Consider the following 61,560-nt stretch of genomic DNA (forward strand, 5'->3'; position numbering starts at 1 on the left):
AAACCTAAACTTAAAAACTAAAACTAAAAATTCTTAGAAGAAAACATTGGGAATAATCTCCATGACTTAGAGTTTGACCATGCTTTCATAGATAGAAAAATGCACAGACTGCAAACAAAAAAAAATTTGATAAATTGGACTCACCAAAATTAAATATGTCTGTACACAAAGAGGACTCATGCCCAGGTGCAGTGGCACACACCTGTAATCCCAGTGGCTCTTGAGACTGAGACAGGAGGATAGCAACTTCAAAGCCAGCCTTAGCAAAAGTGAGGCCTAAGCAACTCAGTGAGATCCTGTCTCTAAATAAAATACAAAATAGGGCTGGGGATGTGGCTCAGTGATTGACCAGTCCTGAGTTCAATCCCCGGTACCCCCCAAAAAAAACAAGACCCATGAAAAAATGTTCTATTGGGCATGGCTGTAATCCCAGCTACTTGGGAGGCTGAGGCAGGAGGATTGCAGGTTGGACATAAGCCTCAGCAATTTAGTGAGACCCTGTCTCAAAATAAAATTTAAAAAAGCATTGAGGATATAACTCACATGTAGTGTCCCTGGGTTCAACCTCCAGCACCATACACACACAAAAAGCACCCCCCATGGAAATGGTAACCCCTAAAATGGGAAAAACTGTTAGCAAATCACGTGTCTAATGAGAAAGTAATGTTCAGAATATACAAAGATCTGGGGGTGTAGCTTGGTGGTAGAGTGTGTGCTTATCAAGCACAAGACCCCAGGTTCAATTCCCAACACAAACAAACAAACAACAACAACAAAATCCCAGGAGGAAGCTGCTGCTGAGAGAGGCATTACTAGAAGAATACCAGGACTAACTAAGTGGTGAAAACAAGGATTGGGATACGTGGTGTCAAGAACAAGAGCCCTTGAGGTCAAGCAACGAAAAGAGGAGAAAAAAGGTCAAGGAGTGGTAGATCAGGAAACTTTTTCTGGGCTGGGTGGGGAGGGGAGATGGGAGGACAAGAGAGATAAGTGGACAGAGCAAGGATAGGCATGGGGTACAGGTGACTCTGAGAGAAGTTGGGTGGTGGTGACAACAAGGGGGTGCCCTGGATGAAGGCAGATGAGGGTGGCTGTTGTGATTGTAAGGGTCCCACAAGAGGGGGCTTGTGACAGATACAAGTTGGTGAGGGTCCAAAACAGATAGGCAGGGGTTGGGAACAGAGAAAGTTCCCACAGTGGAGAGATGCAGAGGGACAGACACCATCCAGCACCTGCAGGCTGCAGTGTGGAGGGCTCTCAAGGGTGAGGTTTAGGCCACTGAGAGCGAGGGCCAAGAGCAGGTGCCAGCACTGGAGCGGGAAGGAGGGTGTCATGCTGACAATGGCAGGGAGGTCGCGGTGCCCTGCACTGTGCCAGTGGCTGTCAGCATTAGGGCCCCTGCAATGGGGACGAAGAGAAGACTGACTGGAGCTCAAGCTCCATCAGAACCCTAGGGCCATCTGGCTGGGAGTGCAGCTCAATGGTAGAGCGCTTTCCTAGCATGTATGAGGCCCTGGGTTCCATCTAGCACCACAAAAGGAAAAGAAGGGGGGGAAGGGAAGGAAAGAATTATCACAATTTCAATGTTATTCCACACAGAAAAATTTTCAAAAGTCCTAAAATTCATATGAAACCACAAAAGACCCCAAATAACCAAAGTAATCTTCACCAAAAAGAACAAAGCTGGCTGGGTGCGGTGGCACATGCCTGTAATCCCAGTGGCTGAGGAAGCTGTGGCAGGAGGATCGTGAGTTCAAAGCCAGCCTCAGCAATTTAGCAAGGCCCTAAGCAACTTAGCGAGACCCTGTCTCAAAAAGGACAGAGAATGTGGCTCAGTGGTTGAGTGCTCCTGGGTTCAATCCCCAATACCAAAAAAGTAAAACAACAAAACTGGAGGTGTCACAATACCAGATTTCAAAATAGATTACAAATCAGCCAGGCATGGTGGCTCATGCCCATAATCACAGTGGCTCAGGAGCCTGAAGCAGGAGAATCACAAGTTCAAAGCCAGTCTCAGCAACTTCTCCAGGCCCTAAGTGGGCCCTTAGTGAGGCCCTATCTCAAAATAAAAATAAAATTAGAAGGGTTAGGGATGTTGCTCAGTAGCTAAGCACCTCTGGGTTCAATCCTCAGTACCAAAAAAAAAAAAAAAAAAAAAGACATACAAGTGACCAACAGATATATGAATAAATGCAAATGCAACTAAAACAAGATAACACTGCACACCTATTAGATTGGTTATTGTCAAAACATGAAAAATGATAAGTGTCAGCAAGAATGGGGAGAAAACAGATCACTATTGGTGGTGTAATTTAGTAAGTCATTTTGGAAAACAGTACAGGAGGTTCTTCAAAAAGCTAAAAACAGCTGGGCAGAGTGGCACACACCTGTAATCTCATAGATTTGAGAGGCTAAGGCAGGAGAATTGCAATTTCAAGGCCTGTCTGGGCAATTTAGGGAGACCTTGTCTCAAAATAAAAATAAATTTTAAAAAAAAAGGAGAGGAGGGTAGGAATGTCATTCAGTAGTAGAGTACTCCTGGCTTCAATCTTCAGTACCCACACTCCACACACACATACACACACAAATCTAAAAACAGAATTATTCTATGATCCAGCAATCCCACTACTCCTACTACTGCATGTATACCCAAAGGAATTAAGATCAGCATTCATTGCAGCATTATTCACAATAATCAAGACATGGAAACAATCAACAGGTGAATAGATCTTAAAACTTTGGCATTAACCAAGCATGGTGGCAGGCACCTGTAACCCCAGTTTTGTAGGAGGTTGAGATGGGAAGATCACAAGAGCCCAGAATTTCAAGACCAGTCCAGGCAAAATAGTAGAACCTAGTCTCAAAAGCAAACAAACAACAACAACAACAAAAAAAAAGCAAAATTGTGACATACACATACAATAGAATACTATTCAGCCTATAAAAACGGGTAATTTCCCCTTGGGATAACATGGACAAACCTAGAGGAATTAAGTAAAATAAACCAGGCAAGGAAAGAAAAATGCTTTAACCTAAATGTAAAATATTAAAAAGTTGAAACTCAGAAGAAGAAAGTACATAGTGGTTAACAGAGGCTGGATTTGGAGTGTGAGAGTAAATAGAAAAGGAGAGACATTGATCAATGGACACAAAGTTTGTTAGATAGGAGGAGTAAGTTCTGATGTTCTTTCTATAGCACAGCAAGGTGACTCCATTTAAAAATGTGTTCTACTGAGCTATATCCCTAGCTATTTTTATTATTGTATTTTATTTTTTAAGACAGGGCAATACTTAGTTGCCTAGGCTGACCTCGAACTTGCCAACCTCCTTCCTCTGCCTCCTAAGTAGCTGGGATTGGGGGCCTGAGGCACAGTGCCCTGCTGGGAGAAAGGTTTTAAACTGGGAGCTCACAGAGGCAAGAGGAAAATGTCCTTTACAATTCCGGTTTAAAGACTGACCATGTGCTTGCCTAGGGTGTACAAGGACCTAGGTCCAATTCCTAGCACCATCTATATGCACAAATGCTGTGGGGACTTCTCTCTCTCCTCATTGCTTCCTTACCATAGGCTAAGGAGGGAGAGCTGGAACCCAGGAATGTCTGGTAGCGAACAAGCTCATATTAGGGTAAAGGGGGTGCAAGAGGGGAGAAGACCCCCCTCCCCCCAGGCAGCAGGAGTCCAGGGGACAATGAGGTGGAACTGAGAGAAATCACAGGAAGAATCTCTTGGCCCAGAAAGTCTTCAGCCTCTAATCTCCCGAGCATTGGGTGAAGCCACAGTCCCCACAGCGGCTGTGGCCATGTCCCTACCAGCTCCTGGCAGGAGGAAAGGAAGACCCTCAACTCCAGGTACTGAGGACTCCAGTGACTTCGGATGCCTGTAAACTTTTCCCCAACACGGGTGGGAAGCGATCCCCATGAATATTGCTCAAAGGAGCAACCTGGGAGACAGCCCCGGGAGCTCGCAGCGTCAGAAGTAAAAAATAAAAAAAAAAAAGTGCGAAAACCAACCACAGGGCAAAGAAGCGGCAAGGTGCAGCACCGATCTAGGTCGCCGGACCAGGAGGCTGGGGGAAACCTTGAAAAGCGGAGTTGAGGTTCGGTGGCAAATGGCTGCGTCCAGTCCAGCACCACACCCCTCCTCCACCCAGGGATCGTGCACCTGAGCGCGTCAGCCCCGGGGACGCTCAGCTCTCGCTGGAACCAGCCCGCAACCCTGGAATCTCACAGCTCTGAAGGTCCGCAAGGAGCCTACTCACCAACTGCGGCACTCACGGGAGCACAGAGGACAACCAAGGCCGGGAGCAGCCGGACACCACTGAGCCCCATACTGCGCGAGTCTGCCACCCCTTCAGCAAACCGGACCGGTGGCGAAAAACTCAAAGTGCTCTGAAAAACCGCATGAGCAGAGGCTGTGGTTGAGTGAAGGAACACTGACCTCACTCTGTCACTCTGTTGCTTAAGTAGCAGCTGCGCAGAGAGGAGTGTCTAACGCGTTGGGCTTGCCCTCTGACATACTTTTTAAAGCATTTTTTTTTCTTAAAGAGAGAGAGAATTTTTTTAATATTTATTTTTTTTTTAATTTTTCGGTGGACACAACAACTTTGTTTTATTTTTATGTAGTGCTGAGGATTGAACCCAGCGCCCCGCGCATGCCAGACGAGCGCGCTACCCCTTGAGTCACATCCCCAGCCCCGTGTCTTTTCTTGACAGGATTCCTGTACATCCTTAGATGTACTTGAGGAACAATGGAGGTGTAGCTCAGTGAGTAGAATGATTACCTCATATGCACAAGGTCCTGAGTTCAATCCCCATGACACCACAAGAGAAAAAAACAAAGTGCTAAGGAAGAGTGATGAGGGTAGGCAATCTCACAGCTTCAAGCATAGTTGTTGTTTAAAAACCTACCTAATCTTTTTTTCCTTTTTTTCACAAATAAGTATCTTAAGTCTACTGATGGAGCCTTTAGGCAATATCTGGACCTTGATCCTGGAGGACCCTGATCCTGGAGGCAAATTATGAGATACAAAGTTCTGAAAGTAGACAGAATCAGAGCAAGTTATCTAAAATGGCCCGTATGCTTTGGAGAACATGAATGCAATTGGCCAAGGCTTGAAGTATCTCTTTCAGCACCACTGCACAAGGTCATCAGTGTCCACACATGAAGCTGAGAAAATATGGACAGATGGAGGACCTGAAACAGATCTGGAAAGTCAGACCACATGTGCTGAGATTGATGGTGTTCCTGCCCATCCTACAGCTCTGAATCTGTTGTGCAGCAGATCCAAGTGCCACCAAAGATGAAGAGGGCAAGAAGTTTGCATAGTAATGGGGGGCAAGCCAGAAGCCTCAAAAACTAATCTCCTTAAATTATCAAATTAACAGGAAATCTGGGCAGGAGATGGCAGCAGCTATACATTCAAGCCCACCAGGTCTTCATCCATAACTGATGCTTCTACCAACTCCACTGTGATGGAAATAGCTTGAGAGGCTGCTGCATGTCTACCAGGACAGGAGGCAACTGCCTAAAGAATCAAGAGATTCGAAGTAAGCAACCTCGCCAGACTTTTAGGCTGGTGGCCTCTACCACAGATGGCGGCCTCCACACAGACTCTGTGAATGAAACCAGACCAGCACAAGAAGGTTGCCATTGCTGATCTGTAGCAGAAAATTCTGAAGCTCACAGAACAAGTCAAGATTACACAAACAAGCTGAGTGCAGTATTGCACAACTGTACTCCCGGCCACTTGAGAGGCTGAAGTAGGAGGATCATGAGTTCAAAGCCAGCCTCTGCAGAAAGCAAGGTGCTAAGCAACTTAATTTTGAGGCACTGTCTCACCAAGTTGTCCAGACTGCCCTTGAATTTACCATGTCTCTGCCTCCCAAGTAGTTAGGACTACAGGGGTGGGCCACCATGCCTGGCTATTATTAATTATTTTGATCAAGATAATTTATTTTGCACAGGAGGCACTGGAGTCCAGGCCCATTTTTGGAGAGTCTATTTTCATTAATGGAGGTCAGAAGAATGACCTTTGCTGCAGAGTGGGAGAGAAAACCCAACTCCCCTGACACCTGGTCCCAAACCCTTTCCTCTATGATATCTACCCTCCTTACAGGGCTTCCCAGGTGAGCCAGCTGCAGCACACTCTCATTCTGCTTATCCCCCACACCCCTCCCCCCCCAAAAAAAAGACTTTTACTGCTTTAATAATACATATAAGGGCTGGGGTTGTGGCTCTGTGGTAGAGCACTTGCCTTGCATTCATGTTCAATTCTCAGCACCAATATAAATAAATGAATAAGATAAAGGCCCAATAACAACTAAAAAAAAAAAAAAAAGTTGGTTCCAGGGCATTGTGTGATTGCCAGAGAGAAAAAGCTTCAGAGGAGGCCCTGCAGGTTTGGGGCCCCTGATGTGGGCCACTGCCCAAGAACTGGGACTCTATAAAGCTTAAAACAAATGTAAGGAAGTGAAGCAAAGGTCTATATTTCCCATGATGACAACTCCAAATGGTTTTGTTTTTGTTGTTTCTCTTTTATTCTTCTTACTGGGGGTGGAACCTAGGCAGGCTCTACCACTGAGTTTTAATTTTGAGACAATTTTACTAAGTTGCCCAGGCTGGCCTTGAACTTGTGATCCTCCTGCGTACTCCAAAATTGCTGAAATTACAGGTATCTGCCACCAGGCCTAGTTTCCTAAGGTTTAAAATATATATATATATATATATATATATATATATATATATTTGTGGTATATGCCTGGCATATGCATGTAATCCTAGGAGGTGGAGGCAGGAGAATTGTGAGTTCAAAGTCAGCCTCAGTAACTTAGGGAGACCCTGTCTCAAAATAAATCATAAAAAGGGGCTGGGGGTGTGGCTTAATGGTTAAGCACCCCTAGGTTCAATCCCTGATACCAAAAATTTTAAAATAATTTTAAAAATATATTTAGCTGAAATGGTACATGCCAGTAATTTCAACTACTCCAGAGGCTGAGGCAGGAGGAAAGCAAGTTTGAGGCCAGCCTAGGCAGCTCAGCTAGACCTTGTGTCAAAATGAAAACCAAAAAGAACTGGGGCTGTAGCTCAGTGGTAGAACGCATTGGGTTTTGAGTCTCAGCCCAACTGTACCATTGAAGGGTCCCCAGGTCCCCCCTCCAGTTCCCTCATGATAGCACCTGCTTTATCAGTGCTCTGTGCTCCCCAGTTGCTGAACTCCTGGTCACCTTCTCCAGAAATTGAACATGACAATGGACCAGATGGTTGTTCCTGATTTTTCCTCCAAACCCAATTCAAGCTCATCAACAGTGCCAACATTAGGCTGACAATCATGACATGAAAAATCAATCAGGTGGCCATTGCAGAGATCCTAGAGCACAAGGAATCAGAGAGTTCAGCATCACTATTACCCACTGTAAAACATGCACTGGCTGGGAGCTGTTTCATTTGCCTCAGGGCTGTGACCTTCTCCAGAACCTGCAGAAGATTTCCCTGGGGACTTCAGTGCAGAGCCAAGAAGTGGTCCACAAACACTTCTCTTCCTCCAGTCTCAATATTAATAGCACCTACAAGCTTCTGAGTGATGATGGACAGTACACTACCTAGAAGATTCATACCTCAGAGTACCTGCACACCTTGGATTATTAGTATTCAAAAAAAAAAAGAGCTGACAGTAGAGTTGGCTCTCAATTTACTTAAGGAATAACAGATTGGACCCAATGGGCTTCCATCCTTCAATTACCCTTCAGATCACCTCTGTCTAGTGTGTGACTTCAGCTTTAATGATGAACCTGATGGACTTTTATAAAAGCTTGTCTGGACTTTTTAATCACAAGAGACTTAACCAGGGATGTTTCAGGAAACTGAAATAGGATGAGAAGTTGCCTGAGAAAATATTGCCAGATCTCTCATGTTATTTTTCAGTGTTTCCAGCATGCCCTTGGAAAAGAATCCCATTAGTTCACAAACCTTTTCAATTAAAACCTGTGTTGAAAAGATATTTGGGGCTGGGGATGTGGCTCAAGCGGTAGCGCGCTCGCCTGGCATGCGTGTGGCCTGGGTTCAATCCTCAGCACCACATACAAACAAAGATGTTGTGTCCCCTGAAAACTAAAAAAATAAATATTAAAAAATTCTCTCTCGCTCTCGCTCTCGCTCTCTCTCTCTCTCAAAAAAAACAAAAAATGTTTGTACTCATTTCAGCCTGTATTGTTTCCATTCCCTTAGCATAACTTTTTTTTTTTTTTTTTTTTTTTTTTTTGGTGGTGATGCTGAGGATTGAACCCAGGGCCTTGTCCCAGGGCCTTGTGCATACAAGGCAAGCACTCTACCAACTAAGCTACAACCCCAGCCCTAACATCACATTTTCAAACAGCATTTAAGGACATTCAATTAGGCTTGTTGGCCAGGCACAATGGTGCAGGCCTGTAATCCCAGCGATTTAAAAGACTGAGGAAAGAGGATGAAAAGTTCAAAGCCAGTCTCAGCAATTTAGTGAGGCCCTAAGCAACTCAGTGAGACCATGTCTCTAAATAAAATACAAAAAAGGGCTCAGGATTGTGGCTCAGTGGTTAAATGCCCCTGAGTTCAATCCCTGATACCAAAATAAATAAATAAGTCTTGTTTTGAAGTGGTTTTTTTGTTTGTTTGTTTGTTTGTTTTGTTTTGTTTTGCTTTGAAGACACTTTAAAAACTCAGACATCATGGCATGGGACTAGGGTTGTGGCTCAGTGGTAGAGTGCTTGCCTAGCATGTGTGAGGCACTGAGTTCCATCCTTAGTACCCACTGCATAAAAGTATATAAAATATAATAATAATAATAATAATAATAATAATAATAATAATAATAATAATAATCCTCAAGACATGCTTGAGTCCTCCATAGTTAAACATTAAGTATTTAGGAACAATTTCTCTAGACAAGATTTCAGATCATTTGTTTGTGGATTTTTAAAATGTCAACAAGATATGCACGACAATATTTTTTTTTATATCTTCATTACTTAAGTAACTGAGCAAGAGTATCTCAATAAAAAGTATAAAAAGGCTGGGGATGTAGCTTCATGGTTAAATGGCTAAATGCCCCTGGATTCAATCCCTGGTACCAAAAAAAAAAAAAAAAGAAATAAATTGTAGCATTGTGAACACTTTAGAACCATGTTGAAATATGTTATAAAGTAACATAGTAATTTTCTTAAAGCATTCAAATGTTTCATTTGGTGGCCTAATAAAGTGTATACAAAGAAACTACTTAGCATAGAGGAGATTTTGTTACTTAAATGTAAATATCAAGACTCTGATATATTCTTCATAAATATCCCTTGCTGTACTTCCATGTTCCCTATTATTCTGTTTCTTAAAGAAATTTCAATTGTTTTCTGTTATTTAATCATTGCTATATATTTGCACTTTTTCTATTGCAATAATATATGCCAATATTATTGAAGCTTAGTGTCATCATTATTTGTATTGGAATGTGGCAGTGGCTAAGAAAGCAGATGGGACCTTCCTTTTGTAGATGGGAAACTTTTTTCCGTTGATACTGGGGATTGAGCCCAGAGTCATTTTACCATTGAACTACATCCCCAGCTCTTTTTGGTTTGTTGTTGTTGTTTGAATGGAGTCTCACAGAGTTGCCCAGGCAGGCCTCAAACTTGTGATCATCCTGCCTCAGCCTCCTAAATTGCGGAGATTACAAATCCCACCCCAGTAAGACAGAGATGGAAAATTTTGTGGGAAGACTATAAATGGGCGGTCATTATAATTTCCTAGAACAGCAAGATGACCTGATCCAAAATATTTAGAAAGGGGAATGTAAAAAATTAGAAAAATAACCTGGACCTCTCAGCCATCAAAAATAAAAGTGGTAAAGATGGCAGGGGAAGGGGGTTGTGGCTCAGAAGTAGAGCGCTTGCCTAGCATGCAAGAGGCACTGGGTTCAATCCTTAGCACCACAAAAAAATAAAATAAAGGTATTGTTTCTACCTATAACTAATATATATATAACAGGGGAAGTCTCCTTCAAACAAAATAGTCCATTGGTAATAAACTGATAAGTATTTTCTTTCTTTCTTCCTTTTAAAAAAAAAATCTTTGTTTCAGTTATTTATTTTTTATATGGTGCTGAGGATCAAACCCAGTGCCTCACATTTGAAAGGCAAGAGCTTTACCACTGAGCCACAACCCCAGCCCCTAAACTGGTAAGTATTTTCATACATGAGTTGCAAATATTTAAGATTAATAAATGGCCTTTTAAACCTAAAAGAAAAACAGGATATCCCTGGGGCTCAATCCCCAGTACCCCCAACACACACACACATACACACACACATACACACACACACACACTGCAGTTTCTGTTTCAGCAGGTGTGAATAGGACCTGAAAATTACATTTCTAAGTTCTGATGGTTGTGTGTGTACGTGTGTTGCTAGCAGATGGAACCCAGCACTCCATGAAAGCTAGGTAAACATTTAGCCACTGAGCTCATCCCCAGCCCTAGGCGATGCATTTCTAATAACTCCTGGGACCACACATTGAGAGCCACTGCCCTAAACCCATCAGACTTGGTTTTGGATGTCAGAAGAGGACTGGAAGCCTGTGTGGTGGTGCATACCTGTAATCCTGACCACTAGTAGAATCTGAAGCAGGGAGACCTCCAGTTGAGGCCAACCTGGGCAACTTATCGAGACCCTATCTCAAATTTTAAAAAATGAAAGGGCTGAAGCTGTACCTCATAGTAGAGTGGTTGACCAGTGTAGGGAGACCAAACTATCAGTTTCCAGAGCCACAATAAGAGTTAGAAGAAGGCTATGAGGCAAAGAAATAGGAGAAGCTATATTGGACCTGGAACATCTTAAATAATGTTGCAAGGATAAAGTGTTGACTTCCTGGGAGTCCAGGAATGGCAGAATACCCAAAAGGGAACACCCTCGGAAGGTGACCCAGAAACAGAGCTTTTCACACAGCAATTTGAGCTCCTGCAGCTCCACAGACTGGATGCTTTATCCTCAGGTCCTCTCACCTTTTGTGACATTGACTTTCAGGCCTTGCTATACTGCCTTTCTACTGTTTGGGGGTGCTGTGGTATTTCCAGAGGAGCTTTGAGAGTTTCTGTTTATTTCTTTGTTTTGTGGTATGCTCTACCAATGAGCTACATCCCCAGCACTTTTTATTTTTTACTTTGAGACAAGGTCTTACTAAGTTGCTCAGGTTGTCCTTGATCTTGTCATTCTTCTGCTTCAGCCTCCTGAATCATTGGAATTACAAGTATGTGCCACTACACCCAGTTTGAGAGTCCTTTTGACACAAAGATGGAGTGCCAGTCTGATGAGTATGAGCAAACTTATAGGAATAACATCATGGGCTCATGGCAGCTGGCTTCAATCACTTGTTCTAGCTGCGCGTGGTAGTGCACACCTGTAAGCCCAGCTACTCAGGAGGCTGAGGCAGGACGATAGCAAGTTCAAGGCCAATCTCAGAAACCTAGCAAGGCCCTAAGCAACTTAGTGAGATCCTGTCTCAAAATAAAAAGTGCTGAGGATGTAGCTCGTGGTGAAGCACCTCTGAGTTCAATCCCCAGAACCAGGGAGGTAACAACCAGGGAGGTAACAACCAGGTATCCTAAAGGAGCACAGCCAGGGCTCTTTTCTGCATTTCACAGGCATTAGAGGGCGCCCTGAGCTTATTGAAGTCACAAGCTCTGTGAGTTTGCTCAAAATTTCCTTCTCTGAACAAACTGCATTCATTTAATAAATTTTTAAAAATTATTCTATCTTATAGTGAGTAAAAGATATGTAAAGAAAGCAAATTCAATTAAAAAGAAAAGTTGAGTAAAAATGTTAGTAAACATCCTTGTTTAATGAATGCTCATTCTTAAACAAATTTCTTTTATCATAATGAAGTTAAAAGAATTCTTTCTATCCAAGTTTTGTTTTGTTTTTGGTGCTAGGAATTGATCCCAGTATTCAACAACTGACTACACCCCCAGTTTTAAAGATTTTAATTTGGGATTTTTTTGGTTTTGTCTTCCTTGGAATTATCTTTTGTTTTATTTTTTCTTTATTCAAAATTCAACAGATTCAAAAAGAAAGTCTCTCTCACCCTTGTTCCATCCCTGACAAGCAGCCACTGATACCAATTTATTCTTGAGTCTTCCAAAGGCATTTTATGTATATGTAAACAAATATAAATGTTTTTGCCTTTTCACACAAACTATAGCAAACTGCATATGCTTTCTTGTACCTTGCTTTTTTCCCCTTACAGGGTAACATGGAAACCATCCCAGGAGGGAATATTAAAAACTGCCTGTGCCCATTTTTTTGTTTGTTGATGCTGGGGATTGAACCCAGGGACTTGTGCATGAGAGGCAAGCACTCTACAAACTGAGCTGTATCTCCAGCCCCTAACCAATGTTTTTTAACCCCTTTGAATTACTTCTTTTTCTTTCTCTATTTCTCCCACATCCTGCTTTTCAATGCTGGGGATGAATCCAAAGCCTCACACATGCTAGACAAACACTCTACCACAATGATACACCCCCAGCCCCAACTTTTTTTTTTCTTTTATAAATAATACTACAACATATAATTTTACATAGAGTCATTTTGAAGGTGTGCAAGTATATTTTTTAACACATTCCTGAAGTGGGATGGCTCTCTCACCTATAATATATGAAAGTACCAGCTGGGAGTGGTGGCAAATGCCTATAATCCCAATGGCTCAGGAGGCTGAGGCTGGAGGATCCTGAGTTCAAAATCAACCTCAGCAACCTAGCAAGGACCTAATCAACTCAGTGAGACCCTATTTCTAAATAAAATACAAAAAGGGCTGGGGATGTGGCTCAGTGGTTGATGCTCCTGGATTCAATCTCTGGTACAAAAAATAAAAAATAAAAAGATAAAAAGAAAGGGCCTATATGGGTACAATTTTTTAAAGTATAAAATTATGTAGAGATACACTTTTTGGATTCATTTGTATGTAGATATTTAAAATCCTGGAAGTGAAGCTAAGCATGAAGGTGCACACCTGTAATCCCAGCTACTCTAGAGGCTGAAGCAGGAGAATGTCAAGTTCAAGACAGCATGGGCAATTCAGGGAAACTTTGTCTCAAAATAGGCTGAAGATGTGTTTAGTCTTAGAGCACCCCTGGGTTCAATCCCTATTACTGAGGAAATTTTTAAAAAAGAAATTTAGGGGAACTGGTTGTGGGGTAGCTCAGTGGTAGAGGACATTTTTAGCATATTTGAGGCCCTAGGTTTAATCCCCAGAACGAAAAAAAAAGCCAACAAATAAATGACATACACACACACACACACACACAGCTGTAAAAATATATACAAAGGCATATGAAGTTCAATACATACCCTCGGGGCTGGGGATATAACTTAGTAGTAGACCACTTGCTTAGCATGCATGTGTGAGGCAATGGGTTCAACCCAATAAAAAACATCTTGGGGCTGGGTTTGTGGCTCAGTGGTAGAGCACTTGCCTCCAATGTGTGAGGCACTGGGTTCGATTCTTAGTACCACATATAAATAAAAAATAAAGGCCCATCAACAACTGAAATGAATACATAACCAGATTTTAGAAAAAAGACACATCTTCCACATACACTTTTTTGTAGTTTTTTTTGGGGGGAGGGGGCGGTACTGGGGTTTTAACCTAGGAGCACTTTACTACCAAGCCATACCCCCACCCCTTTCTATTTTTTTAAATCTTGAGACAGGGTCTTGCTAAGCTGCTGAGGCTAGCCTGCAACTTGCAATCCTCTGTCAGCGTCCCAAGTCTTCCAGGTGTGTGCCACTGCACGGAGCTCCACAGGCAATACTTTTCTGACTCAGTACAGTATCACTTGAAATGCTCATATATTAGAACTGTGCAAAATGAGGGCTGTCTGCATATGTTTCTATTATTTGCTACATATAATGCATATGGTCATTAATAATAAAAAATGCTATGAATTGATAAATGCAGGTGGTGGCTTCATAAACTTTCTTATAATTCTCTATTCTTTTCTTCCAGAGAGAACTACTTCCTAATAAAATTTGTTTAACAAATTCTAGAAATACAGCAAATTATATAGATTGTGGGGAAAGCTGCTGAGAGGTTTTTTTTTTAAAAAAAAAAAAAAATGAAGAGTTGACAATTCTGAGCATGTGGGTGACCTCCATCAGATTTCTGGGAGGAATGTGAGCTGGAGCCAGAACCAAAAAGTAGATACAGAACCATGAGAGAGGATATACAAGTGTGGGCTTCAGGGGGCAAAGAGGCCTAAGGTGACAAACTTCAAGGGTGGGGGTGGGGTAGGAGAGGTAGGACTGGATTCTGAGCATTCTTCTTTAGCTCTAGTACTTAGAGAATTCCTGAATTCCTGTTTATTTCATTCTTTCCACAATCCTCAGAGAAACCATCTGAATAGGTGTTACAAACCAAAAAATGAATTTCTCCCAAGAGTTCTTGGTGCTTCAGAGAAATCACTTTGGCCTACTTTCTCACAAAAAGACAATCCTATGAAATTCCTAGGGACTAGCCCTCACAAAAAATTTAGATCGCCATTTTGTTTTGTTTTGTTTTTTAATTTTTTTTTAGTTGTCGATGGCCCTTTATTTTATTTATTTTATGTAGTGCTGAAAATCAAACCCAGTGCCTCACACATGCTAGGCAAGTGTTCTGCCACTGAGCTACAAGACGACCCGAGCCCTAGACAACATTTTGGATAATGTGTGAAAGAAAATAAGTAGATTTGACCTTGTAAAGATTTTTTTTTTTTTCCTTTTCTTCTTTGGGTTATGGAGATCAAACACAGGACCTCATGCATGAAAGGGCTCTATCACTGAGCCACATCTCCAGCTCCAAAAGGGGATTTTTTTTTTTTAACAAAAAGTTCTTTTAAGGCTGGAGACAGCTCAGTTGGTAGAGTGCCTGCCTCCCATGCAAGGACCTGGGTTTAATCCCCAGCCCCACAAAAAAAAAAAAAAAAAAAAAAGTTCATGTAAAAAACATTGGTAATAAAGGGGCTGGGAATGTAGCTCAGTGGTAGACCCCTTAGCCAGCATGCAAAAAAAGCTCTGGGTTCAATCCCCAGTACCTCCCCCACCCCAAACACACACAAACACATACACCAGCCAGACACAAAGGAAGTCATATGTACTCTGAGGGTGCATTTATATGAACTACTACTTTATAGCAATAGTCATCAAATCAGTGGCTGCTGCAGGGAGGCTGAATGGCAGTGTGCAAAAGGAACTTTCTAGAAAACATTCTAGGCCCATCTTGAAGGAGCACACCTAAAATCCCTGAGGCTAGGGAGGCTGAGACAGGAGGATCTAGTTCAAAGCTAGCTAGTTCAAAGCTAGCTTCAGCAAAAAAAGCAAGTTGCTAAGCAACTCAGTGAGACCCTGTCTCTAAATACAATACAAAATAGGGCTGGGGGTGTGGCTCAGTGGTTGAGTGCCCCTGAGTTCAATCCCTGGCACCCCACCACTACCAAAAAAAAAAAAAAAAAAAATAGGTTCATTTTGGTCACTGCAGGGAAAGCAGGGGTAATTCAGGGAAGGGGACCAGATAGAGCTGGTACATAAGGGTATGTCAGTCCCAGAACTCCCTTTATTTGAATTCAAGTCTAAACACAAGTAAGCAAAGTCCTTTTGACAAAATTCTTTTCAGTCTTCCTGAGGGCTAGGAAAAAACACCTAGGGTGAATAAGAATAGTCCCCAGGAGTAGACTGGCCCAGGACACAAGTTCAATGAGTTACCATTGTGTACCCAGACTTCCCCCAGGCCAAAGCTTCTTGCAGCCTCTCACAGTCCTTGCCTGGTTTCCTGTGATCCTGGCTGTGGATGGCAGAACTGCAGGCAGCCTCAGAGCCTGACTGTTGACAAGTGAAGTGAAGAATTACCTCCCAGAGGTCCAAATAAACTTGGCACTTCAGCCTCAGAATTATAAATCCCAATGGACTACAAACCTTACGAGGTCATTCAATTAGTCTTAACACTTAGGATTGGTAAGAATACAGAGAAAGGGGCATTCTGCTGGTGAGGAGGTGAGAAAGGAAACTGTGGAGACTGGAAACTGCTTCCATTGTTTGTAAAGGTAAAGGTAATCTGATAACGTAAATGAGAATACTTCCCACCCCATGGCAATCCGCAGTAGGATGTGGCTCCAAAAATAAAAACAGCTGAGGCTAAAATCATGTAAGACTGATTATTATAGTTTTATTTGTACTTCTCTGGTACTGGAGATCAAACCCAGGGGGTTTGTGCATACTAGGTAAGTACTCTACCAATGAGTTACACCCCAACCCTATTGTTTTAATTGCAAAATAAAATCTACATCAAGAGTACAAAGACTGAATAAATTATGATACACCTGCTCTTTGGGATATCATATAGTTATTAAAATGTAGAGCCAGGAATAGTGGGAGATGCCTGTAATCACAGTGCTCAGGAGGCTGACACAGGAGGATTGCTAATCTGAAGCCAGCCTCAGCAATTTAGCAAGGCCCTAAGCAACTCAATGAGACCTTGTTTAAATAAAATATTAAAAAGGAATTGGGTGTGGTTCAGTGGTTAAGGCCCCTGGGTTCAATTCCCTCCTACAAAAAAAAAAAAAAAGTAGAGGGCTGGGGATGTAGCTCACGGTAGACTGGTAGACTACCTGCCTATGTGCAAGGCTTTGGGACTGATCCACAGAATTGAAAAATGAAACAGGGAGAGAGAAGAGAGAAGGGATACTCACCTGTAGCCCCAGCTACTTGAGAGGCCGAGGCAGTACCCCTTGAGCCCAAGAGCTTCTGGCCAGCCTGAGCAACATAGCAAGATCCTGTCTCACAAATGAACAAAAAAACAAATTCAGTTAAACTTTAAAAATCAAATAAACAGGCAGCTGATGCATCTTCAAACAATTATGTGACTGGAATGGAAGTTGGGGCTACTTAGAAAATAGGAAATCAGGGCTGGGGATGTGGCTCAAGCAGTAACGTGTTCGCCTGGCATGCGCGAGGCGCTGGGTTCGATGCTCAGCACCACATAAAAATAAAATAAAGATGTTGTGTCCACCGAAAACTGAAAAATAAATATTAAAAAATTATCTCTCTCAAAAAAAAAAAAACAACAGGAAATCAGGGGAGGGTGCACGGGGCAGGAAAGACGGTGGAATGAGATGGACATCATTACACTAGATACATGTAAGACTGTACATAGGGTGTGACACTATATCATGTACAGCCAGAGAAATAAAAAGTTGTGCTGCAATTGTGTACAATGACTCAAAATGCATTTTGCTGTCATATATACCTAATTAAAATAAATAAATAAATCAAAGAAAATAGAAATCAGGCATGAAAGCAGATTTTTATTTTTATTTTTGTGGTACTAGGGATCAAAGGAGGGGGGGAAGAGCTTTACCACTGAACTACACCACCAACTCTTTTTTCTATTTTATATTTTTGAGACAGGGTCTCCCCAAGTTGTCCAAGCTGGCCTTGAACTTGGGATCCTCATGCCTCAGCCTCCAGGGCCGCTGAGATTACATATGAGATTACAGATGTGTGTGCCACTGTGTCAAGCAAAAGCAGGTTTAAGAAAACAAAAGCAAGGCCTGGGGATGTGGCTTGAGGGGTAGCGCGCTCGCCTGGCATGCGTGCGGCCCAGGTTCGATCCTCGGCACCACATACAAACAAAGATGTTGTTTCCACCGAAAACTGAAAAATAAATATTGAAATATTCTCTCTCTCTCTCTCTCTCTCTCTCTCTCTCTCTCTTTAAAAAAAAAAAAAAAAAAAGCAAGACTAGGCTCAGTGGCACACACCTGTCATCCCAGCAGCTCTGGAGGCTGAGGCAGGAGAATCTCAACTTCAAAGCCAGCCTCAGCAATTTAGCAAGGCGCTAGGCAACTCAGACTCTGCCTCTAAATAAAATACAAAAAACAGTTGTGGATGAGGGGATGATTTAATTATTAATTGTTGGGAAAGTGTCCACTCTCAGCACAGAAGGGGAAAAACCCATAATATTTAATTATTTAATCGGTGCGGAGGAGTCTGCACATAAAACAAACACTCATCATTCCACAGTGATAGAGGAAAAAACTAAACCCGAAGCTGCGGAGTATACCAGGACCAAATAATTTATCTGTCTGCAGAAGAGAGAATATTGTCTCTGACCAAATTTAACCAGATGTCATTGGAGGAAAAGGGAAAGTCCCTCATCTCAAGCAGCTGTGGCCTGCCTGGTGGGAGCCTTCCCAGACGCGCTGTTCTAGGGCAGAGTCCAGTTTTATGGTGGAAAACTGCACATTTAGTGGCGGTGGGCAGCAAGGCAGGGGGCTAGGCCCTGGCCAGGTGTGGGCACAGGTGCCTGCCCTCCCTTGCGTTTGCCCTAGTGCTTGCTAGGGGTGGCTTTTTCAGGAAGTCAGGCCAGTGAGTGCAAGATGTCAAGTATGGGAGGGGGCGAAGGGGGGAGCTTAAACTTCCAAATCTGCTGAATGCCCCAGCCCTGCCAACCCCCGACCTCCATCTTCACAAGAGAGACCTTGCTTCTAGGGAAACTGAGGCCAGGTGACACCCTCAACCTAGGTTGTGGGGGTAGAGCTGGGGAGTTCTCAATTGTGTAGAATCCTTTCCTTCCCTGGAACAGTACCCTTCCCCAAACTCTAATCTTTATGGGGTGTTTTGTGAGCATTACCTGGAGCCCAGACAGGGAAGACAGGGGAAATGGAGGTTGAGTCTGAGAGATAGATGATAAGGTAGGGTTTCTCTGAGACTGGTTGCCTCTTATAAGTAGATTGCCCTGAATCCTCTTCCCCATCCATACTTGAAACTTAAATTCAACTCTACCATCAATTAGTTCAGTATGGCAGGAGATGAACAGAGAAAAAGTGAATTTTATATTCAATTGATTGTTTTGACATCTACTTAGTGATCAACTACTTTCTCCTTGGCACCAGGGATGCAAAGATGGTTAAGGGCTGATCTTAAAAGACATCCATTCTGGTAAAAGAGAAATGTTAATCATATCTATAAAATGGGTGCAGTGGTGCATGCCTATGAATCCTAACTGCTTCAGAAGCTGAGGCAGGAGGATCCCAAGTTTGAGGTCAGCCTGGAAATTTAGATCCTGTCTCAAAATAAAAATGTAAAGGGGCTGGGGAGATAGCTCAGTGTTAGAGCACTGGCCTAGGATGTGCAAGGCCCTGAATTCCATCCCTACTACCACACATACACACAAAGTTATAGCTGGCTATTGCATCCCAAAGGAAGGGATGAATTCCACCTTGGGAGGTGCAGGAAAATCTAAGACAGATGGCTGACATTCAGTGTTGAAAGATAAGCAAACCAGAGTTGAGAGGTCTATCCAGGCAACTGGAACAGCCAGTAAATTCTGGGAACCACAGAGAGATATATAAAACTGAGGGTTGAAGGGAGCACAAATTGATTGGTAGAGCACTTGTGTATATTGTTGTTTTCTAGTTATTTACTACCAAGCTATTGAATCAGCAGTATCCACCCAAGGAGTTTTAAGTTTCCTGGATTACAGATGAGAAAAAGAAGCTTAAATGTTTGTAATTGCCCTAAATTCCCACTACTGATATGTTACAGAGTGAGGGATGTCAATCTAGTTCTTTCTGATAACAAACCCTAGGCCAGTGACATTTCCCACATAAGCCAGGCAAAGGGATTTATAGTTTGGGGAGGCATAGGGGAGGGTCTCATTGAAGAATCCCTGGCTGGGCAGTAAAGTGATTGGACTTGTCTTTGAGAAAGACCACTTGAACACTTGTGTGGAGGGAGGCCGCAAGGGAAAGAAGAGAGTATTGACGGAGTCCAGAGGTACATAGGCTTCTCCAGGTGATACTTTTTTTTTTTTTGGTCCCAGGAATTATACCCAGGGGCACTTCAGCACTGAGCAATATCCCCAGTTCTTTTATTTTTTATTTTGAGATAGGGTCTCACTAAATTGCTGCGGCTAGCTTTGAGCTTGTAATCCTGCTCAGCCTCCCAAGTCCCATGCCTGGTTCAGGCAATACTTGCAGAGTAAGCAGAAAGAAGGGCTGAGGAAGGACTCCTTAAATCCCATATAGTCACTTTTCACACACTGGAACCAGTCAAGGACACCAGGAGTGCAGTCAGTTTTAAAGCAGGAGAGTGACAAGAAGAAGAGAAATTTTGGGTCATGGTACCTCACACCACCTCACAAAGGCTGAAAAGAGCTAGCAGTGGCTTTGGCCATTAGGAAATAGCTGTGGGCCTCAGCCAGTTGAGCACGCTGAGGTGGGGGCAAAAGCAAGATTAGGTGAGACATAAATTTACTAAGTGAAGCCAGGTGCAGTGGCACATGTCTATAATCCCAGTGACTTGGAGAGGCTGAGGCACAAGAATCATGGGTTCAAAGACAGCCTCAGCAACAGTGAGGTGCTGAGCAACTCATTGAGACCCTGTCTTTCAATAATAATACAAAAAAAAAAAAATAGGATGGGGATGTGGCTCAGTGGTTTAATGCCCCTGAGTTCAATCCCCAATACAAAAAAAAAAAAAAAATTACTAAGTGAATAAAAAGTTGCATAACAATAAATTTTCATTCTTTTTTTTTTAAAAAGAGTGAGAGTGAGAGAGAGAGAGAGAAATTTTTAATGTTTATTTTTTTTTTTTTTTAGTTTTTGGCGGACACAACATCTTTGTATGTGGTACTGAGGATCGAACCCGGGGCCGCACGCATGCCAGGCGAGCGCGCCACCGCTTGAGCCACATCCCCCGCCCCTTCATTCTTGTTTAAAGCAAGTCATTAAATTTATGAAAATAATCTAGAAGAACATTCACCAAGCTGATCTTGGAAGTAGGCCAGTGTGGGATGGCCTACAGTTTATAGTTTTCTTTACCATAATATTCTGAGATAGTTCATAGTTCATGTTACCTTTTTTTTTTGGGGGGGGGGTACTAGGGATTAAACTCAGGGGCACTAGGCCACTGAGCCACATCCCCAGCCCTATTTTATATTTTATTTAGTGACAGGGTCTCACGGAGTTGCTTCGCACCTTGCTTTTGCTGAGGCTGGCTTTGAACTAGCTGATCCTCCTGTCTCAGCTTTCTGAGCTACTGGGATTACAGGTGTACCACTGCGCCTGGCTCATACTACTTTTATCTGAAAAGAATCAATCAAGCTGGGTGCGATAGCACACAACTGTAATCCTGGTGGCTCAGGAGGCTCAGACAGAACTTGTGGCAATTTAGTGAGGCCCTAAGCAACTTAGTGAGACCCTGTCTTAAAATAAAAAACAAAAAAGGGCTGGGGATGTAGCTCAGTGATAAAGCACCCCTGGGTTAAATCTCCAGTACCAAAACAAACAAACAAAAGGAAGCACAGGTTCTTGGGCTGATCCCAACCCTCCAGAGTCAGGCTTTCAAGAGGAGGGACTGGTAAACAACCACCCAAGTGACTCTTGGTCTCTGGCAAGCTCAGGGAACAAGGAGCAGAGTGAGCAGAGCTATAGCCTCCTACCTCTATCTCCTACCTCCTACCTCTCTCAAGAGCTGACATTCAGGAGAGGACTTCTCTGCTGGGCAGAGGGGAACATCTAATTTTTTTTTAGCATTTCTTTGAGCATCTAAATTTGGTCTATGGACATTTACTCCCCTCTCCCCTATACTGGGATCAAGGGACTCTAGAGGAATTTTGAACAGTAAAAGGGAGAGGGGCAGGTATGTGTGTTGGGGGTAAGCCCATCATTCTCTGAGTAAGTCAGAGGTCATCTCTGAAATAAAGAGGCACTGGTTGAAGGTCAGGATAAGGGTTTAATGAAAGGATTATCTAGTAGATGGAGAAGAAAAAAAGGATGAACCTTCTTCCCTCAAGAATAGATGGTCTCCAGGAGGCTGAGGCAGGAGGATCACAGGTTTGAGGCCTGACTCAGCAACTTAGGGAGACCCTGTCTCAAAAGATAAAACAAACAGGATTGGAGATGTACCTTAGTTGTAAAGTGTCCTAGTTCAATCCTCAGTACAAAAAATAAAAAATAAAAAATACAGCCTCAGGAAGGCCAGGGTTGTGGAATAACACAAGGAATTCAGAGATGCTTAAATATTCCATTCTTCAAGGACCCATGGGGGTGGTGGGAGGTGAGGGTTCAGATGGCAGGCTTTGAGGGGTCTTTGGCCTGCTAAGTCAGCTATACTAAGGGTTAGTTTGGTGGGGGTAGAGAAATGTCCAGGTTCAAGAAATAAGTAGTAAAAAATGAGCAGGGCTTGGTGATTGCTTGAAACTGGGGGATATTGAGGGAGGCAGCATTCCAGGATAAACATCCTTGTAAATCACATTTGGTGGCTGGCTGTTTGGTATTATCCAAACAAATGGGATGAATAGAATACAAAAGAAGTTTTGCACATAGACAACTTAGATAAATAGAATGTTTGTATAAAAAGAGAAATAGAAAAACCAAGAAGTTACTAAAATATTCTAGATACCTTATGTGGTATACAGCATTCATAACGTCTCAATTTGACAGGACAGATGGACATTGTATACCCAGAATTCAGTTCTGTGATCTTTCTACCCAACTTGTGATCCTAAATGCATCAGCCCACCCCAGCACTTTCTTTTTTCTTTCTTTCTTTCTTTCTTTTTTTTTTTTTTTTTTGTGGTACTGGGGATTGAACCCAGGGCCTTGTACATGCAAGGTAAGCACTCCACCAACTGAGCTATATCCCCAGTCCCCCAGCACTTTCTTTTATCTCCTCAATATTTTCCATTTACTTAATAAATTATATTGTTTGTGTTTGCATATCTGGAGATCAAACCCAGGGCCTCATGCATACTAACCATGGCATTCTATCCCCAGCCCCTAAACCATGTTTTGTTTTTTTAAAATATTTTTTTAGTTGTCAATGGATCTTTATTGTATTTGTTTATATGCAGTGCTGAGAATCAAACCCAATGCCTCACACATGAAGGTAAGAACTCGACCACTGAGCCACATACCCAGCCCCATTTTCTATTTTATTTAGAGACAGGGTCTCATTGAGTGGCTTAGTACCTCACCTTTGCTGAGGCTGGCTTTGAACTTGCTATCCTCCTGCCTCAGTCTCCTGAGCCGCTGGGATTACAGGCATGTGCCACTGCACCCAGCCCTAATCCATGTTTTTTGAGCTTCTAAATTTGGTCTATGGACATTTACTCCCCTCTCCCCTATACTGGGGACTGACTGGAATTGTAGGCATGTGCTATGGTGACCAGTAATCATTACTATTTAAAACAATAAGCCTGCCTTTTATCCCAAACTGAGGCTGAGGCAGAATTGCAAGCTGGAGTCCAGTCTGAGCAATATGTCAGGTCCTGTCTCAAAATTAAAAATAAAAAACACTGGGAGTATAACTCAATGACAGAGCATGCCCCTGAGTTCAATCCCCAGTACAAAAAAAAAAAGAAGAAATATTTAAATATTTTAAAAATAAAAATAAAACAATGAGCCTGTATGACACCCACAGACAACATTTTTCCTTCCCATGATTCACTCCCTATTCCTTGTACACATTCCTTTGGTATCCTAAGAAATAGTCATTCAGCCTCCTTTACTCACAGAAACCTTATGCCTTCCCAGGCAAGATTCTTGTTACAGATAACCTTTTCCCTTCATTTCTTTTTCCTTCAATAACTCCTTCTCTAGGTTACACCTTCATTGCTCTTTCCCAGGCCAGCCCCTTATGAAATCTCAGGTGACTTGGGTGACCATCCTTTGTTTTTATTTTATTTGTAGTTATAGATGAACACAATATCTTTATTTTGTTTAGTTATTTTTATGTGGTGCTGAGGATCGAACTCAGTGCCTCACACAGACGAGGCAAGCGCTCTACCACTGAGCCACAACCCCAGCCCCCACCCTTTCTTATGGTGCGGCAAAGAGAGCCAGTGGGAGAACCCTGGATGTCCTGGTTCCAGGTCAGGGACCCAAGAGCTTGAGAGTGGCAGGTTTGCGGAGGCTAGCACCTTGTCATCATCCTAAGGAGCATCATGGTGCCGAACAATCAAAGCCAAGGTGATGGGGATGGGAGCTTAGGAGAAGGCAGGGAAGGTAGAAGGAGGGGGGAACGCAATAGAGGGTTAAAGATGTGGAGATGCATTCATTATTATTCAAATAAGATTTACTTGCTCTGTGGGTTGGGAATATGGCTCAGATGTAGAGCACTTTCCTAGCATGTACCACGAAAAAAGAAAAAAGAAAAAAAAAAAAAAAGCTGTGTCAGGTTCTGTGCGAGAACTCGTCACTAAGACTCTAATATTATTTTCTCCATCTCTCTGAGGCATTTCACCACTCACTAAACCCTGTTATCTAACCAATGGTGCCAAAGCTCTGGATATTGATGCTGGAAATAATGGGACATAAGTATAAGACTCCCCCTTTCCCCACTCAGGGAATAAGTTTCTAAGCTATTATCAATTGTCTTTAAAACTCCCAAGCCTTCCCTTCTGATGAAAGAAAAAAAAAATTTATCCAAATTTTTCACATTTAGAAACTGGGAAACAACTGGACTTTTTCTGACATATTCACCTTCCCTCCTCCACCCCCACTAGAAATCTGGTTAAGGTCTTAAGCAAAGGATATTCCAATATACATTGTTTTTGTGTGTGTGTGCTTTTTGTCCCCCCCCCCCCCCGCCCGCCCCCCATATACCTTCCAATAGCAGCTATTAGTTCCTTTTTGTTTGTTTTTGCAGGCTGGGGATCAAACCCTGGGCCTCACACATATAGGCAACTGATATTCCACTGAGCACACTCCCAACCCCTGGTAATTCTTAAATTTATTTATTTAGCAGTCCTGGAGATGGAACCCAAGGCCTCTGCAATACTAGGCAAGTGCTCTTTGACTGAACTAGGTTCATCTTGTATTCCTTTTTTTTTTTTTTCCCTCCTTTTTTTTGCCATACTCGGGATTGAACCAGGGCCTCCTGCATGGTAGGCAAGTGCTCTACCACTTAGCTACATTCCCCAGCCCCCATCTCAAATTCTTATTGGTAAGTTTTACATTAACACTTGCATATATGTTATTCCATTTAATCTTTATTTGTTTGGTTCTTTGTTTATTGGTTGGTGTGGTACTTGAACTCAGGGGTGTTCTACCACTATGCTACATTTCCATTCCTTTTTATTTTGAAATAATGTCTCCCTAAATTGATCAGGCTGGTCTGGAACTTGCATCAGTCTCCTGAGTAGAGTAGCTGGGATTATAGGCATAGAAACAACAATCTTACCCAGTTGTTTGTTTGGAGACAGAGTCTCCACTAAGTTGCCTAGACTGGCCTTGAAGTTTTGATCCTCCTGCCTCAGTCTCCTGAGTAGCTGGGTTTAAAGGTACATACCACTATGCCTGGCTTAATCTTTACTTGGGAGGTAAGAATTATTATCTTTTTCAATTCCCAGATGAGAAAAGTGAGGTTCAGTTACATTCACCATGGGTTTATAGTCAGTACGTAGTACTTAGATCTGTGATTTTTTTTTAACCCAGATATTGAACCCAGAGGCACTAAACAACTAAGCCATATCCCCAGCCCTTTTTGTTCTTATTATTTTGAGATAATTGCCTCACTTAGTTGCAGATGCTGGCTTTGACCTCGTAATCCTCCTGCCTCTGCCTCCTGAGCTACTAGGATTATAGTCACATTCCACCATGCCTGGCCTAGAGCTAAGGGTTAAATGTGATCCTGTGTCAGGCACAGGGCATGGTCCCTGCCTTCAACAGGTCTCATGTGGTGGGGTGTATAGCTAATGAGGAGACAGTGTGGGCAAGAGCAGTAACATGCCATGAGTGATGCCTGCTGGGGACATAGGAGTGCAACACTTGTTGCAGGGGCTACAGAGTAGGGTGCAGTATGATTTTGTTGGGGACTTGCATGACAGAGAAGCTATATGTTAAAGAATGAGTGTGGGTTTATCAGGAGAAGAGAATTCCAGGCATTTTGGAAGGTGGTGGGAGTGGAGATGAAGAGGGCCACCGTTGTGGTGTTTTTTAAACTTTGGAGTTCTGGGACTTTGGCATTTTAGAGTCATCTAAACTTCCAGCCCATAGTAATCTGTGAGTGGCTGGGAAACCAGAACCTGAGGGTACACTGGCAATACAACTATGATGGCCAGGACCTCCTTCTCAGCACATTTCAGGCTTTCAACTCGAGCAAAACAAATCAAAAAAGGTCGAACTACAGTGGAAGGGTGGAGGGGGCAAGCCAAAGCTGTATCCATTCTCTGTGGAAACACTTGGCAGCTGGGCTGGGGCCGTGATCTATAATACATGTGACAGGTGGGGACTGATTGACCAGTAGAAGGGAAGGTGGAGAAGCTGATGGCATTATGAGGAGGTCTGGGGAGTCTCAGAAACTCCATTTGATTGGCTGTGTCTTAATGTGAGCACAGTTCCCTCAATGAGCCACCTGGCCATGTGCTCTGCTTCTCTCACACACTGGGTCAGCTTTTTCTCCACCGGATGTTCAAGGTCTGACTCAGGGCAGGGTATCTACCTATAGTGACCTTGGAATGCAGTAGAAATGGGGCCAGTTTCTCTTTGTCTAGAAGGTCTTAAGGTCTCCTTTGCCATCACTCCTTCCTCTCTCACTAGCCTTTTAGTCCCATCTGCACCTGGGACATGCATGTGGCTTCCTATAAAGTCCATGGAAGTGTTCCCATCCTAACCTGTGGGCCACTGGCTTTCATCCTCTAATAGTCCATCCAACTTAATTAAGTCATGGGCTGCCTTGACTCCAGAGTCCCTCGGTTCTTAAGCCTTCAGTATCCATGGGGAATGACTCTGCTCAGAGATAGCTGTTCACTGTGATCCCCCAACAACACCCCCCCACTTTTTTTTTTTTTGTGATGCTAGGCATAGAACTCAAGGCCTTGTCCATGCTACATAAGTGCTCTACCACTGAGTAGCACCTTCAGGTCCTAAGGTACCCCTGGACATGAGCAGAGACTCTCCTGTCTAGTGGAGAATGACCAGTGTGGCTAGGAAAAGGTTGGGGAGTCCTGCTGGTCTGTTGATCACTACGTTCTTGTTCTTTTTTTTTTGGGGGGGGGGAGGGATACCAGGGATTGAACTCAGAGGCACTTGACCACTGAGCCACATCCCTAGCCCTTTTTTTTTTTTTTTTTAGTTATTGATGGGCCTTTCTTTTATGTATTTACATGCAGTGTTGAGAATTGAACCCAGTGCCTCACACATGCTAGACAAGCACTTTATTACTGAGCTACAACTTCAGCTACCACAGCCCTATTTTGTATTTTATTTAGAGACAGTCTTACTGAGTTGCTTAGCACCTTGCCCTTGCTGAGGCTGGCTTTGAACTTGTAATCCTCTTGTCTGAGCCTCCGGAGATGCTGGGATTACAGGTGTGCTCCACAGTGCCTGCCTACCATGTGCTTTCTTGCCTCAAACAGGTTCCCCAAACTAAGCAACCCCTCGCCTGGATGTCTGTGTGTTTCTGGCTTGTGTAGAGGTCACTTGGAGCCGCAGCTACCTTCCTCTGAGAAAGGGCAGGTCAGCAGAGATGCTCACAGTACTAAAGATGGAAGCTACTTTAGGGATTATTGGACATCCCTGTCTCTATTTTTTCTCTCCATCCATGTCCTCTTCTCCTTCCCTCTATTCTTCCTTCACTCTCACCCTTCATTTATCCATGAGGAGTTTTACCTCCTGGAATGTATTTTTCTTTCTTTTTTTAGTACAAAGGTTTGAATTCAGGAGCACTTAACCACTGAGCCACAGCCACAGCCCTTTTTATTTTTTATTTTGAGAGAGGGTCTCACTAGGTTGCTTACATCCTTGCTAATTTGCTGAGGCTGGCTTTGAATCTGTGATCTTCCTGCCTCAGCCTCTCGAGTTGCTGAGACATGCATCACGAAGCCCGGATGGAATGTGTTTCTTATTGACACCTGAGCACTGAGAACCAAATCCAAATTGGATTCACAAACTCCTTATGAAGTTTAATCAACCTTGAGGGGAAAACCTGTCAGAGTTTTCAATCTGGAAGTGGTAGGTAAGGGGTGGGGAAGGCCTGTACCAGCAGGTTCCCCCTCTCTCACCTCTCCAAGACCATTTATTTTTACAGGTACACAGAGAGAAATCTATATTATGAGTCATCTAAGTGAAAAGGGAAGATAGGAGGGTGTATAGGAGTGGAGCAGCATTTTCTGAGTAGAAGGAAGTTTAGAGTTCATTTTATTCCAAGTCCTCTAAATTCAGCGAGGAAACTGAGGCACAGAAAAGGAAGTGTCATTAACTGGGAAGCCAGAGCCAGACTGGGAAGCCTAGAACCCTGGTCTATGGCCTGTTAGTGTACCCCTAACTGTTCCTCTCAGCTTCCCCACCTCCTCACTCCCTGCAGACTAAAACCAGAGGGCTGACTCCTCCATTTAGGTCACAGTATCTGGATTTGGGAAAAGAGCTTAGTTTGCAGGTCCCAGGGGGAGCCTGTTGCTGAGAAGTCATGCCTTGGTCTGCAGTGAGCAGCGGAAGCTATGTAAATTGAGATTAAGGGAGATCATCTCCAAGGTAGGCCAGGCCTGAAACTTCTCTTCTCAACTCCTATGTCTTCCCCCTTTTTGCCTTCAGATTGACAGAACCCAGAAGTCAAAATTAGCAGTTTCCTAGCTCTGGTTCGATTAGCCCCCTCTGAGTCATTTCAACTGGTTTTCCAGTCAAACCACAGCCCTTAACCGCAGGGAGGGGTGGCTGGTTTCTCGGTAGCAAAGCCACCCATCATACCCTCATAATTTTACAGCCATGCCAGTGTGCCACATGAGGTGTGGTGGAACTCACCTACTGTCTCTGGGTCTCCAGCCAAAGGTCCTTGACAGTGTGCTAAAAGATTTATGTGAAGAGTTTTGTCAGCCCAGTTCCCAAATTCCAGGTCAGACTCCAGCAAGCATGGGCTGACCTGCTTCACATATCCAGTCACAAGGCAGCCAGGGCCTCTTGCCCTAGCCAGAAACACTGCCTAGAACAACCACAAATTATAATCCAAAAAACAAGGGTGGTATTAAATGAGGAAGTTGGGGCAGAGGGCACCTGGAAAGCAGAGGCAGCAAGTGGGAGTTTCTAGGAGTTAAGAGAAGGGCAAGCTCTGGTGTAGGGATTTCAGCCTGCCCCTCCCCCTCCTCCAGGAGGCCGTCTTCCAGGCAGACAGCAGAAAAATGCATGACAAAGGTGCCCTGATGGCTCGGTCCTGCGGGCTGAGGAGATGGCAGGGGAGGGGCTCCTCCAGTTTCAAAACTCATCTCTTCACCCCCGCCAGGCCCCTTAATCAACTGCCTTTGGGGAAGTTAATGGCTGAGATGTGAACATGGCTCCAGCTCCACAGCCTTGTAGATCTTCAAACTGCCATATGGAAGCATTGATATTCATGCCTATGGTTAGACACCAAAAAGTATACATGGAAGGGAGATATGGGCACATAAGCAGGGGCAATATAACAGACTCAGAGGGAAGAATACGAAACAAATTCAAAAGACTCATAGATACCTCCGAGATTAAGATAGCTGACCACAGTCAGGGGGCTCCCAAGGGACAGTCTCCCAGAAGGCAGACAGAGCCACTGACCCTAGCAATAAAACCAAATTGGGCTAGGCCTGGAGTTGGTAGAGGTCCCACACTCAAAATTCTGGCCTTTCAAGCTTTGGGGAACTCTGGTCCAGAGCCTTTCTGGATCTCACTGATTTATTCTGGGGCCTTTCTTCATTTAGGATAAGTTTTAGGAGTAGACAGACAAATATTATCCCATGCAGACAGGCATTCCAATGGCTATTCTCTTGCAAACCGAATGGAGCACTAGGCCAGCAGCATGAGCCCTCAAAGATGCTCAGATAGGCCCAGAAAAATAGACTGAGGACAGCTTAGGGAAGGTTTCCTGCACCCCTCCTCCAAATCACTATCTTCTCAGTGTCTTTCCGCTGCCTGCCAGTCCCCCTAAACAAAGCACATCCCGTGACCTGGGGGGCTGGGGGATGGGTGGGTGCCGAGGCTGGATACCTAGTCTCCAGAGGAAGAGGGTACAGAATCCTGGGTCCTGGCAGGAGGCTCCTGTTGCCTGTCTGAGGCTCAGTCTTTGAGGGGATAGTGGGGGGCGGTTTGCTGGGGCGCTCAGAGGGGGATTGTGTGTGAGGGATTGGAGCTGGGGGGGTTGGGGAGCAGGAAGTTGTCCCCAGGGGAGCCATCCTGGTCCATTCAATGGTTGAGCACTTGTTTAGGGTTAGAGCTGCCCCCTCTGGGGACTGGGATTGTACAGCCAAGGCCATTGTCCTGCCCCTTCCCCCAGTGCCTCCCAGGCCTCTTTGAACCTGAAGTCAGATATTTTTTTTCTCCACATACCCCCCACCCCTTTGGTTTTCTCCACCCAGGAACTAGGATTGGAGGCCTGGATGGGGAAGTGGGGGAGGGGGAATTGGGCCTGCTGCTGTATTAAATGTCTGAGTCTCTGGCCGGGAGGAATGGGGACCTGATGTTCAGGTCTTTTAGTTGTCAGTTCCCTCCGTCTGGACCTGGGTTGGAAAACAGGCTCAGTCAATCCAGAGCCTGGTCCCTATAAGGGGAAGTGTGTGTTTGGGGCGAAAATAATCAGTGAACCTGTTAGGTGAGGGGACTCTGGAGCCACAGGACCAGGGTATGGAATAGAGGCTTTGTGGAATATGTGGCAGGCTGGGTAGATTGGTGGCAGGCATCTGAGGCTGCAGGATAACTGGATTTGGCCAGTATCTGCAGAGGAAGGACTAGGTTTCTGGATGGGGGTAGGGGAGCTAGAGGAGGGCAGCTGGCCAGTGTGTTTGTGTTTGTGGTTGTTAATGAATCAAGGGTGGCCCCTAAAAGTGCTTGGCACATTCGTGTTCAATAAGTGCTTAAAGAGCTGAGAGTGTGGCTGGGTGAACCCCAATGAGAGGGCAATGTAGAGGGTCTTTGGAGAGGAGGTCAAGCACCTGGCTCATGAAGAATACAAAGAGGGGATCCCAGACATCTCTGAGATGTACCGGGCCTGAGAGTTGGGAGTTGAAGGGGAAGGCCCCAGGGGGTCTTAGAGGGGTGCCCAGTTGGGTACCCCCTGATTTCTCCTACCACTGACAGCACCTCTACCAAAAGGCAAACATTCTTCGCCTCAGTTTCTCCCACCCCCCACCACTCTCTCCTCCACCCATCCAGGGGGCGGGGCCAGAGGTCAAGGCTAGTGGGTGGGATTGGGGAGGGAGAGAGGTGTTGAGCTGTTCCTTGGTGAGCCCTTATTTTTTCAGGGCCCCGGTTTGGGGTGCCCTTTTAACCCATGGCCGGACATCTGGCTTCGGACTTTGCCTTCTCGCCCCCTCCGGGCGGTGGGGGTGATGGGCCAGGAGGGCCAGAGCCAGGCTGGATTGACCATCGGACGTGGCTAAGCTTCCCAGGCCCTCCCGGTGGTCCAGGAATCGGGCCAGGAGTTGGGCCAGGTTCGGAGGTGTGGGGGATTCCCTCATACCCTCCGCCCCACGACTTCTGTGGAGGGATGGCATACTGTGGACCTCAGGTTGGAAAGGGCCTGATTCCCCACGGTGGCCTGGAGACCTCTCAGCCTGAGGTTGAGGTGGGAGCTGGGATGGAGAGCAACTCTGAGGGGGCCTCCCCCGAGCCCTGCATTGCTCACCCTGCTGTTGTGAAAGTGGAGAAGGAGAAGGTGGATCAAAACCCTGAGGAGGTGAGTGAGATGCCATGGGGAACTGGCTGGGCTGGCAAGGGCAGAGATGAGGGGGAAGTGGTGACCTGCAGCTGCCCAGGCCTGGAACCTGAGGGGTGCAGGCAGGATTGTCTACCCTAGGCATGGAGGGGGGTGTGGTGATTGCAGGCACTCCTGAGAGACAAGATGAAAACTAGAAGTTGAAATTACCGGGAAGAATCTGCAGCTGAACAAGACTGGTCCTTTCTTCAACTCTGGCCCTTATCTGCCCAGGGTCAGTTCACTCGCTCAATACCAGGCTAGCACCGGCTTGGGCCTGGGGTAGGTTTGGACTCTCCCGCCCTTAGCCCTTTTGGAAAACTTGATCCTTATCAAATCTAGGATCTTGGCCTTAAGGTTGAGCGTGGCCTGAAGGTAAAAACAGTGCTTATCCCAGAGTTATTGTTCTTGAAAGGGTAGGGTGTGCCTAGTTTCTGATAGGAGGTCCTGTTTGGGCCTTGTGTAGACTTGTGGAGTATGGTTTACCTCCAGTCAAATTTAGGGCCTGTAGGTCTTTGACCTCTGCCTCCTGCCTGTGAGTCACCATGATATTAAACACACACCTTGGTGTCCCCTTGAAGGGAGCTGGAAGTACTAATTTGATCAATTTCAGCCTCACTTCCGTAAGTTATAAAGAAGAAGAAAATCGTGGGAGAAGTTTCCTACAGGCCTTTTTGTAAAGTGCGCAGGGTTTGCTGAGGGAGAAGAAGGCCTCCAGCCCCCCTGGGGACTAAGCATCTTCCAGTCCTCCAAAGCAAAAAGTGTAAGCTGTTAGAGAGATCTAGTACAAAGCCTTCGCCCTCAGAGTAGGTGTAAGTGAATTCAGGTGTGAGAGAGTAGCCCCAGTCTCTTTACAGGAGGTGATTGTTGAATAATAATGGCTGGCAATTGGGGTCCACTGCCTAAATACCTGGCTGTGTGCTCAGTTTATACATCATTATCTCATTAGCTATCACAGAAATTCCTAGGGAGGCATTATTAGCTTATTTCACGTGTCCCAACTGTTAACATGAGGCAAAAATAGGATTTGGAAAAGCTAAGAAGACACTGGCTGAGCAGAAACTGGTATTGAAAGTTTGTCTGTTTGAATCTGATACAGTCACCATTGAAATACTTTCCTTAAGCATTCCCGGACTGCAAAGGCTATGTAGGTTTTTACTAGCTGCTTCTGCTTTGCTCCTACACTGGAGTGCCCCAGGGCTCAGTCCTTAAACCTCAACTTCTGTTCTATCTACCCTTCCTTCCTCTTACCCACCCTCAAGGCTCACGTGCCATTTAGACATCAAGTGACAACTGCATTTTTTTGTCTTCTTTGTTGGCCCCCACCGCCCCACCTCATCAGTTGCTTATGGCCAGAACCAGCTGTTTTTGCTCCTTTCCCATCCAACAACTTAGGAAACAATGTTATCTTTACCTTCGAAGTTCATCCTGCGTCTAACATGTCCTACTTCTCTGGTTCCAGCCACTAATGTCTGGGACCACAGCAAAAGCCTTCCTAGTTAAACCTTTGCTTCCTCATAGTCTCTGGACAACCTATCAGTTTGAGTCAGTGTTTTAAAATACCCAAGAAGAGTTGGATCATTTCACTTGGTAAATCGAAGTTGCTATTGCATCTGCAAGATCTGTCCAGCTCTTCTTCCTCTGAACTCATCAAATATCACTTTCTTTGAATTCTTATTTTAAATTGTCATCCTCCTGGGCTGGGGGATGACAATTTAAAATAAGGCTCAGTGGTAGAAACCTTGCCCAGTATTCAGAATGTTCTGGATTCAATCTCCAGCATCACCAAAAAAAAAAAAAAAGATAATTTCCTATCCTGCTGTACTCCATTCCTGTACCTTACCCCTACTTGATTTATTTCCTTGGCACTTCTATGTAGGATAGTAATTTATTTTGCCACATTGGAATGTAAACTTTATAAAGTCAAAAGACTTTTTGTCTACTTTGTGTAACTACTGGTTTATAGAAGGTACTCAATAAATCTGTTGATTTACCAGTGAGAGTGCTTATATATTACAAAAAAGATAAAGTTAAAAATTAAGCATAAATGAGCCTTTAAGATTGATAATCAAGTATATAGAAAATACTATTCATGTTTTTTTTGTTTATTTGCAGTGCTGTGGAACTGGGAGGGGGTTGGTTTACAGCTGAGCTACATCCTCAGGTCTTTTTTTGTGTGTTTTTAAAAAAATCTTTACACACTTTTTATTGGTGCATTATAGTTGTACATAATGATTCCCCAAGACTTTTTATTTTTATAGTACTGGATATTGAACCAAGGGCACTCTACTAAGCTATATCCCTAGCCCTTTTTTATTTTGAGACAGGAGCTTGCCAAGTTGCTCAGGCTTAGCCTTGAACTTGGGATCCTCCTGCCCCCAGCCTCCTGAGTTGCTGGCATTACAGGCATGTGCCACTGTACCTGGCTAATTACTGTAGTATGTTTGTGTCTGCATGTCATGTCCTAGTTTGGGGCCCTGGGGCTGTATTGAACTTAGATTCAGACAGATATCATCCTCTATTTCTCTATTCTCAAATGGGGGTGGGGGAGAGTGATTTGTGAGTCAGAGTCCATCCTAAGGCCAGAGTTAGCAGACAGGAGTCATTACATAATCTGTCAGGTATTCTCATGGAGCCTAGGCCCGTCTTTTCGTCCCTTGCATGGTGTTTAATATCTATTAGATGTGCCAGTTTCTGGGGGAAGAGCAGTAAATGGGTGAACTAGACATTTATAAATGAGCTATTTCTAGAGGTTATGTGGGTGTCTTGGGAGGCTGAGATACTTCACAGACCATTCCTTGGGGCCTCAGTCAGATTCAAAAACCCTGTGTGGTTTTTGGGTTTTTGTTTGTTTGTTTGTTTAGAGTGTGTCTATGTTCTTATAAGTCCTCTGCCATTTTTTATGCAGTCCCAAGATATCCAAGCTTTGCAGAAAGAACTTGAGGAATTTGCCAAGCTGCTGAAGCAGAAGAGGATCAATCTGGGATATACTCAGGCCGATGTGGGGCTTACCCTGGGGGTTCTCTTTGGTGGGTCCCCCTCAGCATGTTCTGATCCACAGGGACCGCATCTCCCCTAATTTTAGGTCTTCTCCACCAAGAAAGTGTGGGCAGGGTGTCAGGGCAGTTCCTATCCCCACTCCTCTCCGGGGGGTATGGGGGAGGGAGGGAGGGAGAAGACACTTGGTCTTGAGCTGCCTCTGGGAAGAAGCTGGACTCTGGTTTGGGAGCTTGTGAGGACCACCTGGGTCTTGAGGTTACCAGGGACCCTGCCTAATGTGCTTCTTTTTCAATTGGCCTCTCCCAGGGAAGGTGTTCAGCCAAACGACCATCTGCCGCTTTGAGGCTCTGCAGCTCAGTTTCAAGAACATGTGCAAGCTGCGGCCCCTGCTGCAGAAGTGGGTGGAGGAAGCAGACAACAATGAGAACCTTCAGGAGGTGAGAGCGGGAAGGATGCACTGGGACCTGTTGAGTCAGCCCAGTCTCCATTGCTTCCCTCCCTGGCCTGCAGCTCTTGCTCTACCACTTGGGGGCAGCAGTCTCTCTCTCTCCCTTTCTTTGTCTGCTAGGGATTGAATCCAGAGCCTGGCCCTCACATTCTACCATTGAGCTACAATTCCTTCCCCAGCCCAGGGCAGCACTTCTCAATGGGATGGAGTATAATCCTTTCATTCTGTTAGGTGATCTAAACCCTCCCTTCCAATTTCCTCATTTTTCATACCCTCTAGCTCTGGGGACCAATCCAGTCACTGTCTCCTTAGCAATGTGCTTTCATGTCACTGACCCCTCAATGTGGTGCTGTTGTTCAGAAGGTTCAAAGCCTGACCTTGTCACCCCTTCCCTACCTGCCTAGATATGCAAAGCGGAGACCCTACTGCAAGCCCGGAAGAGAAAGCGAACAAGTATCGAGAACCGAGTGAGAGGCAACCTGGAGAACATGTTCCTGCAGTGCCCAAAACCCACCCTGCAGCAGATCAGCCACATTGCTGAACAGCTAGGGCTTGAGAAGGACGTGAGTGCACCTGTCCCTGTCCACGCCATCTCTCTGCCTCCCCAGTTGCCACTCCCTTTTCTCTAGCTCTAGCTCCTCCTCCTGCCACTTGGGCTTTGGGTGAAATGATCAAGCAAAGCCAGACCCAACTCCAGGAGCTTATAGTCTAATGTCACTCTCCTGTGTCATCCACTCCCAGGTGGTCCGAGTGTGGTTCTGTAACCGGCGCCAGAAGGGCAAACGATCAAGCATTGATTATTCCCAACGAGAGGATTTTGAGGCTGCAGCTTCTCCTTTCTCAGGGGGACCTGTATCCTTTCCTCTGGCCCCAGGGCCCCATTTTGGTACCTCAGGTTATGGAAGCCCTCACTTCACCACACTCTATTCCCCGGTTCCTTTTCCTGAGGGGGAAGCCTTTCCCTCTGTCTCTGTCACCACTCTGGGCTCTCCCATGCATTCAAACTGAGGTACCTGCCTTTCCCAGGTACGGGGGCAGAGGAAAGAGGAGCTAGGGAGAGAACCTGGAGTCCGGACCAGGGCTTTTGGGATTAAGTTCTTCATTCACTAAGGAAGGAATTGGAAGCACAAAGGGTGGGGTGAGGAGTTGGGGAACTGGTTGGAGGGAAGGTGAAGTTCAATGATGCTCTTGATTTTAATCCCCACATCACTCATACTTTGTTCTTAAATAATAAAGAAGCCTGGGACACAGTAGATAGATAAATTTGTCTTTGGTTTATCCTCTTTTAATTATTGAAGGGCACTAGAGAAATCTGGTGTTAGATACTAACTGCTGTCATACCTGTGACCCTGAAACTGACGTGCCATTTCAACTATTCAAGATCTTTCCAGCAACTTGGGAGGCTGAGGCAGGGGGCTCACAAGTTTGAGGCTAGTCTCAGCAATTTAGCAACACCTTATCTCAAAATAAAAATGGACTGGCTTAATGGTGAAGTGCCCCTGGATTCAATCTCTAGAATAAACTAACTTCTCACTGCCTAAGAGAGTTGAAATTGGAACCCCTGTTTTTTTGTAGAGGATCTTAGAAGCTTAAGCTAGTCCTTGGGGTCTTCGAGTATTTAAATTGAATACCAACAGATGTAGTTACCATGTTCCCTGTTACCTATTAGGAGCTGATTTTACCTGTGCTACTCTGGAAATCCTCAGTGGCTGTATACTAAGAAATCAAGTCTCCCAATACAACTTCCACTGCATGTCACCCTAATTAAAAACTCCCCCTGAGTTGCTTAGCGACTTGCTTTTTTGCTGAGGCTAGCTTTGAACTAGCCAATCCTCCTGTCTCATTCTCCTGAGCTGCTGGGATTATAGGCATGAGCTACTGTGCCCAGCCCCCTTGTATTTTCTTTTTCTAAAATATTTTTATTAGTTATTGATGGACCTTTATTTATTTATTTGCTTGTATGCGGTGCTGAGAATCAAACCCAGTGCCTCACACATGCTAGGCAAGCACACTACCACTGAGCCACAACCCTAGCCCACTGTATTTTCTTGTTACCAGAGTCCATTTGAGTTCCACTTACATACTATTCCTAAGTAACTTGCTATATACCTTCTTATTCCTGGTTCTGCGACTAGTTAATTAGGGGACTTTGGAATGGTTTCCTTAATGTGGGCAAAATGTGGGTTTGGTGAGTCTCAGAAGAAAGAGGATGGACATACAGGTTGCAATAGAATAGGTCAAAATACAGCTTTTCTCATACAAATTATAGAAAGGATGCAACACTCAGCAATATCAGACCAGATCGGTAGTGTTCAGGGTGGCTGTAGACTCCAGCAGTATCTTGGCTTGGTGCAAGGCCCATTTTACACCATCACATGTATGATATGTACATGGGTTAAGAGGTTAATCCACACTGGACCAGATCAGCTTCTGCTATAGCTGGTTCACCAGCTTTTCTTTTTTCCTGGTGAAGCCTATAAAATTCATCCTTGTGAATTAAATCTCAACTATCTTATTTTAATGGAAGTAGATATTTTCCCTGTAATTTCCATTCCTCTTTTTCCCCTGATACGTATCTCTAGCTTATCCCACATATTCAAGCCTTTCCAATGAACAGGTTTGTATGGTTTGTATTTCTCTTCCCTCCTTCCCTTAAGAAACTGGATTAGTTCTCCAAGACCTTACCAAGTCTATTCTTCCCAAAGTTGGAAAACAATATCAGAGCCATAAGAAGAGCAAAGAGTGAATGAAGCTGCTTGGTTTTTATTTGGAAATAAAAGCAAAGCTCTGAAAAGCCAGATCAGAGATACGGTCAGGGAGAGGACTAAGCAGTATAAGGAAGTTGGGGGCAGGCAGGACTGTGCCCTTGATTTTCCTAGAGTGTATTAGATAGATGCCATTCAAGGACATTAGCAACTCCCTCTTGTTTCTTCCCAGGCATAGCTTCTGCAGATGATATGTGCTGGATGATATATTCTGGTGTCCATGACAACAAGGCCTTACAGCTTGTAACAGTGGGAATTTCCAGCTCATTGGCAACTTCTGGAGAGGCAGCACTTTCTTTGGCAGGAAACCACCTTGGCCATGAGGGCCTGCTTCAGGCCCTGAATCAGTGTCCATAGCAATGGACCTCTCCTTGTGGTCATTCCCTCCTGTGGAGGGAAGGAAAGAAGGGAAGCATTTCTTAGGATCCATTTGCACACTACTGTGTTCAATCCTGGATAGGAGGTGCCAGTTCTGTCCTCTAGTGCCTTGGTGGTGGATGTTAGGTTTGGATCCCAACACAACACCCTGGGCATCGGAAATCTGCCTCCCTGGCAGCCTGGATGCTGCAGCCAACACAAGCCACATGGTACCAGATGTCACAACCATCACACTGAACCCAGGCCACTGTCTCTTCTTGGGGCAGGCTGCAACAAGGGGCTGCACAAGGTTCCCCATCCCCAATTACAGGGTGAGTCATGGGGGTGCTCACTGGGTGCTTCCGAGGACGGCCACGTCGATTTCTAAAGGAAGCAACAAATACCAGGGTCATTGAAAACCTGTAGGAAAAACCTAGACCTTGGCCCTGGATAACATAGGGTGGATCTAGAAAGACTCACTAGATAATGTGAGCCTTGGAAATTTAATTCCCTGTCTTTAAGCACTAGGAGAAAGGTGCAAGTCCTCAATGTAAAAAGGGACTTTCTGCTATGGTGGTGCACACCTGTAGTCCCAGTTACTCAGGAGGCGGAGGCAGGAGGATCCAGGTCAGCCTGGGCAACTTAATGAAACCCTGTATCAAAATAGAGGGCTGGGGATGTGGCTTGATGGTAAGAGTACCCCTTGGTTCAGTCCCTAGCACCAAAAATAAATGAATAAAAACGATTTAGGATTGGGGTATAGATTAGTAGCAGAGTGCATGCCTAGCTAGCATGCCTGAGGCCCCAAATTTAACCCCAAACAACAGGATGTCAGTAGACAAGGAGTTCATAACTTTATTTACTGTGCTGGGGGTAGTGCCCAGGACCTCCTACACACTAGGAAAACGCTAACACTAAGCGGACCAGGATTCTTCTTTGAGACTGGCTCTTGTCAAATTGCCCAGGCTGTTCTGAAATTTGATCCTCATGTCTCAGTCTCCCAAGTAACTGGGATTACAGGTGTGCACTACCATCCTTTGCCAAGTTTTATTTATTTTTTCCTACACTCCTATTTTAACCAATACCGCAATACCAACTTGCTTCCTCCTGTATATATATGTATGTATGTCAGAGTTAACCCAGCTCCTGCCATTCTAAGATCAATTCTATCTGTTCACCTCCTAAGCAGTGGGGTTCCACAGCCTGAGACTCTTAAAAAGGAATCAAAGGCAGTGAAATAGTGAGAGTAGGCTGACACTGAGTGTGCCACTTACCCACTGGGTGTCAGTGGGGTTTTCTCTACACGGAGTTTCTTCCTGGGCTCTGTGAGGACTGGTTGGGGGCTCTCAGGAGCCTCACTCTCATCGTCCAATTCTGCCAACACTCTGTGAGCTGATTTTCTCCGATTTCTTGGGGGTGGGGCAGGCGTGGTACCCACTTCCCCAGCTGGAGTGGGAACAGGCAGGCTCTGTGGCCCACCCCCACTCCGGGAGAAGGTGAGAGGCTGGGGCTGGATCTTGCTGAGGCTTCCGATGGAGTTGAGGATCAGTGTAGCCTTAGGAGCAGGGGAGAGGGTGCTGAGGGGCCGCTGTGGGGCCCCCTGGGAGGGCAGCATGGGCAGGAAACCAGCCCTGGCTTCTCCCCTAGACCGTGGGATTGTAATGGCAGCAAAGTCCTGAGGTTTGACCCGGACTTGTTGGAACATGAAGTAGAACTCCGAGGGGCTGGTTCCAGGAGGCCTTTCAGGGCCAAAGGTCAGGAGGTCACCATCACTCAGCTCCAATCTGTGGCCCCTTGGGAGTCGGACATTATTGACCAAAGTCCCTGTTGATGGTGGGGCATGAAACAATGACAAGAACAGAAATGACCAATCAGGAGTAGAGAAAAAAGGACCTGTTTGATTTTTTTTCAGGGGACACAGGAAAGAGAATCAAATTCTCCCTCACATTCTAAACCCCTTGGCAAATAACACCACCTGTGATCTCCATAGCTGGAAGCTCCTCCCAAAGTGCTTAGGTCCAACTCTCATGCTTACTTAGGATAGCCTCAGACTGGTTCAGATTCTGGCTCTGCCATTTATCAGCTGTTTATTAACCTTTGTGCCTAATTTTCCTCAGCTGTTAATTGAGGGTGTTAGTGTCTTCCACATTGAATGCGCTTTAGAAATATCTAGCTGGTGACTAAATGAATGTTGGCTACTATAGTCTAATGTTTACAGCACCCCCAGCATTGACTTTACCAAACTTTATGTTATATAAAGGAAACTAAGACCTGGGGAAGTGGAGTGACAGGCCTGATCAGGGTTTTACCAGGAGCCAGTGGCAGAACACAACTGAGCCCTAGCCTTCCGTGGCTGCCTTTAGTAGGAAGGAAAAACACATGTGCAGATCATCATTATGAGTCATCTAACAGGAACAAGATACCTCAGCAAAGATGAAAACAGTCAATCCTGAGCTTGGCCCCAAAACTTGCCCACTGTGACACTACCCAGATGATGACCTGTGCCCTTGATCCACCAAGCCCTAAATAGAGCATTTAAGTTCTACAGAGTTGACAGTGCATGCTTCTGATGGAAATTCAAGAACTAGACTGACTGTCCAACTTGATAGTGATTTGGGGAGGCAGATGACAGGTTCCCAGAAGATCTTCTATCCGCTTACTCCAACCTGGAACTGCCTTGGGGAAAAACTACCCCTCTCAAGGCTTACCTTGGCTGCTGTGGTCTTCCACACTAACCCTCCAGTCATCACCCCGGCGCTCAGCATGCAGCTCTGCGTGGATTCCAGAGATGAGACCAGGTTCCTGCTGGGGCCGCAGGGCCACATCACATAGGTCGGCCCTGCAGCCCAAGCGATAGGTGCAGCCAGCCCCAGTGGGGGGATGGAAGGTGTAGAGATCACCGCCCCTGCCACCCCCTATGCGTAGTAGTTGGAAGCAGGGTAGCATGGGCGGTGCCCCCTCCACACCACCTTATTTCTCAGGAATCCATCACCTTTTCCACACCTCAGACATGCACCTCTAGCTTAATAGTTAACTTTTCAGTTTGAAAAGTGAGTTGGGTTGTGTGTAATTTCAACCTTGAGTACACAGGTCGAGTAGTGAAAATTCAGAGCTCAAGTAGACTGAATGCAGTATAAAGTTGATTACAAAGCAAATTTGCAACTAAAGAATTCCGGGAGGGTGCTGGCCCAATACAAAAACAGGAACACGTCCTATGACACCTCAGTTAAGCTGGATCCTTAGGCCATCAAACATCCGGGGAGCCTCCAATCTGTGCAAGGCAACGAATCGTATGTTAGGCAGCTTCTGGGAAAATGCAAACTGAGGTGTACGGTGTGTGGTGGGGGGCGGGGGGAGCGATCCTGTTATACAAACATGAAAATGCGATACGAACGTATCACAGTATAATCGGGAGAAGAGAAGCTTGCTGTCAGACTTGCTTCTCCAGATAAGAGCACCCCTCCCATTCGACCGCGCCCCGCTCTTCTGGCCAATTCCTCGCTCAGCTCCAACCCAAGTGAATTCACTGTCACTCTAAAGGACAGTGCAAAAGGGCCCCTAAATGATTCAACAAAATGGATCGAACTCCTTACGTCCCGGCTTCTCTGGATGGGATCAAACGGGAAGAAGTTCCTTGAAATTCCGCAAGGCAAAACGGCCTTTTACGTCCCGGCACCAGCCCAGTTTCAGATCTACCCGCGTAGTGCAGTCTCGGAATGGTCTGTGCTCCAGGCAATATCCTTCTCAAAAAGGCCAGTGCTCCCGCTCCCGCTCTCGCAGCAGTTTGACAGCCAGGAAGCTGAGGCAGGGAGGGGCGCAGCCTCTGCGCGCGGGCAGAGTCGACCCCTCCTTCGGAATTCCCGGGTTGACTTCGCGCCGAGCGTGCCCGCCCCCCGTGCCCTTCCTGATTGGCCCTCTTATTTGCCCTCATCCTCTCTATTGGGCGGCCTTCGGGGTGGGTCCCCAATCTCCCGCCTTCCGCCTTTTTTGATTAGTTTAGGAGTTTTCCCGGGTTCCCGGAGTGGGGAGGAGCCGACAGGGCGCGGAGTTGCCCCGATGAGTTGATTGGGCGTAGCCTTAGATGCCACTGCGCATGCGTGCACCTCCCCCCCCCCCGCCTCCTTCCAGAGCGAAACTGGACTGGGGAGACCCGCTAAAACACCCGCCTTGCGCATGCACGCTGAGAGGAGGAGGCCAGGCCCCGAGCGAGGTGTAGGGGGTGTGGCCAAAGGGCTGAGGGGGCTCTCGAGCTCGGTAAGGGGCGTTCGAGAAGAGTCGGTTGGGGGTGGGAAGGGCTAAAGGGGTTCTGGGATGGGTTCACGGGGTTCACAGGGGAAGAAGGTCACAGGGGCCGGGGTAAAGGAAAAGATGAGGTGGTAAAAACAGCTTTAGAGGCTCGCAGGATGAAGAGACCAGGGTATTTGGGAGAGAGTAAAGAGAACAAAGCATAATAATCTGGGAGATGAGGGTGAAAGTGAGGGACCACAATAATCCCTTCAGGAAAAAAGCAGATAGGATGTAAGAGGGGTCGTGGGTAGGCATCCCAGGTTAGATAAACAGTGGATGAAATCGGGTGGGAGGGTCAGGGAAAGTCTTAGAAGAGTTCACTCTGTGGGCTGTGGGCCTCGAGGGAAGGGCAACAGGACTTGAAACTGAGGGGATAGTAGAGAGAAACTGAGAGTAAGAGAGGTTTGGATGAGATCAGGAAGCTGGCTTTTCTGCCACCTGCTCTAGGCTGCCTGCATTCCCAGGGGTCCTGGGAGTGAGTGGCGACTAACCCTGTATGTGCCACATTCTTGTGGGGCCAGGCCTTGGGTCAGCACTTTAATAGTGAAGGAATCAGAAGTCATGGCTTTGTGGTGCCTTGATGGTCTTCCCCAAGGCCTTGCTGAATCACTGAAAGAACTCTGGAAATTGAGCTCAGGGCCCCTGCATTGTGTACCTCCTTTCTCACCTCCAGCCCAGAGGAAGAAGGTAAAGGCCTTGCCCAGAATCTTAAAAGTAGGAATAAAGCCCTAAGAACCTCAACTTGGCCTATTTCAGTAAATTCTCTCCACATCTTGGTTATTGCCCAGTTCTATAGAGAGGCAGAATGGGACAAGCAAATGGACCTGGGGTATCCACTATCTTTTTTGGGACCCAGGAGAAAGGAACTGAGAGTTGCTAAAACTGGTTGTAATTTAAGGACTATGACTTTGTTACTGTAGGGGCTTTTTGGCTTTTGAAGGTGGCTTGAAAATTAAATTGGAGTGTCCTTGTTTCTCCTGTTGTCCATGTCCAGGGGAAGAAAGATGGCCAGAGAAAGAATGTAGAGCCATCAGCCAACGAGGAGATGTTGCCACCTTCAGGTCAGTGGGGCCAGGCAAGGGGTCCATTGGTTGCCTTTTCCTGGGAAACTAATGACCATCTTTGCTCTTATGATTCATCAGGTTTCACTGGGCTGATTCCCCCCTCCCACTTCCAAGCCAAGCCCCTTCCAACTCTTTCAAGAATGGCTCCCACGTGGGTCTCAGACATTCCCCAGGTGCAACCACCAGCCCATCAGGGTGTCTCAGAGAGGCGACTAGACATCCAGAGGTCTCCAGTGACCACGTGGGAACAGGGTGTTTCTGGAAATGGGCAAGGGCCAGGGCGGAGAGGCAGGTAGGGATCCATTGTTTCTGTTTTCTCATTTGTGCTTGCTCGTGACCCTTCCTCTCTGAAGTAAATTCCTTGCCCTGTTTGGCCCTTGGTTCAATAATATACATTTTTACATAGGCAATTATTGGTATCTACAATACCAATATAATAAGGAGTGTTAGACTCCAAGAATAGAGATAAAAAATAAATGAGAGCCTGCCTTAAATCTTCAACTTATAAAGAATATAAATTTCTAAGGGAGGAGATAGGTTGATTGCAAATATTTGGAAACTACCAGATAAAACAAGATGAAGTGCAGACTAGATATGTAGACCCAGTGCTGTGGTGCATGGGTTCATTCTGATGAAGTAGTTGAAGAAAGCCTTTTTGGAGAACACTCCATTTGATCTGGCATGCACTCTCTGTGAATGTGCTGTGAAAATTCTTTTTTCTTTTTGTGGTATTAGGGATTGAATGTGGTGCGCTTTACCACTGAACTATATGCCCAGTCCATTTTATTTTTTATTGAGATAGTCTCACTAGGTTGCTGAGGGTCTTGCTAAGTTGCCAAGGCTGGACTCCAACTTGCAATCCTTGTTTCTGGGATTATAAGCATGCGACACTGTGTGTTCTTTTTTAGTTTTTATTTTGAGACAGAGTCTCTCTTAGTTGCCCAGGCTGGCCCCAAACTTGTGATCCTCCTGCCTCACCCTCTTGAGTTGTTGGGGATATAGGTATGTGCTAATGTGCCCAGAAAGAATTCTTACTCTTTCAGTTTTATATATCGTTTCCCAAATGTACTGTCAATCCAGAGTGAGGATTACATCAAGGAAATACTAGCCTGGTATCAGGAGACAGAGATTCTATTTCTAGTATGGCTGCCAGGTAGGGGACTTTTGGCAACTCACTTATTTTCCCTAACCTAAGGATCTCTTTTATTTAAAAAAAAAAAAAAGTAAAATAAAGTATGGTTCTCAGTGAGGGAGTTGTCTCAGCCATGTTATGAACTGGTTTAAATTTAAATGACACCAGTAAAGTGTTCTCCAAAGGTTGGGAGTGTCTCATTTATTATTCTGCCCTCTCAGACTCCTCATACAGTAGGCCAAACACTCTGTAAAAGCCTATACCTAGCATCTGGACTTGCCATATTGATACTGTAAGCCCAGGAAGATTTACCCCTATGCCCATGCTTCCCTCATTTTTCCTAGTCTTAAATCAAAATTCGGAAGTCTTACATGTTTTTCTAACCTCTTTACTCAGAACTTGTGGCCTCATGATGTGTGCATTTGATGTTTGATACATCTGCCTGTATGTAGGTCTCCAGAAAAATCATGTTCCATGATCTCACTAGCCATTAGGTCCTGTGAATCCAGATAGTGGACCTATTGTGCTTAGTAGAGCCTCAATGAATGACAATGGTGATGTGAATATAGAGATTCCCATGCCCCAACTTCATCTCCCACCTCCCAATGTAAGGACAGAGGGGTCCTCTTCTTGTCTCCATTTATGCTCTTGGCCTCCCTCTTAGTACAAGAGACACCTTTTTGTCTGTGCCATCCTGTCTTTGAAGGTCCCTAGAGCAGCAGGGGTCTCATGCCCTGAGCCAGCAGGCTGAGCTGATCTTTCAGCAGCTACAAGAGTTGCGGCAGCTAGAGGATGAAGTCCAGGTCCTGCGGGAGACCTCACTGCAACAAAAGATGAGGCTGGAGGCCCAGGCCATGGAACTGGAGGCTTTGGCACGGGCAGAGAAGGCTGGCCGAGCTGAGGCTGAGGGCCTGCGTGCTGCCTTAACTGGGGCTGAGATTGTACGTAAGAAACTAGAAGAGGAGAGCCAGCAGGAGCTGGAGGAAGTTCAGAGGCTGCACCAAGAGCAGGTGAATGTAGGGGCAGGATGGGTTCAAACTCATAACAGGGTAGCTGGGTAGGAACTTCCTAACAAAGAGTCATTATCAGAAGAGATCCCCAAGAGCAGTTAAGCCATGAGGTCTTTGGCAAAGGAGTGAAGCAGGCAGCTTGGAAAGACAGAAAATCTAGGTGTTTTGATCTTATTCAGATTGTTTGTTTCTCAGGACTCAAGTGGCCTCTCACCAGAAGGAAGTAGGTACCTTGATTCCAGTGTGGTGGGAGACTGTGAGGAAGGTGGGTGTGGCCCCTATAGAGGAATGGAAAAGGGGAGGTAATTCTTGTCGGGAAACCCAATACTTCTCTTTTCCATCCCTGAGATAGGAGCTGGAGACTTGATAACCAAATTGCCTATGAGTTTTTGTCCTCATGGATGAAACTGACAACTTAAGTGATCTGTCTTTCTTTGAGGTCACAGACAGTGGGAGTGGAGGGACAAGGCCAACACAGGAATAGTTTGGAATACCCTGATATAAGGTTGAGCTGAGCCCACTCTTCTCTCCACAGCTATCCTCCTTGACACAGGCTCACCAGGAGGCTCTTTTTAGTTTGACCAACAAGGCTGAGGGCTTGGAGAAGTCTCTGAATAGTCTGGAAACCAGGAGGGCAATGGAAGTTAAGGAGCTGACTGTGGCCCAGAAGGAGGCTGAGCTGCTGCGGAAGGAGCTCAGGTAAATTGACAGGGACAGTTGAGGGGGCCCAGAGGTTGGTGATGTGGGATTCTTCACAGTGCTCCCTTAATGACTGCCTTGTTTCTACCCTTGCTAATCCTAGCAAGACACAAGAAGATTTGACAGCTCAAGTGACCCTGGTTGAGAATCTGAGGAAATATGTAGGGGAACAAGGCCCTTTTGAGACCCCTAGCCAGGCATGGGAAACAGAGCGACAGGAGCTTCTGGACACTGTGCAGGTGGGAGAATACAGGGTGTGGGTCTGGAGGGAGACACCAGGAATCAGGGTAGGGGATGTGGTCACCCTTGGAGGAGAGTATAGTACCTAAAAGGGTAGGCAGTGATGTTGCTGGGCCCAAACTGGCTGGTGCCTTGGAGCAGGCATGGAGCCCTAAGACACTCTACTCTTCCTCCCTCACAGAACTTGGAGGAGGACCGAGATGGCCTGCATGCAACCGTGGAACTGATGCAGGTGCGTGTGCAGAGCCTCATGCACATGCTCACCCTGCAGGAGGAGGAGCTGCTCAGGAAGGTAGGGCCCTCCTGGGCAGCCCATGGCCTCTGTTGCTTAGGCAGAACAGAGAAAAGCCAAAGATGGTACCTCCTTCCTCTGTTGCTCCAGGAGCCCACACTTGTTCCCCATCTTCAGGTTCAACCTTCAGATTTACTGGAACCTGAGTTCACTAAGAAGTGCCAGTCTCTACTAAACCGTTGGCGGGAGAAGGTGTTTGCACTCATGGTGCAGCTTAAAGCCCAGGAGCTGGAGCACAGAGACTGTGTGAAGCAGCTGAAGGGACAGGTCAGTGGCTGTTTCTCCCTGCATTCCTCCCAGCTCCTTGCACAGGGATGGCAATTATTCAACAGATATTTATTGAGTGGTTACCACATGCAACCTGAACAAAGCAGACAAGACAACTCTGATCTCAAAGAGTTTATGTTCTAGAATTGAGATTCAACAAGTAAAAAGCCAGGTAACATCAAGCAAGTATATGTGCTGAAAAGAAACATTTTAAAGATGATGTAACAAAGAAACCATAGTGGGTCTGCTTTAGGTAGTTTGGTCAGGGGTGGCTTCTCTGACAAGATGACAGCATCTTTGAGTTGGTCTCATGGTCAGAGATGGTGGGTGTTTGTAGATGGATCAGGGGGTATTCTTCAAAGAACGAGAGTACATGAAACATGCTTCTGGAAGGTCTACTGGACTCAGACTCTATTCTCAGGAAAACCCTAGCCACTTGTTTCTCTATATGGCATTCCTTCAAAGACTTCTGCCCCCTATCCCTTTGTCTCCAGTGGCCCCCATAGCTTTGGCTCTAGACTGCCCTGCCCTCTTCTCCCCCAGATGGCTGAGCTCCAGGAAAAAGTGACAGCCCAGAGCCAGGAGCAGGCCATCCTGCAGCGCGCCCTGCAGGACAAAACTGCAGAGGTGGAGGTGGAGCGGACGGGTGCCAAGGTTAGTGTGTGAGACAGGCAGAGACAAAGGGAGGGCTTCAGTCTGTGGGCTGGGCCCCAGGAAGGGACCCTTTCCTTTACTTCATCCTCTCTAGGCCCTGCAGCTGGAGCTGAGCCGTGCTCAGGAGGCCAGGCGGCGGTGTCAACAGCAGGCAGCCTCGGCTGAGGAGCAGTTGAAGATTGTGGCTGGTGCTGTCGGCAGGTATCTGGGATGGAGGGGCAGGTGGAGGAGCATTTCTGCTTCTCCAGCTGCTTCCCCAGCTTTGGGGGCACCTTTGGAATTGAAAAGCATCATGTGAGAGAGTCTAAAAATCTGGCAGCTGGAAGATACAGGGCTGAAGGCCTTTATTCCTCTGAAATCTTCTGTGTTGATTTCTCTTGGGGTGTTGCCACATCTCAGCATTTGGCAGGTACTACAGGCTCTGTTGTGAACTTCCACTTTATGTTGGGTGGGAGGTGAGGCACTGCTGCCTAATGATTTAGTTTAGTGTAGTACCTGCTCGAGCAGCTGGGAGGATCTCCACCTTTATAATTGTTCAGGGATGGGTATGGAAATATATGATCTACTTCTTCCTTTTTTTTTCTTTTGCAGTACTGGGGATCAAACCCAGGGCCTCACATATGCCTGGCAAGCCCTGTTTGGTTGAAATAATTTTTATTAGTATGTTAACTTGCAGTATTAGAAATTGAACTCAGAGGCATCCTATCACTGAGCTATATCCCCAGCACTTTTTTTTTTTTTTTTTAATTTTTTTTTTTTTAATTTTGAGATAAGGTTTCACTAAGTTTCCCAGGCTGGCCTTGTTTTTTATAATCCTCCCAAGTCCCTGGGATTACAGGCATGTGCCATTGTGCTTATTAGCTGGTTAGAAAATATTTTGTTTAAATCTGTCTCCTACTTGCTTACTGGATGTCCATCTAAAATGTATATCAGGGTCCTAAATAAATTGCAGGCTTATGTTTCTTACCAAATTCTTGGTTTTTTAATCCCTGATAATTGTTACATAATCTTTAATGAGACCTCTAAGGAATTGCTTTGCAATGGTAACAGCCTCTCCCTAGTTTTCATCTGTGCAATAACTGAAGTAGGTAGTCTATACAAAGTGTGGCTCAGTAGTAGAATGCTTGCCTACCATGTGTGAGACCCTGGGTTCAATCCCCATCTCCCACTAAAAAAAGATGCAGAGTTTTAAACTTGCACAGAACTAGACTAGTTCTGAGGAGCCACTGTCCAGATGCAGTCCATTGCAACAATCTTCCACTTATAGGAGAAGAGAGATATGTCAAGGACAGATTTTTACTTTCGTCTCATAAGATCACAAAAATGATTTTTGTTAATGATTTATTACTGAAGAGCCCTCCAGGCTTAAAGCAGTCCAGGTGGGTTGTTGCCAGATTTGTTAGCAACTCTTTAGATGACCGGAAACTACCAGAAAATGGTTTTAATAAGAGCCACTGTAGGTCTTGGAACCACCTTCTCAAATAGTTTTCAGATGAGAGTAGTCTTTGCTCTGCTGCCAGCTTTGTCAATTCATCATTAGTTTTTCTGCTAGGGGGAACTCATACTCTCCTAAGAAGGTTCCAGTGTTGGTCCCTCTTTGGGGGCTCTTTTCACTTCTCAGTTTTCCTGAGCCATGTTGGTCGTGGCTCTGGTTTAGCCCCCTGATAAAGCATATGGACTTGCCCTTCATTGGTATCAGGGAATCTCCATTCTTGGGCTTGTGCCTGAGGGTAACTGGTCTCTGTTGCATAATAGTAATCAAAAAATAGGTTCTGAGAAATAAACTTTGTAGTTACTTGAAAAATCTATATGGTCATTTGATGTCTTCTTGGGCTATGGCCAAGAGAACTGGCCCATTAGAAAACTGATGGAAACTATGAGCCTTGTCCTTAGAAAAATGCACTCAAGTTCATATAGTTGAGTGTGATGCATACAGTACCAAACAATGAAATTTCTGGAGCAATGGCTGTGGGTAATAAAGTCTAGTTCAACTGGAGATCATCCAGCCTCATGGTACCAGCTGTGCTGTCCCCTATAGAATGGTTACTGAACACTTTCCTGAGTTACGGGCTATAGGTCAAGATGAGATAGGACCTCATGAATGTTGTCATTTTTATTTTTTTACAGGGGTGTAATTAAAAACACTGATCAGGATAGGCACAGAAGCACACGCCTATAATCCCAACAATTGGGAGGTTGAGGCAGGAAGATCACAAGTTTGAGGGCAGTCTAGGTAACTTAGCTCTGTCTCAAAATAAAATTTTAAAAAAGTTGGGCCAGGCTCAGCGGTAGAACATTTGCCTTAGCCTGCATGAGGCACTGGGTTCAATCCCTGGCATCACATAAAAATAAATAAAAGTATTGTGTCCGTCTATAACTTAAAATAATAATAAGTAAATAAATAAATAAAAATTTAAAAGTACTGAGGAGTTGAATGCAGTGGCACCCTCCTGAAATCCCAGCAACTCAGGAGCTGAGGCAGAAGAATCACAGGTTCAACTCTAGCCTCAGCAATTTATGAGGTCCTAAGCAATTTAGCAAGACTTTGTCTGAAAATAAAGGGAGGTAGCTCAGTGGTAAAGCACTCCTGGGTCCCGTCTCCAGTACCAAAAAAAAAAAAAAAAAGTGCTGTAGAAGTAGCTTATTGGTAGCATTTGCTACCAGGAATGACTTGGTGAATATTTATGTTTTATTAGCAGTTGGATTATTTTATCTGACAGTTACTAAAGGCCTTAAGCATTCAGTTTCTCTGCTTCTGTTGGCTAAGGAATTTAGATATGATTTACGCGGTGGTTCCATTATGGGGCACAGTGGCTGGGCACTAAGGTCTTACCCTTCCCAGTGGCTTCAGCTTCTCTTTTCCTCTCTCATATTCCCCTTCTCTGCTTTTCTCACTTGTATAACAGTGTTGTCTGTACAAGACCCTGCAGGTCTTTGGGGGTTGAGGTGAGGGTGGAGGGTTAGTGACCTGTACCTTCTCCAGCTCTCAGATCTGCTTCCAGAACACTCTGACTAAGGTGGAACAGGCTATAGCCCGGCTTCCCAGCCTCAGCAACCGACTTAGCTATGCTGTCCGCAAGGTCCACACCATTCAGGGTGGGTAGAGAAACTGTGAGTGCGTCCTGCTTACTTTGTCCATCATCTTCCTGGCCCAGCTCTTTCTGATCCCACATCCATCCTCCTGTTTCCTTCTTGCCAGCCCCAGCATTTCTTTCTCCCTTACTCCCCTGTCTGTCCTTTTTTCCTCTGTGTACTCATCTCTTTTTGCCTCTTCCCAGGCCTGATGGCTCGAAAACTGATTCTGGCCCAGCTGCGCCTGGAGAGGTAAAGTCTGGGCACTTTAAGGTGGAGGGGGTGTTATGCGGAGGTGAAGCTTTAGGGTGTTGGCTGCTGGAATCCCAAACAATGAGGACTGAGGAGGGATAGGGGCTCTAAATTCCTTAGCCAACAGCTGACTTTGTTTCTCTTCTGTCTTAGCTGCCCTCCACCTCCACCCCCTCCCCCACCTCCACCCCCACCTGACATAGATTTAAACCTTGAGTTGGAGCAGCTGCGGGAAGAACGGAATCGCCTGGATTCAGAACTGCAGCTGAGTGCCCATGTCATCCAGCAGGAAGTGGGCCGGGCCCAGGAGCAAGGTACATGTAGATGGATGGATAAATAGATGGGGGACGTTGATGAAGAAGAGGGAAGACTTGACATCTAGAGCACATGCACAAGAAGAGGTCTGAGTGAGCATATTCTTCTAAGGGGAAGCAGAGCGGCAGCAGCTGAGCAAGGTGGCCCAGCAGCTGGAGCAGGAACTACAGCAAACCCAGGAGTCTCTGGCCAGCCTAGGACTACAGTTGGAAGCAGCTCGCCAGGGCCAGCAGGAGAGCACTGAAGAGGCTGCCAGTCTCCGAAAGGAGCTGACTCAGCAGCAGAAGATCTATGGGCAAGGTGTGGGGGAGGGGAAGTGTGCACCCCTTTGTGGTCTGGGGTGGTTCCTTCTGACACTCATTGCACCTTCATCCCAGCTTTGCAAGAGAAGGTGGCTGAGGTGGAGACTCGACTTCGGGAACAGCTCTCAGACACAGAGAGGAAACTGAACGAGGCTCGGAAGGAGCAGGCCAAGGCTGGTGAGATGTGCCAGGATAGATGTAGGCCTTCTAGAAAGAAGGAATTGTTGAGACAGAAAGTTATTATTCCCCACTAAAACTTGTTGTTGAGGCATGCCACAAATGAAGGGATAGGAATGGCACATTACCTGTGGACATACTATGAAGTTTAGTGTCATGTCAAGAAACAGCACACACTGAGTGCAGTGGTGTATCCTCTAATCCCAGCAACTCAGGAGACCCTGTCTCAAAATTAAAAAGTACTTGGGTACCTGGCATGGGGGTACACATCTGTAATTCCAGTGACTTGAGAGGCTGAGGCAGGAGGATTGCAAATTCCAGGCCAGCCTCAGCAGTTTACTAAAACCTTTTCTCAAAATAAAATAAGGGCTAGGGTGGTGGCTCAGTGGTAGAGGGCCTTTGGGTTCAGCCTCCTGTACCAAACACCACACACGCACGCCCAAAACCGGAGATGTAGTTCAGTGGTAGAGTGTAAGTTCAATCCTTAGTATCCACCCCCCCCAAAAAAAGAACTTTATTGAGTGTATCTTCTCTAACTAGAGATGGCAGTTAACATTTGCCACATTTGCTCTTGTGTATACATGCACATATTTATATATACATTTTTTGATTATTTAAAGTAGATTGCAAACATGATTGTTCAGCCAAATCACCCACAAATAGGAAATTCTGTGTAACTGCAATACTATGATCATACTATAAGAATATGAGTACTAATTGCACAAAATCTAATATCTAGCCCATGTTCAGTTCTCCCCTAAGGAACTCCTGGGTGGATTGGGGGATGGGAGAGGTACTTGGGTTCACAGATACACAGGAACCTGGAGCATCATCCCACCTCTCCAGCTGAATGGAAGAGACACTGGGATCCACAGAGTAGAGTAACTTCCCATATGGGCACCTGCCCTGGCATTCCAGTTTTGTTTTCATGGTGCCTGGCCACCTCTAGGATAACCCACACCCTCCCTCTCCACCCTGGCTTCTCCACAGAGGTGTCTCTGCGCCAGATCCAACGTAAAGCCACTAGAGAAAAGGAGCGGAACCAGGAGCTCAGGCGTCTGCAGGATGAGGCCCGGAAGGAGGAGGGGCAGCGGCTGACCCAGCGAGTGCAAGACCTGGAGAGGGACAAGAACATCATGCTGGTAGGAGACTGAAGAGACCAGGGCCCATGGTTTACTGGTTGATAGGTAAAGGAGTGGAAAAAGGAGGGAAGGCTTTCCCCGGGCTAGGTGGCGTTTAACCCTCTCCTTCCCAGGCCACCTTGCAGCAGGCGGGTCTCCTCTCCCATTACAAGCAGCAGCGACTGTTGGCAGTTCTTCCCTCTATACTGGATAAGGAGAAATCTGTGGAGTCCAGCCCCAGGCCTCCCGGATCCTCAATACCACTGGCAGCAGCTCTGTCCTCCAGGGGGCCCACAAAAGGTAATGGACTAATCATAAAGCGACAAATGGGGGCACTCCTGGCATCTACTCCAGACCCTTTTGTGTGTGTATGCCTTGGCCTCTTCCATCCACACCCACCTTTGACCCAAGAAACTTGTCCCTCATACCACGATATCCAGTACCAGCGTCTATACTTGGGTGTCTTTTTTTCCCAGAGTCCCTCTCTGTCCTGCTTGATAGTCTACAGGGCCTGAGTGAGGCCATTTCCAAGGAGGAAGTTATTTGTCAAGGAGACAACCAGAATTCTGCTCCAGTCCACATCTGAGCAGCTACAGCTGAGAGCTGGAGGTGAAGCCTGCCCAAGGGCTGAATCCCCAGAAAGATCCTGGAGAATGGGTGGGGGCCAGCCCAGTCTACTTCCCCTTCCAGCCTCACAGACACCAACTTCCTCTAAGTCTAAATTCTCCTTCACTAAATAAAGATGACTCCACTTGAACTACTGTCTGGAAGTGTTATCTTGGGGAATTCTTCCTGAGGCTGTGAAAAGTGGTACCTCTTTCCAAACATCTTTTCTATCCTGTTTTAGAAGCTTTTGAGAAGCTCCTGTTTTCTTTTATTCTCACTTTTTATTTTAAAACTCTTTTCCTCTGGAATGTGATAAATGCCAGGAGAGAGAAAGATAAACATTCATTCATTCAACAAGAATCTTAGATCCAGGCAAGGCCTTTGCACCCAGGTGCCTATGTTCTAATGGGAGAGACAAATAGACAAGCACCTCAGAATAAATGAGTGCTTCAAAGGAGAGCTAGGAAGAGAAAGTAAGATACAGATATATGATAGAAGGGGACTCTGGGAGGGGCAGCTTTAGGTGAGGGGCCAGGAAAGGCAAGGAACTTTGTGCTGAGGCCAGGAGAGATTAAGGGGACCCAGACAGAGGATGTTGGGGAAGAGGCCAATATTGGCAAGTAATTTAAAATTTATTCAAAGTCAATAGAAAGCTCTAGGGGCTCCAGTTTCAATTTACTTTTTTTTTTTTTTTTTTTTTTGTAGTACTGGGGATTGAATCCCCAGAGAGAATTCTAATAGTGAGCCACATCCCCAGTCCTTTTTATTTTAGTTATTTAAAAAAAAAAGATGTAATTGGACAGAATGCCTTTGTTTATTTTAATGTGGTGCTAAGGATCGAACCTAGTGCCTCCCACATGCTAGGCAAGTGCTCTGCCACTGAGCTATACCCTCAGCTCCCCCAGCCCTTTTTATATTTTTGAGACAGGGTTTCTCTAAGTTGTTGAAGTTACCCTCAACTTGTAATTCTCCTACCTCAGCCTTTAGAGTAGTTGGAAGTACAGGCATGTGCCCCCATGCCCAGCTCAATTAGCATGTTGTAAGAAGATGCATTTTTGAACTGAGACCTGAAAATGGGGACAGAAAAAGCTGGAGCAAAGAGTTCCTGAGGAAGGAGGAAGAGGCCAGGATTACAGGAGGGGCAGCTTCTTCCTGAACCTCTGGCTGGAGACTAATGCCACCAGTTCTGGGTAGGGAAAGGGAAGCAGGATATCCTAGTGTGTCTTTCCTCCTCATCGTCACCCCAGATGCCTCCCACATGGAATTCTTTGGCTGTCACTGGGAGGTCCCATTTAAGCAGGCACATGCCAGAAAGCAGCATGCCTGGTCCTGAGGAAGGAAGCCCTTAAAATGAAGGGTAAGGGGGCTGAGGCAGGCATGTTAGTGGACACTGCATCAGCTGCATCCCAGGTTTCAAAGGCTCCCCCCACATCAGCTCAAGCGTCCTGCTTCACAGCCTTATAATTATGGTGCTTCCCCAAGCAGAGCTTGCTCCCATTCTTTGGCTTCTGATAGCTACCAGGGATGAAAGGGTGGAGGTCCCTGTGATTATGAAGATGACAGGTGGGTATAGATTTCTGCAGAGTGTGGATGGAGCAGGTGTAAAAACAAGGGTGGGGTGATCATCTGGGTCAATGATAGTGAGAGCCAGTGATTAGGTCTTGGGCTAGGGGACTAAAATGAGAGACGCCATAGTCAGGCTTCATGTTAGCCAGGGCCTTCCCAACGGGTTTGACCAGTTTGATTCTGATGGGATTCCTTGTGTCACTGGGCCGGCCCCTCCCTATAGACTGGCCTCCTCCTCTCCATCTTCCCCTATAAAGCCTCTTGGGATTCCCAGACACCCAGACTCAGAGCACCCCACTTTTGGGGGCCAGTAGACAGCCATGATGATCAACTGGAAGCTACTGGGGATCCTGGTCCTTTGCCTGTTTACTGGAGGTGAGCTGGGAGCAGGCCAGGAATATCAGGGGTAATGGGGATGGCCAAGATGACCAACCCTTAGTGAACATAACCACTAAAAAGGAAAGGGGTGAATCAGGCACACAAAGGTGGAAGGGATTCTGAAAATTTATATGAAGGGTATAGTTCAGAGCATTTTGGTTCAGAATCAATGTTTTGCTCTTTCGGGTGGGACCATGTGGCTGTTTCAGAGTTCAGATATGTTGGCTGAGGAAGGAATGTGTTAGGAATGGTGGGATCATTGTGGAGGTGGGATGTGGATGCCACATGTGGCCAAAGTGTAGACCACTTTGGGATACAGTGGGGCCCATGCTAGCTAGGTGTGGGCATAGAATGAAGATTATTTGGGGGAGGTGTCAGGCCCTTAACATTGGGCAAATTAATGGCTCAAAATCAATTTTCATGTCATTTTAAGACTGTGATAAATGTATGGAGAGTGCTTTGAAAATTACTTTGAGGTTTAGCTGGACAGCTCAGACTGTCCATCCCAAAGAGGTTCTGTCTCCTGGTCTGTAGCTGGGGTTGGGGGGTAACTGCTCCTCTTCACCCCTTACCTTTCTCCTTCCTCTTCTACAGGAATCTTGGGCAGCAAGGACCAACCTTCTACCCCACCCACAGAGGGCAGAGAGGAGGAGAGCTCCCCACCATTGCCTCGGGGCCCTCCGATACCTGGTGACCCCTGGCCAGGGGCACCCCCTCTCTTTGAGGACCCTACACCTCCAAGCCCTACCCGTCCCTGGAGAGACCTGCCTGAAACTAGTGTCTGGCCCCCTGAGCCACCCAGCACTGATCCTCCTCAACCTCCCCGGCCTGATGACCCCTGGCCAGCAGGACCCCAGCCCCCAGAAAACCCATGGCCCCCTGCCCCTGAGGTAGACCATGGCCCTCGGGATGAGCCAGACCTTGACCCTCCCCGGGAAGAGTACAGATAACAGGGATCCCCAGGTGACTTGGGCCTCCAGGCAGAGTACTCCCAAGCCCATCTCTACCCTTTTGTTTCCCCTTAAAATTTCCCCAATTTTGTCTAACTCCTCATTTCCTCAACTTATTCTGATTTCAGAAGGAATCATCGATGTTTTGTCACCTCTTGGTATCCCTATTTAGTCCCCATATTTTCCCTCTTTTTCTTTGACAGCATAAGCACACACTCCTACCTCACCTAGTTCTCTCGCTGCCCCTACCTTCCACCTTCTCTTCCTCATCCCTGGGACCTGGGATTTCTTGGGCCATGTCAGCAGACTGTGCTCTCTGCTGCTACCTGGTGGTATATGACTGGGACCCATCAGTAGAAAAGGATGGCGCTTCCCTGAAATAGAAAAATAAAAACCATGTTTTCTTATTTCTGAATCTAGGCCACTTCTTTACCATTGATTATGTTTTTGAATATTCAGATGCCCTTCTCACAGCCCTCAATTTGCAGAGGTCTGGAAGTAATCTGAGTTTCCTATCTTTCCTACATGTCATGCAAAAAGGTGTAGGACTCTGCCTTGAAAATGCATCTAGCAGAATCACAATGGTGTTCAGACCCAAGTTCCTTTATTTATGGGACCCCTGTATTGAAGAGTGAGAAAGGAAGTTAGGTCTTTCTTTAATGACTCATAGTTTGCATGCCTCTGGCAGTACATGCAAACTTTCCCAGGGGTGTGTGGGCAGTATTTTTGTTGTTGTTTTGGGTACAGGGATTGAACTCAGGGGCACTCAACCACTGAGCCTCATCCCCAGCCCTATTTTGTATTTTATTTAGAGACAGGGTCTCACTGAGTTGCTTAGCACCTCGCTTTTGTTGAGGCTGGCTTTGAACTTGCCATCCTCCTGCCTCAACCTCCCGAGCCACTGGGATTACAGTGTGCACCACCACATCCAGTGCATATGGGCAGTTTTAAGGGAATCAGTTTCCAGATGTATATAAGTAAGTCGCTTGCTCACCCTGAGCCTAACAGGGTACTCTTCCTGGAGCTGCCAAATTAGGGTCTATGGGGGGGCTGGGGATATAGCTCAGTTGGTAGAGTGCTTGCCTCACATGTATAAGGTCCTGGGTTCAATCCCCAGCATCACCAAAAAAACAAAAAAAGAAGCCAATGGGAAATGTAAATCAGCCCCTTTCATCTCATTAAGAGAAGCATTTTCAATAAAAGTTTACTTTTTAATGTCTAAATATTGCTATGTTTGTTATTTTGACCAATTGTCTTACAATAACCCAGTGAAGAAGAACCATTTAACAGAGTCTTATGATTGTAAGAAATAAATTTCAATTTATATGCACATTTTGTCAGAGATATATAATAAAAGACTTAGTAAAAAAAGGTATACAACAAAATATAAAAGAGATCTACAATAAAAAATAAATTTTATTAGGGGAGATTCTATAGGAAAAGGAGACTGGAAAAGGAACTAAAGAGAAAAAGGAACAAGGCAAATTTCTATTTGGTTAAAGAGTATTGTAGGGACAGACGAGGCAAGGCACCAAAGACAGCAGGAAACAGTTTTATTTGGCTGCAGCCAGGTTCAGAGGGCACAGCTTTTACTATAATTAATCAATTCCCTGAACCCCGAGTTCAGGTAGTTTCAGAATTTTATACCCAGCATGTAAAGGGAGGGGTTCAGAAGTTCACAATCTGTGGAAGTTCACATAAAAGCAGCTCTTTCTTTCACTGTTCTGGGCAAGTTAACCCTTCAAGGACAACACCTAAGAAGGGGAGAGTTTCTTCTCCCCTTTCTTTCCTTCCCCTGTTAGCTGTTACCACGGAGCCCAATTGGTAACTTGTCTTATCATAGAAATGTAGACATCTCTGTGAAGCTCCAGCTCAAGGCCAGAGGCCTTGTTATAGGATTTGTCCTTTTTTTAAATTACATCTTTAATTTGCAAACACACTTCTACAAACTACTATACTGGATACAAGTTTGTGAAAAACAAGTAAAGGGGCATTCAGCACCTGAAGTGCTGATTTCTTCCTGGCCAATGGCCAAGTGAAATAGAGCAACAGGAAAATAGGAAGTTTAACTACATTGAACATTTTTGTAGAGACTCTTTTGCTGACACTCCTAAAATCAACCATGGTAAAGATTTGTGGAGAAGCCCAGTTAAGATTTTTTTTGTAGAGAAAGGGGGTGCCACTACAAGGGCTTGTTCATATATTTCTTAAATAGATATGAAAGTCTATGGTATTATATTCCATCTGCTACATTTAAAAGAGTGAAGTGATTTTTCACAGGTAAGTACTTTCAAATCCCTGGAAAGTAGTATATCCTTTGAAATTTAGCTTCATATTTAAACTGTTAGATGTTGTCTTAAAAATGTGTAAGGAGTACATAGTTCTTCAAAATTCTTTTATGAAACAGTTACTTTAAAAGGCAGGGGTTCAGAGATCCCAAATTCTTAACTCTAGTGTTAATCAAGTGGCTGACCAGGGTGAGGGTTGAGGAGGGGTTAAAAGAAATTGAGGTACATGACCTTAAACTTACCCCTTAGTATCCCGTTTGCTTATGTGGTAACTCCCATTGAAACCTACAGATGACCCAAATAAAAAAATAAAAAATAAGCTTAGGGTTTAGTAATAATTTTATAACATAAAATAATTATAAGGGTAAGCCTGGGAGGATTTTTTTTTTTTTGACATCGGGTGGGGGATGATTACTCTGGACTGAACCCAGAGATTTTCTACCACCCAACTACATCCCTAGTCCTTTCTGTTTTTTACTTTGAGACAAATCTCACTAACAGGCTGGCCTCTAACTTGAGATTCTCTTGCCTCAGCCTTCCCAGTCTCTAGGAGTACAGGAGTGTGCCACCTGCCCCAGACCCTAGTAGGATTCAATAGTCCCCCAAATAGATCAAATTTACCCATTCACTTATTATCTTACACCCTTAATATGTCCTCCAATTCCTGGAGCCATGGGAGATTATAAGAATATAAACAATAAAAATTTGTACTTTCTTCTCAAGGAAGTTTAAAATGAAGCCAAGAGAGACAGGATTCATTTATTTATTTTAATTTTTTTTAGTTGTAGTTGGACACAACACCTTTATTAAATTAAATTAAATAAATTTAAATTATTAAATAAAATAAATTTATTTGTTTATTTATTTTTGTGTGTGTGTGTGTGATGCTGAGGAGCTAACCCATCACCTCCCGCGTGCTAGGTGAACACTCTACCGCTGAGTTATAACTAAGTATGTGAATAAGAACCAAAGTAGTGGCTTTGGCAGTAAACACTATGAGTTTAGAGTCACCACCGTGGTAGGAATAGTCAGAGGAGGCTCCTATAAGTACTTCCCCTGCAGGACCTGGAGGAAAGGCAGGCTGTGGCAGGAGGAAGCTGCCAGCTGGTGCTCACAGGGCAGCTCTGGGATCGCAGGCTAAGCAAGCGGCAGAAGAACCCAGGAGCCTGGGTGGCCAGGCAATTGCAGGCCTCTGCCTGTGCAAGTGCCTTCCCTTTATTTGGAAGAGCAGGACTTCCTCCCCCAGCCCTTTCCCCAACCAGTTGTTCCCCCTCTGGGAAGGCTTTACTGCACCAGGGTCCACACACACACACACACACACACACACAGGCAATGATTTTATTCACCGTGTCTTCCCCTCTCAGGCCATGAGCCTCTTGGGAGCAGAGACAGTTGTGTTGATACATTTCTTCTCTTGTAGACTCCACCATTTCAGTGCCTAGTGACTGATTCCCAGTGTGCTGTATCATTTCCAGTATCCCTACCCATGCCTCTGGCTGGGTTGCAGGGAACTTTGCCTGGTGCCTCCTGCTGGAAGTTTTCCCTCCACATCCTCCCACACAACCACACCCACTCCCACTCCTGGGGACAATATGAATAACTGACAATATAAAGGCATCAATACTTCAATCCCCTGTACCAAAGTTGCCTTCCCTGAGACTTCCAATGGTTTTACTCATTTGCTTGGCCTCCTTCCCTTCCAGGTCCCACTTTCAAACCTCCCCCACCCCTCCAGTCCCCATACACACTGTACTGTGGATTGAACCCAGAAGAGCTCTTACTGTCGGGCTACATCCCCAGCCCTTTTTAATTTTTGTTTTGAAATAGGGTCTCTGTTAATTTGGCCAGGCTGGCCTCCTCTTGCCATCCTCTTGCCTCGGTCTCCTGATTTGCTGGGATTACAGGCATCAGGCTTGCCCTAGCTCCATCACTTTCTTTTCTTTTCTTTCTTTCTTTCTTTTTTTTTTGTACCAGGAATTAAACCCAATAGCGCTCAACCACTGAACCACATCCCCAGACCACTTTATTTTCCATTTTGAAACAGGGTCTTGCTCAGTTGCTAATTGAACTTGGGATCCTCCTGCCTCAGCCTCCTGAGCTGCATGTGCCATCATGTCTAGCCCGGCTCTCATCACTTTTTAACGTACCTTTTTTTTTGAGGGGGGTGGAAGATTATCAGGGATTGAAATAAGGGGTACTTGATTACTGAGCCACATCCCCAGATCTATGTTGTATTTTATTTACAGACAGGGTCTCACTGAGTTGCTTAGCACTTCACTTTTGCTGAGCCTGGCTTTGAGCTCATGAACCTCCTGCCTCAGCCTCCCAAACTGCTGGGATTACAGGCATGTGCCACTGTACACAGCTACATCTGTAGTTCTTAACATTCTGCTACCTACTTTTTTTTTTTCCTTCATAACTGGGGATTGAACCCAGGGGCATTTTGCCACTGAGATACATTCCTAGCTCCTTTTATTTTTTTATATTTTGAGAAGGGTCTCCCTAAATTGCTGAGGCTGGTCTTAAACTTGTGATCCTTCTACCTCAGACTCTTGAGTTACTGGGATTACAAGCATACACTACTGTACCCAGTCTTTTTTTAAATTTTGAGACAGGGTC

The 61,560-nt window shown here is 45.4% G+C and overlaps 5 protein-coding genes and 1 non-coding gene across 11 annotated transcripts in view; 4 read left to right on the forward strand and 2 right to left on the reverse strand.

The window, feature by feature from the left end:
• LOC124096819 (MHC class I polypeptide-related sequence B) overlaps window positions 1–4,450 on the reverse strand; it is an 8,187-nt gene extending 3,737 nt beyond the window's left edge. The window contains exon 1 of the mRNA XM_046450827.2: window positions 4,258–4,450. Within this exon, the coding sequence (XP_046306783.1) occupies window positions 4,258–4,327 (70 nt within the window). The 5' untranslated portion in view covers window positions 4,328–4,450. The remainder of the gene's footprint in view (window positions 1–4,257) is intronic.
• A 26,826-nt stretch (window positions 4,451–31,276) lies between these two features.
• On the forward strand, window positions 31,277–36,624 carry Pou5f1 (POU class 5 homeobox 1). The gene is made up of 5 exons (XM_046450821.2): window positions 31,277–31,681; window positions 34,608–34,728; window positions 35,006–35,136; window positions 35,552–35,710; window positions 35,889–36,624. The coding sequence occupies exons 1-5, from the start codon at window positions 31,277–31,279 to the stop codon at window positions 36,153–36,155; spliced, it is 1,083 nt and encodes a 360-aa protein (XP_046306777.1). The 3' UTR covers window positions 36,156–36,624.
• A 1,270-nt stretch (window positions 36,625–37,894) lies between these two features.
• On the reverse strand, window positions 37,895–42,138 carry Tcf19 (transcription factor 19). 2 transcript variants are annotated; one of them, XM_046450830.2, is made up of 4 exons: window positions 41,863–42,134; window positions 40,978–41,540; window positions 39,544–40,093; window positions 37,895–38,299 (listed from the first exon to the last, which is right to left on the reverse strand). In XM_046450830.2, the coding sequence occupies exons 2-4, from the start codon at window positions 41,213–41,215 to the stop codon at window positions 38,290–38,292; spliced, it is 798 nt and encodes a 265-aa protein (XP_046306786.1). In that variant the 5' UTR covers window positions 41,216–41,540; window positions 41,863–42,134; the 3' UTR covers window positions 37,895–38,289. The 2 variants fall into 2 exon arrangements, with proteins under 2 accessions (XP_046306786.1, XP_046306784.1); XM_046450828.1 differs by lacking the exon at window positions 37,895–38,299 and adding an exon at window positions 38,308–38,653 and having other exon boundaries at window positions 41,863–42,138.
• Window positions 42,139–42,391: 253 nt separating this feature from the next.
• Window positions 42,392–53,910, forward strand: Cchcr1 (coiled-coil alpha-helical rod protein 1). 5 transcript variants are annotated; one of them, XM_046450824.2, is made up of 18 exons: window positions 42,392–42,523; window positions 43,551–43,617; window positions 43,699–43,912; window positions 45,459–45,762; window positions 46,298–46,461; window positions 46,565–46,700; window positions 46,883–46,993; window positions 47,111–47,260; window positions 47,804–47,914; window positions 48,009–48,115; window positions 50,898–51,010; window positions 51,193–51,238; window positions 51,392–51,552; window positions 51,665–51,853; window positions 51,931–52,032; window positions 53,023–53,174; window positions 53,288–53,453; window positions 53,630–53,910. In XM_046450824.2, exons 1-18 carry the CDS (start codon window positions 42,443–42,445, stop codon window positions 53,737–53,739), a joined length of 2,484 nt encoding a protein of 827 aa, XP_046306780.1. In that variant the 5' UTR covers window positions 42,392–42,442; the 3' UTR covers window positions 53,740–53,910. The 5 variants fall into 5 exon arrangements, with proteins under 5 accessions (XP_046306780.1, XP_058437417.1, XP_058437416.1 ...); XM_058581433.1 differs by having other exon boundaries at window positions 42,461–42,479; XM_046450823.2 differs by lacking the exon at window positions 42,392–42,523 and adding an exon at window positions 42,964–43,243 and having other exon boundaries at window positions 53,330–53,453.
• Window positions 53,911–55,557: 1,647 nt separating this feature from the next.
• Window positions 55,558–57,836, forward strand: Psors1c2 (psoriasis susceptibility 1 candidate 2). The gene is made up of 2 exons (XM_046450802.2): window positions 55,558–55,700; window positions 56,298–57,836. The coding sequence occupies exons 1-2, from the start codon at window positions 55,646–55,648 to the stop codon at window positions 56,651–56,653; spliced, it is 411 nt and encodes a 136-aa protein (XP_046306758.1). The 5' UTR covers window positions 55,558–55,645; the 3' UTR covers window positions 56,654–57,836.
• Window positions 57,706–57,778, forward strand: Trnav-cac (transfer RNA valine (anticodon CAC)). Its single transcript has one exon. It is a non-coding gene; the product is annotated as a tRNA-Val (tRNA).
• Window positions 57,837–61,560: the final 3,724 nt, after the last annotated feature.

This window comes from Marmota monax, unplaced genomic scaffold (assembly GCF_021218885.2).
Source record: "Marmota monax isolate L192 unplaced genomic scaffold, Marmota_monax_Labrador192_F-V1.1 WCK01_AAM20220418_F8-fsc00474, whole genome shotgun sequence".
In the NCBI taxonomy this organism is placed as follows: Eukaryota; Metazoa; Chordata; class Mammalia; order Rodentia; family Sciuridae; genus Marmota; species Marmota monax.

Coding starts and splice junctions, on each gene's coding strand:
- Tcf19 (XM_046450828.1), bottom strand. CDS start 41,215: ATGCTACCCTGCTTCCAACTACTACGCATAGGGGGTGGCAGGGGCGGT. Junction 40,094..40,977: donor GGAAGACCACAGCAGCCAAG/GTAAGCCTTGAG, acceptor CACCATCAACAG/GGACTTTGGTCAATAATGTC. Junction 38,654..39,543: donor ACCCCACTGACACCCAGTGG/GTAAGTGGCACA, acceptor TGCTTCCTTTAG/AAATCGACGTGGCCGTCCTC.
- Psors1c2 (XM_046450802.2), top strand. CDS start 55,646: ATGATGATCAACTGGAAGCTACTGGGGATCCTGGTCCTTTGCCTGTTT. Junction 55,701..56,297: donor CCTTTGCCTGTTTACTGGAG/GTGAGCTGGGAG, acceptor CCTCTTCTACAG/GAATCTTGGGCAGCAAGGAC.
- Cchcr1 (XM_046450822.2), top strand. CDS start 43,118: ATGGCTTTGTGGTGCCTTGATGGTCTTCCCCAAGGCCTTGCTGAATCA. Junction 43,244..43,550: donor CTCCAGCCCAGAGGAAGAAG/GTAAAGGCCTTG, acceptor GTCCATGTCCAG/GGGAAGAAAGATGGCCAGAG. Junction 45,763..46,297: donor AGAGGCTGCACCAAGAGCAG/GTGAATGTAGGG, acceptor TTCTCTCCACAG/CTATCCTCCTTGACACAGGC.
- Pou5f1 (XM_046450821.2), top strand. CDS start 31,277: ATGGCCGGACATCTGGCTTCGGACTTTGCCTTCTCGCCCCCTCCGGGC. Junction 35,137..35,551: donor ACAATGAGAACCTTCAGGAG/GTGAGAGCGGGA, acceptor CTACCTGCCTAG/ATATGCAAAGCGGAGACCCT. Junction 35,711..35,888: donor AGCTAGGGCTTGAGAAGGAC/GTGAGTGCACCT, acceptor ATCCACTCCCAG/GTGGTCCGAGTGTGGTTCTG.